Source organism: Crocuta crocuta, unplaced genomic scaffold (assembly GCF_008692635.1).
Source record: "Crocuta crocuta isolate KB4526 unplaced genomic scaffold, BGI_CrCroc_1.0 scaffold128, whole genome shotgun sequence".
Classification (NCBI taxonomy): Eukaryota; Metazoa; Chordata; class Mammalia; order Carnivora; family Hyaenidae; genus Crocuta; species Crocuta crocuta.
Genome location: NW_027532232.1, coordinates 2,533,232 through 2,605,320, shown reverse-complemented (window position 1 = coordinate 2,605,320; position 72,089 = coordinate 2,533,232). Strand labels below are relative to the sequence as shown.

General features: G+C 38.7%; 1 pseudogene; it reads left to right on the top strand.

Annotated features, from left to right (window-relative positions):
* Nucleotides 1-20,990: 20,990 nt before the first annotated feature.
* On the top strand, nt 20,991-41,814 carry LOC144243007 (KAT8 regulatory NSL complex subunit 2-like; annotated as a pseudogene).
* The last annotated feature ends 30,275 nt before the right edge of the window (nt 41,815-72,089 follow it).

Below are 72,089 nucleotides of genomic sequence, written 5' to 3'. Positions count from 1 at the left end.
ACTGAAACTGTTGCACAGATTTTGGTTAGTGTAGGTTCACTGGGTCAAATAGGATCCTCAGTTTTTCAGAATGGGTTGGTCATCCTTTCTGAAGAGAGAATTTCCTTAACAATCCAAGAGTTTTCAGTATTCCTGAAACGTTACTCAGATTCTCGTGCCAAAAAGCTCCAGTCTTCAGCCCTTCAATTTTTTTTAATGTTTATTTATTTCTGAGAGAGACAGAGACAGAGACAGTGTACAAGTGGGAAAAGGGGCAGAGACAGAGAAAGACACAGAATCCGAAGCAGGCTCCAGGCCCCGAGCTGTCAACACAGAGCCCTACAGAGGGCTAGAACCCACAAACTGTGAGATCATGACCTGAGCCGAAGTTGGAGGCTTAACCAACTGAGCCACCCAGGTGCCCTGCCCCTAAATTTTTTTCTTGATGTTTATTTATTTTTGAGAGAGAGAGAGAGACAGAGAGAGAGGGAAACAGACAGAGCACGAGCACAAGTTGGGGAAGGGGCAGAGAGAGGGAGACACAGAATTCCAAGCTGGCTCTAGGCTCTGAGCTGTCAGCCTAGAGCCCAATGCAGGGCTTGAACCAAAGAACCTATAGGGCGTCAAATTCATGACCAAGAAATCATGGCCTGAGCCTTGGTTGGAAGCTTAATGAACTGAGCTACCCAGGTGCCCCCTTCAACCCTTCAAACTTTTTCTGTATCTTAAGCTCATTTTTCATGTCCTATTAGGGTTTCTGAGGGTGCAAATCCAGAAGTACTTACTTGTTAAAGCTGGTTCTACCCATATATGATATTCACATTGTTTCCTTAGGATTCAAAGCTTGTTATGTCATAGATCTTGAAAGAAACAGTCCCACACTCCCACTCTGTATGTTTCATTTGAACCTTACTGACAGACAGATCTCAGCTGCTTTGCAGAACTGTAACATTCCTTTGCAAAAATTACACCTCTGGTATACATTTCACTTTATGGTGATATGACATCCTTATTTCTCACTCACTGATACAAGTAACATTTAAAGCAGCTTAAATATACAAATATCCAAGCCCTCTTTTGCATCAAGTTTTCATGCCTGTCCACTTAAATCCAGCAGAATGTGCTTTAAGACAGCATTAACAATGGGCAAGAAGAATGCCTACCATTGAAATAAAGGCAATTCAGGAAAAAATATTACTAGTGCATCTATTGGTTTCAAACATCCCCTTCATTCATATTTTTTACTAGAATAGTTTTTCTCTAATTACCTTACTAGGCAAATGCAAGAAAATCTGCTTCCACTTACCTTCTAAAGGTTCTAGTAAATGGCTGAGAGAGATTCCTGGTAAAACAGGCCAGTTCAGACTGAGGAAATGATTGGTTTACTGTGGGATGGGGGGAAGGTTGGCCTTAGGAACCAGAACCGGCCCAGGGAAGGTATAAAGACAGAGCGCTCTCTTGCCAGAATTAGAATGTTTTCTTCTGATCTCTCCAGAAGTTGTGGCTGATTGACCAGCAGTGTTTCTCAGAAAGGCAGTGTTAGGGTTTCATGCTATTTAAACAGTAGTAGCATAATAAAGAGATAAGGTATTTTTCTTCTTAGTTAAATAAATCTGAAATAGAAATGACATTGGAAGGAAAATGTGCTCTGACCCGGAGAAATAACTACCAGTGAACAAGTGACTAGAGACATGTATATATATTTAGAGGGGAAAAAAAGTCGAAGGAATTCTCTCTCTATACGTCATTGTGATAGCACAGAAGATAGTAATCTTATCTATTTTAAATATAATGCAAATATTTCAAGAAGAAATGTTTTCTAAGATTTTGAATTCATAAGGATAAAAAACTATCTTCAGCCTCTCTCTGTCCTGGTTAGCTCCAAAGTTAGAAAATTTAAATGTTTTTTGTTGGTTTTTTTCCCCCCAAAGTAACCAGTATCGACTTTTTATAGAGAGTCCCAACTAACTTATTCCCAGAAGAAACAGGTGTAAATGTTCAAAGGATAGAAAATGTGTTAAGACCCAGCTTCACCGCAGTCCAGAGATAAGAGATATTCATTCCTCCCTTCTGGACCCTTTCTCTTTCTTTTTTTTTTTTTTTTAATTTTAAATGTTTTCCTTATTTTTGAGAGAGAGAAATAGAGACAGTGTGAGCAGGGGGCGATCAGAGAGAGAGGGAGACACAGAATCTGAAACAGCCTCCAGGCTCCGAGGTAGCTGTCAGCACAGAGCCCGATGTGGGGCTCAAACCCACGAACCGTGAGATCATGACCTGAGCTGAAGTCGGACGCTTAACCAACGGAGCCATCCAGGTGCCGCTTGTGGGCCCTTTCTCTAAGTCTGTTTAAGCTTCAGATGTTGGATTTAGAGAAAAAAGTGCAGAATAAGATTGTAGTATGTTAAAAACGAGCATGTAACACTATTCTTGGCATTCTGCTTACCAAATGTCTAACGTTATTCCAATCTGCCCTCAAATTTTGTTGTCTTGCACTTTTGTGGCTTGTTTTCTGTAACAGTGCATTTTTACACTATGTATGCACTGACATGGCTAGTGTCATGCTTTCTCATACTGATACTGGATGTTAACGAGAAAGGGGAGTCTGTTTCCAGATGTTTTCAAAATATTAGTTCCACAGTTACTCAAGAAATTGGGAACATGGGGAGTGCAGAGACTCACTCACAACAACAAATAATCCCAAGTGCACAGCTCAGTCATTAGCAGCAAGCCCTTTCCTCATTTTTCATGGCAGTTCTTGCAAGTAGCATCCGAAACTTTCATTTGAACCTGACTCACACTGTGGCCCTGTTGGGTTAATTGACCTTCATGTTTCAAATTCTTACACATTAAAATAACAAATAGCCCTTTGAATGACATTTAGGCAGTAGGAATGACAGGCAATCAACGATATCCTCGGGATGACAAGCAACTACAGTATGTGAAATGGCCAAGGATCATTGCTGTCATGAGTAAATGTTGTAAATGTTGCCTCCAGGAAATATATTTATGTAAATCTGCAAAAGATTCTACTGACAAGTAGCAGAAAAGTCAAGGCCTGGCGCTGACACGGGGAAGTGTGTATACCAGTCAAGAGAAAATGGATCCAAAATCAGTGTCAGATGTTATTAAAGCCATCGGGTGTAAAATTTTCTGAGAATGAAGCCCCTTTACAGTATATTTCAAGTAACCTTCCATCTATTTGTTATAATTGGAAAGTGAAGTCATAAAGTCAAATAAAGGGGCAAAGGACAATGTTATTTAAATTCCATTATAAATTGTGAAAAATAATGTAATGCGTGAATCAAAAAGTCTGCAATAAATATCTAAACTTCTACAAAGTAGACTGCTATGCTTCTTTGATCAGAATTAGAAAATTTATTTTCTTATTGGTTAGTGTGTCCAAGGAATAATGTACAAATGGAAATGTAATCACTTTCAAGCAAATACTTCTATTTCTTGTTTAATGTCCATGAATTCTAGTTGTCTATGAAACGTTTAAAATTCTATATTCTTTTTCTGCCAATAATGATTTATGAGAAAAGACATTTATTTTATAGAACACATGTATCTGATATTCTCTACAAGAGTGCCAATAAAGAGAGAAACAGTTTCCAGGATTTAAGATAAAAATATTTTTGCAATAATTACGCTACCTATATTTCTACCACATAGTTATTACCACATTAGCTCCACAAAACATTTTAACTGACTTCATAGTTCACACAGAAAAAAAGTTCATTTTCTTGTAATTGCCTAATCAAGTGAACTCTAATTGCAATATTCTGTGAGTACCTTTGATAATGCTTTATAATTCTAACCTAGAATTAATGATTTGGTAATACTAATTAAACTTAGAAAATAAAACTACATGGTTCATTAAAGGAAATAAACAACTTAACAACAGATGCTATGTTTTCTTGCTTACTATCTTATTTTAAAATATATAATTATACCTAAAATGTTGACTTATATGAAACACTGGAAAATGAAGTATGCAACTTGGGAAAATTGTTGAAATGCAATAATTTAAAAATATATATATATATACACACAGAGAAAGGAAAAACATGGTATTTTATGAAATATGTTTTTAAAAGTCAAGAAGATAGGGAAACTGACTAAATAACTATTATTTTCTCAGAAGTCTACATAGTAGATATATCGATGAACACATGCTATAGGTTATAGTATGATTGAAGAAAATGGTCTATCGGATGCCAGGTCAAGTATGGAAGGAGGGAAGTATATTAACTGAAGAATATTAAGCATTTGCAATTATGTGAAGAATATTCAGGAATATTCACTCATCTAAATTTGCAACAATACTATAAATGAAAATATTCTCCATTTACAGACTGACATCTTAAAATCTCCTCCAAAGATTTCCTCAACTAATTTTTTCTAAAATTTCCTTTCTCAGATAATCACTGTCACCCCTTGCTTTATGTATATGCTTACATGTAGAGCTATCTAACCATCCATCCCTCCATCTATGTATCTTTCTATCTAACTAGCTGGCTATCATCTTTTCATTATTTTCATATTCTGCTCTGCCACATGGACCATGTGTGGCTGTGATGCTATTTTGGAACATATCAATGTAGTTATTTACACTAATGTAACTTTTAACTCTATTGATATTTATTTGTATCAATCTAATCTGATTTAGAATATTAGCTCTGAAAAGTAAGGGCACTATTTGTTCAATTCGTTTTCTATACCAATACTTTCAAACTTTGGTCTGTGAACTCTTTAGTGCCTATCTGCAGGACTGAGAAATATGAGAAGGAAACTATGAGGTCCCACCTGCCCTTCAGACTCCAACATTAAGCTATAAGAAGTTGGAGGGGGGGGGGAGGTGCTTGGGTGGCTCAGTGGGGATGAGTGACTGACTTTGGCTCAGGTCATGATCTCATGGTTTGTGAGTTTGGGCCCTGTGTTGGGCTCTGTGATGAGAGCTGGGAGCCTGGAGCCTGCTTGGGATTCTGTGTCTCCCTCTCTCTCTCTGTCCCTCCCCCACTCATACTTGCTCTCTTGCTCTCTCGTTCACACTCTCTCTCTCTTACACACACACACACACACACAAACATTTAAAAAAATAAAGCTCTAAGAAAAGAGTATTTAGCATTAACATGTGTTGAGCATACACTGGGTACAAAGCAATGCCAGCAAATTATGATGTGTATGACATAAAGCATAACAAAACGCTTATCTTTCCTCTGCATGTGATGAGGTAGTCAAGACTCTNTCCCCTGCTCACGCGCTCTCTCTCTCTCCTAGAAATAAATAAAACATTTAAAAAAAAAATAATAAATGCCACCTTTCCCACTTACAAGCCCCTTGCCTCAGATTCTCCAGCTGTAAAATAGAGGTAATACAAGTACTTACCTCCAGAGGTCACTGTGTGGAATAACCACCCCATTTTTCGGAGCTAGAAGACACTAGAACAGTCCATATGGCACATACAACAGATAGTATTTTTATTGTTGATGGGGCGACGGCACATAAATATAAACTACAAGTACCAGAAATAACCTCTGACTTTAACTACTCTTACTTTAAAGACTCCTTCAGCCATGCATTCACTAAACCTTTCATGAAAGCATATCTTTTGTTTTGTTTTTGTTTTGCAACTTGGCTTCATTTATTTTATTTTTTTTCCTTTCATAGTTTATTGTCAAGTTGGTTTCCATATAACACCCAATGCTCATCCCAACAAGTGCCCTCCTCCATGCCCATCACGCTCCTTCCCCTCTCCTCCATCCCTATCAACCCTCAGTTTGTTCTCAGTATTCAAGAGTCTCTCATGGTTCGTCTCCCTCCCTTCATGAAAGCATATCTTGAACATCCTTGTGTGTCAGGCCCAAGTCATGCTCAGGGCTTGCAAATACTAATAAATAACAATACATTCTATCCCAGATTTCAGTCTCCAGAAAAGACTGTGTAACTATATTTATAAAATGTGGGAATTAGTCTTGTACTCTGGATTGAGTTAATTAAGGACAGATAGTGAGTCTTCTCCACAATCCAGTCCAATTACCATTATTGCTAACAAGTTCTGAGGACTTGTCTTCTTGTCCATGTATCTTTTAGTCTGCTATAACGTCATTTAAAAGCTAGCATTTAGTTACCTGCTCCCCAGTATGCCTTATTCCATGACTATTTGCATAACCGATCTGTTTTTCTTCCCTTTACTTAGACAATGAAGATGCAATTTCAGATAGGTTTATCTGCACCTGACTAATCTAAGAAATGTCAGCCCAATGCCCATGCCAATACTCATGCCATCCTTACCCTGGCAATAAGTCTCACTTCTCCATGCACACATTGCCATGGGTCAGCCAGACTGACTCTGGCACATCCATCAACTTTTTTGAATAGATCCACAATAACCAGGCTTTGAAAAGATCTGAAAGAAAAGTCACGTATTGACAAGTGTGTCCTAGAGTACTTGTTAACAATGACAGTTGCTCCTTTGTAAGCAAATGTAATGTTACAATGAGACAGCCACTGAAAGTACAACTACCTTTGTATGAAACTACAGACTTAATGCCCGTGTACTTAGGTTTATGGCTCTTCTTAATTCCTCTATTGTTAAATGCTTCTATTTTGTGTGGTAAATCTTCATGCATTAGTCATCCAAAAAAAATTTTTTATAATAAGCCTAACCAGAAAAAAACATCAGATGGCACTGTCGATCAGCCACATCTATACAGAAATATTCTACAGAATTAGGCAAGAATCAAGAGGTCATGGGACCCCTTTGTGTGTCTTTCAGCCCCATGGGGAGACCTTGCCACCACAGGGTGAATTGTGGGAAGGTGGCCCCACAGGGAACCTCACAGTAGGCAGAGATTCTTCCAGGTCTATAGCAGCAAATTAGGCATGAAGTGGTGTAAAGGGCAACTGTGACCCTTCCCATTGACTAGCCCTATTATCTAGTTCAAAAACCTAACAAAGGAAGACACCTTCATGGCTATACTGAAGTTTGGTTTATTAAGGTCTCTAATACCAAAGAAAAATCTCCCACATCAGTATACATGTCTCTCCCAGGTGGATTTATTTTTTCATTTATTTTGCTCCTCCAAGTTGGAATGAAGCCTCTATTATCTCATCATCTGACACTTGTCAGGGACTGAAGACTGTAAGTCATTACGTTTCCAAATGCGAAGATCTTAAAGAACTTTGCCCCTGGAAAAGCACTTCAATAGCAAATTTACAGAAGTACCTGACTATCGTCAGCTTCCAGCTTCGTGTAAGTATTGTTATCCTACATACTTGACATAAGCCATTGTGTGAAAGAAATTCAAAAGCTTATGCATGTTATCAGTTAGACACGGTAAGTGCAAAAAACAACGTTTTCCTCTTCATTTAATTTAAGCTCCGTCCTTTGGATGTTTTGTACGGGAGCCAAACAGCTCACTTGCTTGCCATTTCTCAACAGACATGCTTGCCACCAGCACTGGACACTTTCTCTCCCCTTTCCCTCAACTAAACCTCAAATATTTTTGCAAAAACCCTACCTGAGTGCAAGTGATCACTCAGCAGTTGCTTTCTTTCAAAAAGAAGATTTGAAGATGATTGGAAATCCTAGCTCCAGGGAGTTTTTAAAGATCCTTTGAACAAAGGCACAGTTAGTCTATCCCCATACGTAAATGCTTTCCAAAGTCATTCCTTCTTCAGTGGATAACACCAGAACTGAGAACCACACTTCTAGTGAATATTAAGAAACTGCTCTAAAACCAGAGAGAAAACTGGAAAGGAAAAAAAAATTCCATCATAATGTGATATTTAGGGCTTGATTAGGAAAAAGAAGTATTAAACATACAAGAAGGTTCAACTATTCAGAATGTACACTCTGAGCAATCCACGCTGACAAAAATCTCTAACATTTTCTCAAGTACTTGAAATTCCCAATTTCCATCCCTGCGCTTTCCACTAAAACAAAAACGAAACAAAACAAAAACAAAAACAAAGACAAACCCCTCAAAGTACGCAGGTGCCAATGAGGTTTGTCAGGTGGTGGGGGACACACATGACAAAGACCAAGTCTTTCTCACTGAAGAGCGACAGTGGACCGTAAGACACAAGAAAGACACTTGGTGTGACCGTGAGGTTACATACCCCAGAAATCATTCCACACCCCATAGTTTTCTAGGAGCAATTAAAAAGTGTGCATTACATTAACTCGTCATGTCTTCTTAATTCTAGAACTGGCTCAGTCTTTTATATATATATATATATGTTATATAAAAATATATATATGTAATATTATATATATATGTAATATTATATATATATGTAATATTATATATATATGTTGTGATATATATATTTTAATTTCATAACTGACACATGTTTGAAGTGCGTGGCCACTTGTTTGTAGACTTGGCTGAAATCTGCACGTGTCTGATGGTTTCCTCAGTGTAAGATCTCGGTCACACAGCGACACCTTGCAGTCTCCACTGGGTCTCACAGAGGATTGGGTGCTCTCAGGACAGTCCATTACTGGTGACGCTGTTTGATCACTCAGTTAACGTGGCAGCCTAATTTCTTACACATTATACTTACAGCTAACCTAAATGAAAGATCAATAGAAAATGAAGGTTTATAATATGAAAGACAGGGACCAAAACAGAAGAAAAAAAAAAAAAAAAGGCACAGAAGAAAATGCAAAGATCATTAAATATTAAGGCCTTTAATAGTGTCATAGAGATTGAAAGACATTACATCCATGAAAATTAAACACTCTATAAATAGAAAGAACAAATAAGAAAATATTCTTATGCTAAACAGAAAATGATAACATTTAAAATTAAAAATAAAAAGTCAAGAGGAAGCAGATAAGAAATCTGAGGAATATTTCCAGAAAGGAAAGGAGAAAGACACAGATGGAAAATAGGACAGAGAAGATAATAGTGGAAGATTGATTCAGGAACTCTAGAAGAGAGAATTAAAAGGATGATGTTATATAGGAAAAGAAAAAAAAGATAATGAGCACGATATTGGAATGAAAAAAATAATTCAAAAACATTTACTAGAACTGAAAAACATCAACTGTTTTTGAATCAAAGCAAAAACAGACACTTAGCCTCACTTCCAATGACATTCCATAGTCAGAAACACACACACACACACACACACACACACACACACACACACACACCATTTTGTACACTGAGATAAACCTAAACTAATAGGGTTATCCTAAATGGTTCTTGAATATTTCCCAAACCTGAGCCCTAATAAAAATAACGTTATGCTCAAGTTTTGCTATACTGATGTCTGAAATTAAGGCTCTCTGTGAATATGATAATCATGTGAGAAAGTTGCTGCATTTTCACCATGGACAGATGAATTTAACCTAGTAATCTGGATATTTAACAGTTTTTGTTATTATTGTTGTTTGTTTTGTTTTGTCTTTTAAAATATGTCTTTCTTTTTTTCTGTTTGGCAAGACAATTCATCTGAAGTCTGACTCCCCTGAACTCTAGGTAACTTCTTTCCTTGCTGAAATATGTGTCTCTGTGTCTCTTTTCAACAACAGACTAAAGGAAGCCATACCAACATATACAATCACATAATTTTAAAACCCACAGATCAACAGAAGATACTGGAAGCTTTCAGAAAACTCAGAAACACACACACACACTAGAAACATAACAGGATCAGAAATCAAAGTGAAATAGGTCATCTCAAAAATAAGATGGTAGAATGGGGCGCCTGGGTGACTGTCAGCTAATCATCTGGCTTCAACTCAGGTCATGATCTCGTGGTTCATGGGTTCGAGCCTCGCATCGGGCTCTGTGCTGACAGCTCAGAGCCTGGAGCCTGCTTCAGATTGTGTCTCCCTCTCTGTCTGTCTCTCTCTCTCTCTCAAAAATAAACATTAACTTTTTTTTAAATAAGATGGTAGAAGACTATAAAATGGCTTTAGTATTCCGAGGGAAAAGTATATCCCGCCTAGACATCTAATTAGTCAAATTAACTGAGAGTACAGCTAAACTGAAGGCATTATTGACAGACAAGTCTGAAAAACTGTCCCCCAGATACTCTTTCTCAAGAAACTTGAGGAGGTACTCCACCACGGCAAGAAATGAAAGAACTGGACACATATGCCAAGACACAGGGGATCTCATATCAGTACAAGGAAAAGAAAGCTCACAGCCTGATGGAGAAGTGAAGTCTTACCAATTGTGCAATATGCCTGCAACCAGCTGGTCTATTTGTTAATACACTGCATACATCTTCAGAAGTCTTGTCTTCAAGAAGCAAGGAAGATGCCAAGAAGAACACAGATTACCTCAAAAATCCGATCATTTGTCCTACCAAAATGATACATTATTAGGAATACTGGCATCCTCTTCCAAGGTCCACCTACCCAGAGGAGCCAGAGAAGAAATAAAAGATTAAAACCAGACACAAACACGTGGTGAAAACTTGCTGCTGTTCTAAGCTCGTTTCATGAGTCACCTGGGGCAGGAGACAGCTGCCCAGGCTGTGGGAGAATGAGAATCTTGTCCAGTCATGTCCTCCTAATTGTTTTGGAGAGAATAGATCTGCTGTGACTATGACCTTTCATTCAGATGTCCTGGGAATAAGATCAGGGAAGCCCCAAAGTCCCAGAAACTTCACTACAAGAAAGTGAGAAAATCACATGGAGGGTACTCACTCCTCCTCTTTCTCAATGATCAAGGGCTGGTGATTTAGAATGTAAGGAACGCTCCCTTCGATTTCTGCTTTCCTAAAGAGCAGAGGGTGAATGATGGCTTAGAAGTGCTTCGTAGGGTGGAGTCAGGTTTTCCTGGTTCTCCACCTTAAGGGCATACATCCTCCAAATGGTGAGTTCTTGGAAGACAAACAAGGACATGGGTCTGGCCTTCCTGCTCTCCCAAACCCAACCTAGCAGCCCTCACTGCAGGGGACAAGCACATGACATTTGAAGGGCATACTAATTCAAAAAGAAAATAACCTATATGGTTACACACATCATGAATTTGACCACTTGCAAAAGGATTTTATAGTTCTGTTGGAAATTTTGGAAAAGAACAAACGATACAGAAAAAAATAAAGCAAATGTGAAAATGAGGCGATTATTAACACCAGAGAAAGCAAGAAGTTATAAAAAGACAAAACATAAAATTATAGTATGCTATGTGGTTCAACTTGAAACAGTAATAGCTATATAATTAAAATACTGTGAACACTGAAAACTGATTTAACCAAAGCTTTTGACATATTCTATGATGGTATAAAGGGGGCACAGGAGAGATGGATGTGTATGGGAACAGAATGTTGGGCAGGAGGTAATATATAAATTTAAATATACTGAGAAACACTAATATGACTATTCCATTTATTAATATGAATACTATCTGATTTTTAAACTACCTCTATGTCATATGTTGATACAAATAAAACTTCAGTAAAGATACAATAGTTCATTTACTCCTTGGAAAGTGGTTTGTTTTTTTGGTCTCTCTTAAGTAGCTAAAATAAAGTGACAGCTTACTACAGAGATTTCATCCAAAGAAGCAGAGTTAAGAAAGAAAGAAAGAAAGAAAGAAAGAAAGAAAGAAAGAAAGAAAGAAAGAAAGAAAGAAAGAAAGAAAGAAAGAGGGAGGGAGGGAGGGAGGAAGGAAGGAAAGAAAGAAAAGAAAAAGCCCATTGTTGCAAGTGTTTTAGAAAAGAATTTTTTTGCAACAGAGAGAAAACTACTTTAACTTTTATATGACAAAACAAACAAAACACCTAGGCTATTCTGAAACCCCCAGGATTCAGTAACTACTAGAGCTCCTACCCTTTTGGCTCTTAGCTGGCTAGAAATCAGAAAATGAAGAGCATCCCCAATTTTAAGGGAAGCAGTCCAAATAAATCGCACCCATTTAAAGCTAGAAAACAGAATACGAGGCTTACCCTTAAACTGTCTTTTAATTTTCATATACTGAAATGGCTGTATTTGACCGTGATATATGCTATGAATGAATTCTCTGTTTATAAACAAACATTCATATATATAACCTTAGTGACCTATTTGTTTCCTTGTTTTTTCTTAGTTATTAGTTTTAAAACCAAGTTAAGACCAAGATCATTTGCTGGGGCAGCACTACCCAAACACCTAACTCTCTACAGACAGAAATAATGTAGGGAAAGAAGTCTGATCCCAAGGCAAGGCCCTCAGGACTTTTGCTAGTTCTGCAAGAACATCAAGATTAGAGGCAACAGAAATTATGAATAATTGAAATTGAAAGAACTATGGATTTTTAGAGCTAGAAGGAAGCTGAGAAATGGAAGAATGGAATGGAAATGGAAAAAGGGATTTAAGGGAACCTAAAGGCATAACATTCATAGTCCCAAGGAAACTGGAGTTGAGTTCAGTTTAACGAGCATATATTGAACAACTTCCACTTACAGGCTTTGATCCAGAGACTACAGAAACAAACTCACCAAGTGTACTGAAGGCCAGCTCTGATCCTGGCTTGTCCCAAACCGTACAGATAATGCAGTGAACCAAATAAACACATCTCCTGCCTCCAGTGATTATTATTATGGCCAATCAGGCAAGTAAACAAACTATTAGAGTATGACGTCATTATAGTAGGGGAGGGAAAATTTTCTCTGTGAGGACACTGACAAGCGCTGGACACAATGAAGCATCGGGGAACTTTCAGAGGAAGCAACCTAAAGGTTGAAAGGCACTGACCTTGCTTTTGAGCGGTTCCTGGGTTAATCTAATCACTGCAGCCCAACTATGTGGTTTGCCTGAGGAATGAATATATGTGTCACTTTTTACCATTCAAGTCGGCTGTCTGTCTCCAGCAGCAGTTTGTTTAATAATAAAGAAACTGAAAGGAAATGAATTTATGTAGGTAGGAGTGTCCAATGACAGCTGATTCGAAAGAACACAAGGAATAAGACCTCTTGTTTCCTGCTCAAAGTTTCAACCACTGAGTGCATTTAACACCCATGGGGGAAAAGTAGCCCAAACTGAAATGCGAAGAAATTATTTAATACACCACACTTACAACTCCATTTCTTTGTATTTATTGTCCCTGATGTCTAGAAAAGGGGAAAAGCACTATATCCCTTCAGCTTGGTTTATGCCTCTGGTTTCATGACCTGCTGGTATCTTCCCTGCTTGATTAAATGTTTCAAGCTGGGAGTCTTATGCTCCATTGAGCTTTATATTTCAATAAGCAGAAATAATTTTTGTACAGTGATAGTTCTCACAATAAGAGTGATAGAGAATGGCTTTAACTTTGCTAATTATTCCGAGAAAAAGAGCACACCATGAACTTCAGACAGCATACTGGCATTGTTTCTTTTTGTTCTCTGCCCCGCCCCCCCCCCGCCCCCATGCCTGATGTATTTCCTTGGATATTTTCATTACAGAAGTTCAATGAATTTCAGAAATTCCTTGTTTGTTCCTTTTCCAGCAGGAGATTTTGGATGCTCAGAGTCTGCTTTGGCCCATCTGTGCAAGCCTTTTGAGAGCAAGCCAAAGCCTTCTACGAAATCAATGCTGCTCTCCATTACGACCAACAAACGGGCTAGAGACTGAGTCTGTCCATTCTTTGAGAAAAAGAAACAACGAATCCATTGATACTTTCAATGCAACCAAAAATCTTGCTGAGGCTAACAGATAACAGAAGCCATGGATAATGACTCTAGAAATTGTTCTTCCCAGAAGCTCCATAACACATGAAATTTAACATAAAGAAAACACAGCTAATTCCCCAAATGCTATATGAGATTTAACCCAGAATGTCTAAGGTCAGAATTTATCAAAGGCAATGGAATTTGTAAAAAGAAAGAAAAAGAAGCAAGAAGTAGCATGCCAATTTAAATTCTTACCACTAAGCAATGGGAAATTTATAATAAAGTGAAGTTTAAAACTACAAATTTGATAGAATGAGTCCAACTCTTCATTTATGACCAGTTTATGTCATACTCAAAAATTAATCTTCATCACAAAATATCCTACACTTTAGAAAGTATGGGGTACTTAGATCACGTAATTCAAATTTTTTAACAACTTTACTATGGTACAATTGACATACAATACAAGTCATCATTCTACAATTTACAATATACAATTTGATGTGTGTTCATATACATACACCCATGCCACCACTGGCACAATCAATATAAAAAACATATATCCATCACCCCCAAAAGGTGTGTGTGTGTGTGTGTGTGTGTGTGTGTGTGTGTATGTGTGTGTGTTACGAACCCTCAGCATGATTCTACCCTATTAAAAAAGCCAGCCCTGGGGCACCTGTGTGGTTCGGTCGGTTAACCGTCTGACTTCAGCTCAAGTCATGATCTCACGATTTGTGAGTTCCAGCCCCACATCGGGCTCTGTGCTGACAGCTCAGAGCCTGGAGCCTGCTTCAGATTCTGTGTCTCCCCCTCTCTCAGCATCTCCCCTGCAACACTCTGTGTCTCTCTGTCTCTCAACAATAAATAAACGTTTAAAAAAAAAAGCGACCCACACGACTTCTACTTTAATGATCTTTTCAATGTGCCATCTTCTTCTTAAATGATGTATGTGAACCTTCGTTGAAAAGCTAATGCTCAAGAACTTCACAAGTCTAGTTTACAGTTTCTGATTAACAGAATTAAAATTTATTGGATGAACACATTTTAGCAACTCAAAGCTACCCCAAATTAATCAATCTCTGTCAGCTACTGATGCCATCCTCAAAATTTACATGCTTGTGTAGTATATGATTTTTAAATTCCAGAATACAGCAGATCCACTTCTCCTACAACCTGAACTACTTCGCACCCAAGCTCTTTGTTTCCATGACAATAAAAAAAGGATGAGTTCATGGGAAACACTAGCTAAACCAGATGGCATTTTAGCTATAGTGGGATTCTAAAGAATCAAATAGATTTGGGGGGAAAATTATCAGCGAAGGGGCAAATGATATTTGTAAACCAAAAAGAAAATCCTATCTTATGTTGAGAGAGAAATTTCAAAGATTTTATACAGTTGTTCCAAATTCTTCATCTATGCCTAGGCACAAATACTTCAAAATGTTTTCCTCTGACTCTGTCTGTAGAATATGTATTTCTAGGTTCATCATAACTCATAGCATGGTAATTCTGAAAACATCTAACTGTAGTTTGCTGTACTAATGAGAAGTGTTAGCTTTATGTATTTAAGCAGAACTTGATATGAAAATTGGATTGCTACCCCACGTTTATTAGATGAATTATTCTGTTTACAGAGTACTGTGCAATTCCACAGCTAGGTTGGTTTCAAAATCTTTAAATGTTATTTATCTATTATATTTGTTAAATTGCTAGACGAAGCTACCTGGAAAGCAATTATATGTACCCTGGAGAGTAATTATGCAATTTTATTGATAATAGGATTGGTGTAGCCTAATGAACACTAACATAATTTTCAAAAACAAAAACAAAAAAAAAAAAATCAGAAATTTCTACCTTGTCTTTAAGCAAACTTCTCAGTCAAAAAATAGGTATACATGAAATGGTTGGGAAAGCATTCAAAAGGTGGGTGATTTCCCCACAAAACTACTCCCTTACATTGTTCCTTTCTCATGCCATGTCTCTGCATCCCTTTTGTTTCTCCAAAGGAGGCTGGCACCTCCTCTTCCTAGGTACCATTCTTCCTTTTTCTTCTCATCGATTGAACCTCACTCTGCAACTTAAGGGCCACATACCACTGGAAGTCTGTGACACCCACCTGTTCCCAAGTACCTCCTCTTGGCCTCTGCTTTGAATTTTCTCAGTCTTTTATTCCATGCCCTGATTTGTCAATAAGCTTCCAACAAGTGTACCCTGCCAACGCTTTCCATTAGTTTCCAGAAAATCTCTTGATCGGTGATGAGTCTCCCCTGGCAAAGGCCACAGAGAGGAACCCGGCCACCCTCCTTTATGAACACATGCAAGTTCCAAGGAAGTTATCATCCTGGGGTCAAACTCTGATCAATGAGGAAGGAGAGCCAGTGGATAAACTCTCCTCTGACATTTTCCATGTGGCAGAAAGGCCTGAGGCATGGTCTGTATCGCTGAGTCAGGGTCAAGGTCTGTGGACCAGCAGGAGAAACCACTCTTGGTGTGTGGATTCCCTCCAACTTTGTTTGATTTTTTCTGGTCCTCTACTTCTTTTTTTTTTTTTTAAAAGAAAATTAATGTTTATTCGTTTTTGAGAAAGAGAGACAGAGTGAGCGCAAGCAGGGCAGGGGCAGAGAGAGAGGGAGACACAGAACCTGAAGCAGGCTCCAGGCTCTGAGCTGTCAGCACAGAGCCTGATGTAGGGCTCGAACTCATGACCTGAGAGATTATGGCTGGTCCTTTACTTCTGACCCTGAGATTTCTTCTCCCCTCCTGAAAAAAAAAATTATTCCTGTAAACCTTTATCTTTAGCTCTGTTTTCTGGGACCTAACTCCTTCACTGACCTAGGTCCTTGAACTTTTGCAAGGAGCTTGACCTCATAAATCCCTCATGTCTGATGCTTGTTTATTTATTTGACAAATATATATATACAACATTACTAGCACCATGTACTATTCTAAAGATTATAAAATATTAACCCATTCATTTCCTCAAAGACCGGAGGTAGGTACTAATATTATTATATCATAAATGAAGACTTAGACACAGAAAGTTTAAGTGACTTCCCTAAGATCATATATCAAGTAGATGAGGCAGTCAGGGTCCCAAATCAGGCATCTTATCGTATTCAAAAATAAGCTAATGTCTTTTTGATTGCAATCGCAACTTTTATAGCGCCATGTAAATGAGGGCCTTCTTTATCTCAAACGTTTTTGTCCTCAAATTTTTGAACAAAATCTGCTAAGATTTGACATTCTTTGCATAGCAATCATAGGGCAATGATGTAAGAGCACAGCCCAATATGCAAACCCTCATCAAATCTCTGCTTGTACCATGTTTGCTGATGTTCCATTGGCCAAGGCATATCACATGGCCAAGTCCAGAGCCACTGTGAAAGGAACCTATATATAAAGGAACGGACAGCAGGAAACAGAATGCATTAAGTCTTTTTCTTTGAAAATTATAATCCCTTGTGTATAAATGCATTAAAAAACAGTGCAAATAGAGAATGATGTGGGTTCTGTTTGCCACCATGACAGATATGGCAGAATAATGGAAAATGCAAAACAACTACCTGAAACGTTCTTTAGAAAATATTTTGATACGTTTAAGACACCAGCCATTTTTTTGTAATGGTTAACTACAAGAACAATTGTCAGGATGGTCAGGCTTTTAAAAAAAATCTTTGGTAACTGGCCTGAGAAAGGCAAAGAGGCAAAACCAGAGATGCTTTCAATGGTAATTGTGCTCATCTTCACTCTTCTAGAGAAGACTTCAATTGCTTTGAGGAAGAAAACTACTTCTCTTAGTTCTGACATTCCTGTTTAACAAATCCGCATTTACCTCACTTTTATTTAAGTCCTTCACAGAAATCGGAGATATAACACTTTTACTAATACTGCGAAATGCTCAAATAAAAAGCACTACTAAACAGTAATTAAATGCACTGTATCATTACCTTTTACGGTCACTATAGGCAAATTGAGTGGTTTTTTTTTTGTTTGTTTTTGTTTTGTTTTGTTTTGTTTTGCAGCATACAGGGTATGCACAGTTAAAAAGCAAAATCATTACAAGACTGATTGGTCCCAACATTTTCTAAGCAGATATTTAATAGTTTTTATTCTCATTCAGGAAGTCAGCATTCTCAGAAAACACATTAAGTTCAACAAGTTCAGCTGTTTTTAAGTTACCTGAAAAGAGAAAATAAATGCACTTTCTTGTTCTAGAACAAAGAATTGCAGAAAGCCTGTACATAATTTAAAACAGCTTACATTTATAACTTCAGGCTCTCTAAGTGTTGATTATTCAGGAGGAAACAAATGCTTAGCTAAATTTGAAAGGCACCAAAAAAAAAAAAAAAAAAGAAGAAGCTTATTATGAAAGTGTTTCCCCTGTTACAAGGCTGACTCTATTTTGTATTTTTGAAATGTATGCAAAAATCTGAGGATTTGACCCAAATTATTGTTCCAAGATTCTACAAAAGGATCTGGAATGATCTTCAGAAGTTTTATCATTAATCTACATGTCAAGCAAAGTGGAAGGGGGCAGAAGTGGCCTCTTTGGTGAGGATGTAATATCCACAAAGAGACTCACATCAGTATTGGTTCTTTTTCAAATGCAGGAGTGAAAATGGAAGCCCTTTTCCCACCTTCTTATAGCAACTCAAAACAACCTCCTCTGATTCTGCTGAAATCACTGCAGGGACTGAGAATGGAGAAGAGAAGTTGCTATCAGTCAGATAGCCTAAGATCACAAAGTAAAGTACTTTTTGGGTCTCATCTCCAATTCAAGGTGAACTCCCTACCTTCTGAAGATTAACCTCTCAACCTTATCTCTGGAATTAGAATTTGGCCTCAAGGACATTCTGAGGGCACCGGTAAGGCAAGAATAAAAATTGGAAACCCAAGGTCTGTTCTGCACTTCCCTCACTGAGACCCTCCCTCCCACACCTGCACCAAACTGGCTTCTCAAGCACTCACATCAAATAACCAGTTGACTGGTCCAAGTTACGATTAAGCCCTCCTCCCAGACAACTGCCTCCTACTGGAAGAGGAGTGCCTCAGTTTGTTGAAGCTAAACACAGTGATGCTTGATCTATTGCAAATTTGTTCTCTTGACACTTGCAAATCCCACTTCCCTCTGCTTTCTTGATTTCCCTAAAAGGATTGCTTTTGGAACATTTACATGGGATTCCTTTCCTCTGAAAAAGTTTATTCCTTCATTGGCCATATTTGAATCTTGGGTTCCATATCACTTGGCTGAGTGATATTTTAAAAATAACACAAAACAAAATTATACAATTGTTTGTGATATGTCTGTCATCATAAGTCAGTTAGTTGTTGAGAGCCTAGAATCACACTACCTTGGTTTAAATACGGGCTTCATGATACACAGTTGGGTGAAAGTTATATGCCATTCCTGTGCCTCAATTTTCTCCCCTGTACAATAAAGATAGCATTATCTGTTTCAAGGGATTCTTTTAAATGTTAAATAAGTTAAAATGTAAAACGCACGGAATATTTTCAAGCAAAAGTAGCTACTAGGTAGTGGATAGTGGTTACTGATATCACCATCATCATCACCACCATAAGGCAGTGGTTATTAACACTGCTTGCAAATTAGAATTAGTTTGAGGTGCTTTTAGAAAGGTGAAATTTGGAAGTAAGATCCAAATCATCAATAATTTGTAGTCTCACAACCAAGAGTACTTTAGGCAGGTTTTGTTTTGTTTTTTTTTTTTTTTTTTTTTTTGGTAGTTTCATGAACTGTGAATCTGCTGTACATCTACGATGCATCTGTTATTGTTGTCGCAGATTACCCTCTGAACTATTCTGTTATATATATTTACTAAGCACTTACTCTCTATGCACTGAACTAGGTCTGGGACATACAGATAGGCAGGAGAAATAAGACACGCGCCTTTACAGTGGGAAAAGCAAACACTTCACAAAGATAAAGGATAAGCAAAAATGGGTATCTTGAAATTCCCATTAAGAAAAGCAATAGTAGAGTGGCTAAAATGAGCAAATCAGAGAACTCCAGATGCTGGCGAGGATGCGGAGAAACCGGCACCCTCCTACACTGTTGGTGGGAATGTAAACTGGTACAGCCCCTCTGGAAAACAGTGTGGAGGTTCCTCAGGAAACTAACAATAGAACTCCCCTATGACCCAACAATAGCACTGCTAGGAATTTACCCAAGGGATACAGAAATGCTGAGGCATAGGAGCACATGTACCCCAATGTTCACAGCAGCACTCTCCACAATAGCTAAAACATGGAAAGAGCCTAAGTGTCCATCAACAGATGAATGGATCAAGAAGATGTGGTTTATCTATACCATGGAATACTACATGGCAATGAGAAACAATGAAATCTGGCCATGTGTAGCAACATGGATGGACCTTGAGGGTGTTATGCTGAGCGAAATAAGTCAGGCAGAGAAGGACAAATATCATATGTTTGCACGTATAGGAGGATTAGGAGGAACTTGACGGAGGAACAAGGGGGAGAAGAAGGGCAGAAATGGTGGGGGAAAGGGAGAGAGGCAAACCATGAGAGACTCTTGAATGCTGACAAAAACTGAGGACTGATGGATGTGGGGGGGGAGGGGGGGATGGGCATAGAGGAGGACACTTGTGGGGATGAGCACTGAGTGTTATGTGGAAACTAATTTGACAATAAACTATTTGTGAAAAAAAAAAAAGAAAGAAAAGCAATAGTATGATGGCATAAAGGATAACCACAAATAAGAGAAGGAGTTCTTTAAGACACAATGGTCTTCTTTAAGACCTCCATGTCTTTGCTTTTCATCACCTAGTAACTTGTTAGAACTGCAGAATCTTGGACCTCATCCCAGGCCTAATCAGAATCTGCATTTTATGCTACCCATAATCCAACTTGAACAATTATCAACTCACAGCAAATGTTTCTTTTATAGCCCTTGCTCTAATTATTTTGAAGCAAATCTTAGATATCATATAAATATATCTATAGATATTTTAGTATATATCATTAAAGATAAAGATACTTCTCCTAGGCTTTTAATTTGAACAACAGTGTAGATGAAGATCATACTTACCAGGTTTAGGAAATGGAGAGAGAAGATGGCATGGGGACTGTGGAGAGTGGCAGGAAATGATTGGGGGAGGGGAGCAAGAGCTGTCTTATGGATACAGTACATCTCAGACTCCTAGTCAGCAATCCTGTGGAACTTACCAGGTAGGCAGCCAGTCATACGATCCAGGACACTGGGGAGCCACTCGGGCCAGGGACATACAACTGGGAGTCATCCACATGCAGGTGGTATTCAAAGTTATGTGACAGATTTGAAGGAGAAAGTAAATAGACAATAAAACATGCCTAGTACGAGGCGCTTGGCATGCAGATGACGGGAAGCGAACCCTGATGGGGTCGAGCCAATGAGACTGCAAGCAAGTGAGGAGTGTGGAGTCACAGGCCTGAGACAAGAGAATGTTTCTAAGAGAAAACGCTCCACGATATTGAATGACGCAAAGGAAGAGAGATGGGTGCACGTTCCTATCTGTTGGACCGGGTAACTGGTAACACTAACAAAAGCTTCGTGTGAACAGCCCATAAACCAAAATGGAAAGGATGTTCCCTCAAGTAGAGAGCGGGACCGTTCCCCTCAGAGTTTCCTTACTCTCTGAATGTGTCAGATTAGTCATGTGGCATGAGGAAAATCCCATAGTTTTAAAAGTATTTCCTTTTTTAAACAAATTATTCCATTTTTAATTATAAGCTAGATAACAAAGGAACAATGAGTGTGGAAGAAATTAGGGGAAGATAAACAGTCAATATAGACGACACTTGTAAGACATTTTGTTCTGTCAAGAGCAAAAAGAAAGGTTACGGCGTCAAGTAAAGACGTGTGTTTTCAACTGTTTCTTCTTTGTTTGTTTGTCTTTGTTTTATGGATGAGAGATAATTATAACCATGTGGTTTCCTGAAGAGAATGGTTATGTAGAGGAGATGAGCACTGCAGATATGGAGAAGGAGAAATGGGAAGATTAAATCCTAACGACGGCAAGAGGGTAAGGAATTGGAAGCACAAGAACAGAATGGGACTTAAAAGTAGCAACCCTCCCCCTTCTATTTCACTGTACCCATAGAGAAAATAAAAAGATTATGAACATGTGTGATGGCAAATTTATAAATTAGGTTGTGGGAAGGTGAGGGAGGTAGGTTCTCTTAGTGTTGTTTTCGCTGAAATGTCAGAGGGAGCAGTCGATCAAGAGAGTGGGAAGTCCGTGTCACTAGGAAGAGGCAGCAAGACTGCCTGACAATGATGAGTGTCAATTTGGGAGTACATGCTCGAGATTTGATTTGTTTGAGAGAGAGAGAGAGAGAGAGGATGGGGGAGGGGCAGAGGGAGAGAGGAAGAGAAAAGAGAATCCTAAGCAGGCTCCATGCTCAGTGTGGAGCCCAACATGAGGTTCGATCCCAGGATCCTGGTGAGGTAAAATCAAGAGTCAAACGCTCCACCAATTGGGAGACCCAGGCGCCCCTGAAAATTAAACCAGTCAGCCATGTTGTGTGACTTTCTTCAGCAAACTTCATGTGTTGGGGTGAAGGCAAAATAAAGGTGAAGAGCTGGGTACATCTATGGGGGTTTCTCCACGTAGGTCCAGTGGTGGAGAGAGAAGGGATGAAGGAAATGTGCCTGACAGTGAATTAGAGGAGCTTCTAAGAACCACACAGGACAACCTTAACCCAATGTCCTATATTAGGTCCCAAATACAATAAAATCAAGTCTAGATCTACACCCTGAAATAAGTTTAAATGAACTGACTTATGTGGAGGGAAAACACATTTATTTCATTGTCTAGTTTCCTTTATAAGAGCAATCAGAATGCTGCATGGAAGGCAGGCCCCAAACCTGAGAAAACCTGTCAGAACAATAGTAACGACTGATGAAGATTAGGAGACTGGGAACCGTTAGCTTCTTTACGCCTACAGCTTTTCTTCAGCCCCCCATCTGTGAAGTGTAAGACTGTGATGCGAATCAGATCCCAGTGCATGAATGCAGTTCATGCCACATACAGCAAAAGACACTCGCTAATTCCTCTCCGACCAGGCTGAGCCTGGTGCCCTGCATGCAGTCTGGCTTGGAAGAGGATTATCCGTGACTGTATGGATGGCACTTGGCTCTGGTCTCCCCAGGGTCTCTGCAGGTGTCACGGGGGTTTCTTCTGATTGGAGCCCATGGTGTCCTTTGAACAGAGCAAGGAAACCAACGGTAGAGAGGACTCACGAGACTGTCTGACAGAGAAGCAATGAACTAACAAGTGCACTCCTTGAAAAAGTAAACGGAGGGAGAGGAAATTGCTACGGCAAGTGTTGTGGTTGTGTTAGTGTGTTTCTAAAAGGCAAAGTGCAGGGCGTCTGGGTGGCTCAGCCGATTAAGTGTCCGAATTTGGCTCAGGTCATGATCACAGGGTTCATGGTTCGAGCCCTGCTTCGGGGTCTGTGCTGACAGCTCAGAGCCTGGAGCCTGCTTCCGATTCTGTGTCTCCCTCTCTCTCTGCTCCTCCCTGCTCATGCTCGGTCTGTGTCTCTCTCTCTTACACACAAAAATAAAATAAACATTAAAAAGAATTTTTTTAAAGGCAAGGTGAACAAGTACCATGTGTGTCATTTTTGGGGGAGCTAAAATACTATCCAAACGACTCTGACATATGTTCCCTGGAACCAGACACTTTCAAGCTGGCAGATCAGCACGGATATCTGATAATAAGACTTTGTAAGATGTAAAATAAATTCTGGAGTTAAACATTCACAGTCGAGTGTATATTCCATTTGCAGTGTCACAATATTGTTGAAAAGACCCTGAAAATAAACCAAAACCACAGATATTGAAGTCTTGGCTGCTTTAATGCACATGAATGGTATGGCTCACAAACAGATTTCAAAATATGCCTCTGTTTGATCATTTTGATACGGTTTAGGAGAAAGTTAAACAGGTTACTTAATTTCCCACATTCCTAATGAGGAGCCCAGCACATTTGCTTGTATTGTAAAGCGGCAGTTAAAAAGGCTTGGGTCACATCAGCTACCGGTTGATTCAACTACATCAAAGGCCTCATACTAAGGATGCGTGTGTCCCTTAAATCCTTCCTCACAGCTAAAGTGAATTTTTAATGGTTCTTGGACAGTCTTTCTCATCATCCCATTCTCTTAACTATTTTAGTGTATTTGTGTATGCATAGGGATAATCTGCTCTTTTAGCAACAAGTAGATACAGCAGATTCAGTGAAAGACAGTATATACTCATAGGCTCTCGAGACTGCTAATATTTGTGAATTAAGTTCTGGTAGAATCTCTGCACTGCAGAAATAACTTAATTTTGGAGGCTATTTACCATTTGTGTTTCTAGACCTTTCTATTTGAGACCTTTCTCGTTAACTCTTTGTTTAGTTTAAACTTTTAAAGTAAATGTTGGGACGCTAAGTGGCTCAGTCAGTTGAGTGTCCCTCTCTTGGTTTTGGCTCAGGTCACGATCTCACGGTTCATGGGTTTGAGCCCCACATTGGGCTCAGCGCTGACAGGGTGAAGCCTGCTTGGGATTCTCTCTCTCACTCTCTCTGTGCCCATCCCTCTCTCTCTCTCTCTCTCCCTCTCTCTCTCTACCTCCCTCAGTCTCTCTCTCTCTCTCTACCTCCCTCAGTCTCTCTCTCTCTCTCTCTACCTCCCTCAGTCTCTCTCTCTAAGTATATAAATACATATTTAAAAATATAAAGTCAATTTTTTTCATAGTCACAAACAAAGCTATAAATGTTAAATTTGATTTGAAACATAAACAAAAGCAAACCCTAGGTCTTTACCTGTTCCCACTTTTTCCATTTTGCTCCCTAGAAGCAACCACTCTAGCACTTTTATTTTCTTCTTTCTTGGTTTTCATCCCTTTTTTTGAAAGTACATCCTCCAACAAGAAAAATTGTATAACTAAAAAAACCCTGCACAATTAATTACTATATTCTCATGCCTATTTGATGAGGTTATTGAAAACCATTTTCATTCAAAATTTTAAAAACGTTGATTCACCTGCACCCAATTTTCAGGATGTGATTCTAATGCAATCCCAGATAATTTATATGGGACTTTTTTTAATTTCTGAGAGAGTTTTAGGGTCTTTTCTTTATTCCCAACTCAAAGGAAATTTCTCAGTGATATTTTAAATCTGGAGACTCATGTCTTTCAGTTCCCAGTGTTTTCTTTATTATATATATATACATATATATAATATATATAATTATAGAAAGAAAAAAGAAAAAAGAAAAAAGAAAAGAAAAGAAGAAAGCAAATGGTGATGATCAATTATAATATAATTGATCATCACCATTGATGATCAATTATAATATAATTGATCATCACCATTTGCTTTCTTCTTAAATTACTACTTAGATTTTGGACTTTTAGGGTAAATACTCTAAGTCTTCTCTTTTCTTCATATAGTCCACCTCTATCTTTTTATTTTGCTCTGTTCCGTAATTTGAGAGAGTGTGAGCAGGGAGAGGGGCAGAGGGAGAGAGAGAGAATCCTAAGCAGAGTTCTGCTCAGCGCAGAGCCTGACACAGGGCTCCACCCCACAACCCTGGGATCATGACCTGAGCTGAAATCAAGAGTCGGATGTTCAACCGACTGGGCCACCCAGGTGCCCCCTCTCTATCTTTTTTATTTATTTTATGGGAGGTGGCTTCAACTTTTCCAACATCCTCTGATGCATGTATTCATGAAGCTTCCATATAACATCATCAATATCACATATCATAATATAAGACCATATTACTTCCTGAAGGATAAATTTGGTTTCTTTGTTGTTGTTGTTGTTGTTGTTTTTAATTTTTAATGGCTATTTATCATTGAGATGATAGAAATAGAGCATGATCATGGGAGGGGCGGAGAAAGGGAGAGACACAGAATCCGAAGCAGGCTCCAGGCTCTGCGCTGTCAGCACAGAGCCTTACGCAGGCCTCAAACTCAAAACCGTGAGATCATGACCTGAGCCAAAACTGGACGCTCTACCAACTGAGCCACCCAGGTGCCCCAAATCTGGTTTCTCTGATGCCTCGTAATCCTTCCTAAATCGTGTATGTGTGTATATGCTTGAGTTTAAGTTCCTTTTGTTTTGCTGCTTACAGTCTGTGTCTCCTTTTATGTCCAAAGGTTTCTTCAAATGCCTAAGGATATTTGAAAATCAGTTTCTGGTTTAGAGTGAGGCACTAGATAGCTAAAATGAAAGTTCTGAGATACACAGGAGGGCTCTTCTGACTTCATGGTTTCACTGTGGTGCTCACTTTGCTATTTATACTCTTGTGGAAGATCCCCAAATGTCTGTAGTGGAATAGCTTTTCTCCAGGGTGGCTCTAATTACCCTGTGAATGTATGCCATGTTTCTGATGTAGAATGGAGTGAGTAATCTTACCGTTCAGTGTGCTACTTCCCTTAATATTTTTATTTTCTTCTGCCTGTTCACCTTCCTCTTTATCTTACAGCCCCTCCCTCCAGAGCCTGTCACATGGTTTCCTCAGATGAAAGCTGGCTTGTCTCAAAGCTGGAGGAAGGGTAGGCACTTGACTCTACCAGGTTTCTAATAAGAACCTGGGAATCTACCGCCTTCATATACAAATGTGAAAAAAAAATCTCCCTGTTTCACCACTACCAATAAATTACCTTCTTTTTGGTGATTCCTATCCCTTACCCTTTTTCAAATGATCTCTTCCACTTATCTTCACTGGGAATATCCTAAAATTGGGCTTCCTCTTTGACCCACTCTGAGTCTTCATTTCAAGTTCAGAGTTACAGCTCTCTTCTAGGTTTATCTAGGATACAGTTTATATTTGTTTCTTATTCTCTCTTAATTTGGGGTGATCATCTGAGAAGATAAAAATGAATTTACTCCGTTGAAACTAAAACCTGGACTCAGATACCTTTCCAATATGTGATGAATTTTTATTTGTTCAGGTAAAGAAATGGTACTAAGGGTAACCAAATGAGTAAACATGAAGTACATAAATCCCTAGAGAACCTGTATCCAAAAGTGTCAAGTGTTTTTGTTAATCTCATTTCGATTTGTTTCCTTTTTGTTTCTGTTTCCATATAACTGCTAGACAGTCTGCTCTTCTGTGTGCAAAATCTTGTTTCAAAAAGTTATAAAAGAAATTACTAATGGCAAAAAAAATACTGCAAAATAACTAATATAATACAATTTTAAAAAAGAGAATAGATATTTGGGTTTATCTACGTATGTAAAAAAATTACACTTTAACATTGTTTTTAGTCCAAGAAGCAAAAGCATTCCTATAACAAGTCTACCAACAGCACTATTACCACACATTTTGGTATAGGTAGTAAATGGCACAAACAAGCAAAATGATAAAACAGCAGATGTAACAGAAAATGGAAGATGCAGAATTATACAGCTATAATGGTAATTATAGTATGATCGCCTACTCAGGGAATTCAAGAGAAGTAGAGCCCATCATTATATTTTATAAGAGAATTCAGTGCAATGTTCAGCATAAAATTAAAATTTCAGAAATTGTTAGCTATCATATACATATTATATTCGGTACTGCAGTATATTTAAGGAAAAATACTGTTTATAGGACAGCTATCACATTTTAAAAATCTACCCAAAATGTGTAAGATCTGCATAAAGACACTTTAAAACTTTTTACTGAGGTACATATAAAAAAGGGTTAAAAATGGACTCGTCCATTTTGGGTAAGATTCAATATGATAGAGCCATAATTGTCACCAAATTATTCTATGAACTTACACTTTCCCATACAAATATTGTACAGTTTTTTTTGTTTGCTTTATTTATTTAAATTTTGAACCCAGGCAAACTGACATTAAAATTCATATGGATAATTTAACATTTGAAGAAAAGGAAAAGAAAAAAGCTAGAGACTGGTAACTATCTCTACTTAATATTTAAGTACATGTTAAAATTGTATTAATGCACTGTGGAGCTGGTGTCTAAATAGGCAAACAGATGATACAAAATATAAAGTCCTAAAATATGGTAAAATGCATAAATATTTACTTAATGAATAAATAATGATGCCACTTAAAATCATTAAGAGAAAATGGTTTTATGCAACTGATAGGTACCTAGATGAAAAATAACAAAAATGAGACAAAATACAAGCAAAGTTGGAGCTATCACTTCTTACTCTAGAATAAATCCCAGATTAAGCAAAGATTTAGACATGATAAAGAAAATACACAAGTCTTCATTTAGGAAGAGCCTTTCTAAGCATCACCTCAAATCCAGAGACTAAAAATCCCAGTACTGATAAAAAGAATAATATTAGCAATCTGTGGATGTCAAGACATTATAAACAAAAGGCAAAAATAAACAGCAACTTGTGATAAATATCACATTCAAAACCCCTACTTTCTTTACAAGAAAAGGGCTTCAAAATTAGGAAAATGACTAACTGATAAAGAGAGGAAGTAAAAGGGTAAAAATCGGAAAGTTCCTTTAGTTAGAATGCATTGAAACACAGTATCGATTGATTTTTTGCATTTATTAGCAAGATGTGTCTTAAGGTATCAGAGAATTCTGAGAGATTATTTTCTGGTCTAGGAACACTCAAAAAATGTTCTCTATAAATTAATGGCAATTGCTTCTCACAAAAGCTATCATAGGAATGCTCTGATTTCAGATAACAGGGGCTCCCTGTGTTCCCCTTCTGGTTGTCTGATGTTTGACCAAGTGCATACACAGCCCACTAAAATACACACGCAAATATGCACACACATGAAAAATAATGCTGGTAAAGGAAAAATGATCCAAAGGGATTATGGAAAGTATGCTAAGATCAAGAAGAAGACTGATTCAGAAAAATGTATGAAAATTTATTCTATGAAGTCTGTATATCTACAAGAGGTAGGGCACAAATATGCCTTTAACATGATAAGGGCACAGCCATTTATACAAATGAGCGATGACTAGGTTTAACCACACAATTTCTGGACGAAGCACAACTATCTGTGATACTGAGACCTTCCAGTGGAAGTAGACGGTATGTAACAGACTTAATCATACCCTTACGTTACAAAGTGAAACAATTCACAGCAAGTTCTCTTTCTTCTCTAACCTAACTTTGTATATTACATAACCGCTTCCTGAGTGGAGTAATCCAGTAATACAATTTAGGATGTCTACAAGTTTGTTTTGTTGTTGTTTTTTTTAATTTTTTTTTTTAAATTTATTTCTAGGAGAGAGGGAGACAGCGTGAACAGGGGAGGGTCAGAGAGAGAGGGAGTCACAGACTGAAACAGGCTCCAGGCTCCGAGCTGGCAGTCAGCACAGAGCCCGACGCGGGGCTCGAACCCACGAACCACGAGATCATGACCCAAGCGAAAGTCGGACGCTTAACTGACTAAGCCACCCAGGCGCCCCAGGATGTCTACAAGTTTGAAAGAATGACTTATCATTCGGATAAGCATCCATGGGTATTATGTTTCGCGACTGACGAACTGAGCAGCAGTGAATTGGAAATTATACCCCCTGACATTTACTTGGAACACAGAAATCCTGTGTTCTATGTAAATGGGGAGGGGTACAAATCAGCAAAACTGGGGCTAAGCGAATGATTTGTTTGTGAATACTCAAGCATAACTAGGACATTTATCTCAATGAAAGGCCATGCCATCTCATATTTGTATCAGGCCAGGTACGTGCAGTTTGTAAAGCTTTCTACCAGAAATTGGCTTTTTTTTTTTTTTTTTTTGGAGCAGCAACTTTGAGTAGCAGAGGAAGATATTATTATGGATGAAGAAACCGATTTTGTGTGATTTGGTCAATCTCAAAGAGCCAGGTAAATGGCCCAGCCAGCTCTCAATGCTAGACTTGACGCCACATCTGAGCTCTTTCCTCATACCTAATTGACTGGCCTTACAATATACATATTTTCCGTCATCCACATCCCCAGTATATTTTATTTTGCTGTGCAATTTTTCCTACTTTAAATTTGAGCCATTCATTTATGCTTTCTAGGAATGTTTTCCCCCTTGGATACAACGAGGGCTATAGCAGGAGAGGGACGTGGGGGCTAGAGAGAACACACATGCACGCGCACACACACACACACACAGAGGCATGGACACACAAGAGTACAACCACACATAAGGATAGAGTCTATGCAACTACACAAGAGGGAAACGGAGCAACTGGAGCTTAAGAAGAGAAAAAATGGTATCTAACATATGAACATACCTGAGAACACAAAGCAAGAGAGAATTCAGAGAAGAAATGGAAGGCACAGCCTTGGAGGCAGAAGAGACCTCTCTCACTCATCATCTGAGAGAAAAGAAGACGGGAGGAAGGGGGGGGACGCTCTGGCCAATAGGTCCCTTCTCTGCTCTCTTTAAAGGCCAGTGCCAAGCCAATCGATGTTTCGATATTACTGAATCGTGCGTTTATGACAAATACATTTTATTTCATCACATAAGATATTGAAATAATCATTTATATATATTCATGTACATTATATATAAATTTTTATTAGTACTAAGAATGAACTTGTAATCAACATGTCTGTCTTAAAGTTTTCATGGATTTATGCGAGGGCTAAGCAAGCAATCGAGCCACGTATAAGAGTCTGAGAGGTACAGACAGCTTAGTGATGATAACATTTGATACAATGAAATAAAATTAAAATGCCCGAAAGAACTGTGTCAGCTGCTAAGGCTACACAGATAGGAACTGTTTTAGTACAAACATGTGAGTTTGCTTTATTGCCACTACTACACTGCAAGCTTCCTAAGAGTGAAATCCTTCTCGTCCATAACTCTATCATCCGCAATACCTTGCTTCATCGATGAGCACAGCTTTGTAAGTTCTTACATTAAAGAGTTTTGTTAGTATGTAAGTACCCCAAAGGCTTACATGTTGGTTTGTTTTCTGAATCACACAGGCATGGAATGAAATGTTTACCACTGGCTCTTAGAAACTGAGTAGGTTACTTAACCTAAAATAGGCTTACTTTTGTTTAGTTTTATTTATTGGCGGGGGGGGGGAGAAAGCATGAGCAGGGAAGAGCAGAGGCAGAGAGAGAAGGGGACAGAGGATCTGAAGCCGGCTCCACACTGATAGCAGAGAGACTGATGCAGGGCTCGAACTCACAAACACTGAGATGATGACCTGAGCTGAAGTCAGCCACTCAACTGACTGAGCCACCCAGGCTCCCCTAAAATAGGTTGAATAACAAGTATCCAGGACATTTCACAGAGTTAAGTTAGACAGTTCACATAAAGCATGTAGTACAATGTGCGACACAAAGTAAACGTACCATCAATGTGAGCAACCACTACTAACAGTCATCTCCAACTGGTCTCCTTGGCTCAAGGAAGAAATCATGCACTTTCATGCAAAACCCCGGCAGACAAGGGAATATTCTAGTTGTCATTTCTTGAGTCTCATGCAGTGCTATGTAGTTCAGATGATAGTTCTCAAAGCAGCTCTTTTTAAATACTTTATTATTTTTTTTAATTAACTACAGTTTTCCAAGCAAATATATAATTGAGAAAGATCACGTCAGGTTTTGTTTCATGAGGTGACCTAAGGAAATGTCCACATCTGCCTAAAAATAGACGGGCAGGGTAGGGGGAGGGGAAGGAGAGGTTTCCTATGAACTGCATGTTATTCTCCAAAAGTAGATCTGAACTTCGAGACCCCAGATCCCTGTGAAGTACAGCTTCTCTCTGAGAAAAAGAATGTGGATTGGCTCCAAACTGCTCTTCACAATTCTGACATTCTGTACATGACTGAAATAAAGATCAATTCAGACGCTAGTCTCTCTGCAGATAAATAAATAATGGGTGATATCGCGAAGACAGGTGGAGCTTTTGAAGGACGGACAAGCTGAATACATAAACATACATGAAAGGCCAATTTTGAGCACATATCCCAAGTCTCTTTGGTCTTCTTGGGCCTATCATCTGATGTCAAAAATTCCTTTTGTGGAGGAATTTTCTTTGAGGTTTTAATGGTATCTGTAGGTTTACTTCCCATTATTGTTGTCTAAATGGTAATGTGGTCCAAGACTCCTTTCCAGTGTGCTGTAAGCAGCTGACTTAGCTTGTCCAGATATACTGATTTTCAGGTTGTTAATAACCTTACCAGAAAAAAATTATTATCAAAAAGACATATCAAAAATCTAAACGAATTCATTATTCTGATATTTTTAACAACATATATTGATATTGTGGATAAAATCTATTTTAAGAACAGTTCACAGCTGTAAATCTTACTATGTTCCAGAAGTATGAGAAACCGATTAAATTTAGCCGAATATGCACTATCAGTATGCAAATCTCTCTTTATATATCCCTATCTCCACCTATGCTTTCTATCCTTCCTTTGGGTCAGATTCCATCAATTGTATGATGAAAAGAAAATCAAAACAAAAATAAAATGTCTTCATTATTACAGACAACATCGGTGTTAATTCACCTGGTAAGTCACAGCACTGGTGAAGACCATAAGAATTCTTTCACTTCCTATAACCGGAAATGGGTACTCCTGGGTACTCAGGGTACTCAGCACAGGAAGAAAGAAGTACATGTAGATGTTTAAAAGGCAGTATAGGGTGAAGACTAATTCATTATCAAGATTATGTTTATTCTTTGCCTGATGAAATAATTATTCTCCAAGCTTCCCTTGATTTCTACCTCTGATAAGAGCAGCCCATTTGACTTAATGTTGGATTATTAGATTAATAAACATTTTTTATGTCAAATGTCAGGTATCAAAAAGGGAATGGCCCAGAGGGGCACCTGCATGGCTTACTTGGTTACGCGTCCAACTCTTAATTTCAGCTGGGGTCATAATCTGAGGGTTCGTGGTATCAAGCCCATCGCTGGGCTCTGCACTGACAGCACAGAACCTGCTTGGGATTCTCTCTACCTCTTTCTCTGCCTTTCCCTCAACCTCCCTCTCTAATATAAAGAAATACACTTTAAAAAAAGGGGGGACAGGCTCATGAAAAAGGAATGTGACTGGTCATAGGAGGGATTGATTTTTATGTTTATCTTTAAAAATTTTAATTGAAGTATAATTAACATACAGTGTTTTATTAGTTTTAGTACAATATTAGTTCAGTACAACATATGAGTTTTAGTACAATATAATGATTCGACAATTCCATACAGTACTCAATGTTCATCATGGTAAGTGTATTCCCAATCCCCTATCTCTCTCCCCAATCCCCTAATCTATTTCCCCCACTAACCTCCTCTCTGATAAGTATCAGTTCATTCTCTATATTTAAAAGTCTGATTTTTTTGTTGGACTGTTTCTTGCCTGTTTGTTTTGTTGCTTAAATTCTACATATGAGTGAAATCATATGGTATTTATCTTTCCCTGACTGGCTTATTTCACTTAGCATTATACCCTCTAGATCCATCCATGTGTTGAAAATGGCAGGATTTCATTCTTTTTCAGGTCATGTGATTGCTATAAACAGTAAAGCATAACTGACTCATGTACCATATTATAGTTCATCTTGAAAAATGAGGTAAATTCCCAGATCTTAAACAACCTAAAACAGTTATCTTATAAAAACACACACCCAGACAAATAGTTGCAAAACACTGAAATAAGATTGTGTGTGAACGTTTTAACAAAGTAAGATTTATTTTGGCACATGGATGGAAACTTAAAGGCATGTGTACTTGCTCTTTATGCTTCTACAGACAGAGCTTTAATTTTTGCCAGTGTGTTAGCCTGGTCCATGCTCTTAGTTTATTTGGGAAAGGCATCCTGGGGAGTCTGTGTGAGGAAGGAGGGGACAAAAAAAAAGTAGGAAAACCAAGACATGCTGTATTATCAAGTTGGCCGCCATTTTGAGGGTCAGTTGTGGAGCCGGTAAGGCACCCAGAGTCTCCTTAGAGAAAGGCAGTGTACGGGATCCGAACTGAGGTGCTGTTAGGTTCCACCACTGAAGGTCTGTTTGATGCCCATGTGGACATCATGGGCTGGAGTAAAAGATGTGTGTATCTCACGGTGCATAAGACACTTGGGAACAAAACCAAACAAGCAAAAATCTTCAGATGCTACATACATATAAGTAGACTGAAGCTATACAATGAATAGAAAATATATCGTTTCCTTAAAATATGAAATTTAAAATTCCTCTTAGCATTTTATAGTGAAAGCTTATAAAGGTGACAGACATTCCATAGAAGAAAATTTAAAAATTAGAAATCTTTCTGGTTATACAGGAAATACGAACAAACACACATAGAGCCTTTGGAAAACTGCCACTGCTAATTTTGATCAGATTTGTTCCACGAAAAACTGTTGAACTTCCTCTTAAACTGCCTCTATAGAGTACATGCGTACGAAAGGCACAACACTTTCACTGCACTTTTTCTTACATAATCAGATGGTGTCTCTTCATCTCAGCATTCTGATTAAAAGTTAATCAGGCACTTGGAAAATTCTTTTTTTTTTTTTTAAATTAATTGTATACACACAGACCTTGCATTAGGAAAGTGTGTATGAGTGATACGAAGAGTTCTTGGACTTATTATTTTCTTGTCTTGAGAAACAATTATATCTGATTCTTAAGATTTTAATCTTTACAGTCTCCACCCCAAAGTCCACTAAATTTTCAGTGAATAAAGTTCATACCACCCAGTTTCGTAGTTTTACTTTAAAATGCCTCCTGCCTCTAAGGCAGGAGAATTGGGTGAAGTGGAGGAAGAACTGAGGCCGGTCAGCGACAGGGTGAATACACACAGGAAGGCTGGGGTAGCTCTCGGAGCCTCACCTCTCATTACTGACCAGGTAAGTCAGCCTCTAGCCCCAGAATCAGATGTTGATGCCAGACTGATCACCTCCATATTTGGGGCTCTAGCAATTAGTGGGTTTGTGATTTGGGGCAAGTCACTTAATTCCTGTGAGTCTCAGTTCTGCCAGCTGTTAATTAAAAATTAAAAATATTTTTTCTGAGAATTTTGAGAGGAGTTTTCGGAGAATTAATTGAAATAACATATGTGAAGCCGTTAGCATAGATGGAGGACCATCATGGACAATATTAGATATGTCTCATTATTTGCCTTTTTCTTTTTTCAAACAAATTTAAATGTTTTTTTTATTGCTTTTGAGCGGGGAAGGGCAGAGAGAGGGAGAGAGAGAATCCCAAGCAGGCTCTGCAATGTCAGTGAGGAGCCGGATGTAGGGGTCACTCTCACAAACTGTGACATCATGACCTGAGATGAAATCAGAGAGAGAGAGAGAGAGAGAGAGAATGAATCTTAAGCAGGCTTCATGCTCAGCCCAATGCAGGGCCTGATCCCATGACCATGAGATCATAACCTGAGCTGAAATCAAGAGTCAGCTGCTCAACTGACTGAGCCACGTAGGCATCCCATTTTCCTATCTTTTTATTAGTGAAAAAAAGGATGAATACCATTTTGTAACATGCTAGTGTAATAATACATTACAAAATGCTTCTAAATGATGATAGAAGGCTCCACCTTCATAATACAAATCAAATATCTGGTTCTCACTATGCTTACAAAACCTTAAACATTTTAAATATTCTAAATATTCTGTTCTATGTCCTTACATTTACTTACTAACTCGTCACACTTTCGTTACAGGCATTTATAGCTTCTGGTATCACATCATGACTATCCTATGATATTTGGGAAGGTCTAGCCTGCTGATTGGATGGAATCTAATTTCCCATTTAAAAATGGATCCATCCTATAGAGAACCATTGGAAGTGATCTACTCTCTAATAGAGAGCAAGTGAACCATTTGAGGCAAATTCGGTCTTCTTAGAGCAGCAGGGTACCATTTAGTAATTTACCTCCTTTGGGGCATTAATTGGAACCCTAGAGCAGTGGAAGAGTTAATTTACCTCATATGGTGAACTCTTGAATCCTAGAGAAGTATGCTTAGTTTAGCTCACAACAAAGCAGGATTAAGACAGAAATTAGAAGTAGTTTAAATCATATGGTAAAACACACATTCAGATGAAAAAAAAGTACTGTTGTTAAGATGTCACTTTTCTTCTATGGATATTTTGGGAGTTTATAGTTCTTAAGCTCAGTACCTTTTTCCTCTACTTCAAAACACAAATTCCTGCTGCATAATATCGACACATTTGCAGTTAACATAGGATATTGACTCATTCTCAAAGATCAAATGGTTGTACAGTAATTTCCGATACTTTTCCTTTGAAATTCTACTAAAAGAGAAGAAAGAATAATGAATGCACCTGATAAGTGTGAGGTATCCTGAGGTGCCTTGACCTCACACATGGCCATGAACTGACAAATCACTATTTCGCTTCAGTGACTTGGGCAACAAGTTCTGCTATAGAGACTGTGCTTCTGTTATCCAGCAATGTCCTTGGAAGCAAAAAACCATCTTAAGAATATCTATGAATGTCATACTATAATGGTATTCAAGTTAGAAAACACCTGTGATTTTCAAACTTTTTTAAAGCAACAGAAAACCAGTAGAACTCCTCTGATTGGAATTAGGTGATCCTTGGGGAATCACCCAAGATTAAACTGAGGGTATCTTTTAGAGCTGAAGGTCCTTTGGGCCAATGGAGTTTTAAAACTCTTAGAACAATATCAGATTAAATTGTTTTCCAAATCCAACAGAAGGTGGCCACCCTCTTTTCTAAATCACCATTGTACTTCAATTTCCAAGGTAGCACTCTACATTAGTACTATTATGTGTATATTTCCCACAAATCGTCTTTCAACCGGGGTCTGTATCTTGTTCATATTTATGTCACCTGTGGCATTTTTACACTGTAGTAGCAGGTGCTCAATACCTATGAATTAATTACTTAAAGTCTTAGGTTCTCTGTTGTCAGATGCAGAACTGATATTATGAAATAATTATAATCTCCTTCACGGAAAGACAAATTTACCCAGCTGAAGCCTGAAGCAAGAGAAGAAGTTGGCTGTCATGGAAGCAGGGGCAGGTAGGTCCATCAAGGGAGACAGACCCTACAAAGGCTTAACACTGGAAAGAAAATGGAGGATTCCGGCAGTCGATCAGAACGGCTGGAGCTTAAACTGTGTCAGGGAGAGAAATGTGGCCATACAGCCCAGGGAAGTAAACGCAGCTCCAGTATCGAGGTGTCTTTGTGTTTCATGCTACGGGTTTGGCATTTTATCCTAAGATAACTTGGAACCCTTAAACTGGGAGGGATCTTTTCAGATTTGTAAATCACAGAGATTGGTCGGACTGCCGTACTTTATTCTAGATGAGCGGGGAAGAGTACTGAAGTCGGTTTGTTTCTGATGTTGTCACAATTTATACCATTGCTGCATTACTTCAACTGCTCACACACATGCATGTGGACAGGCACATACACACAAAAATGTATATATAATGTCTCTTGCAAAGTCACCTGGAATACTTCTATGATACTACTTTACAGCAAAATTGATGTTCACATGGTATTTATCAGACCCTATGATAATTTCAAAACATCTTCATGAAAGAAATACTGGGGTGGTCATGGAGACATTATTTTTTTAAAATAATCCTACAAGAAATATATAGTCTACAGCTTTATTAACATTCAATTTTAGGGCAACTGTGATAAGTCATGGAAGTCTACCAATGAACAAGAATTTGCTCTAAGGTGATAAAGGATAATGTTGTTTGTTCACAGGAATGCTCTGTGGTTACAAAATAATTCAGGAGTTGGAATTACAGCATGTTTGAGTTGGAAGGACCTTAGAGATCATAGAACCCCATCTCACCTCCACAGATGAGATGACTGAGGTCTCAGACATGAAAGCAACTTGTTCAGTCTTCATATTTTTCCTTGACTACAGATGAGAAAGCTTTACAAGCCTTGAGACATCTGCCTCAACTGCCCATAATCCCCACCTGAGACAATCCATCTACCACCGACTGCTATTTGCATGCCTGTGCGGACTCACAAGAGCCCTGCACCAAGCCTTACACATTCACCCCTGCAAATTCCTATTCATTCTCAATTATGGGGTCCTTCCTCCAATCTTAGAATTCTGCATGTAATATAATCAGAATGAATGGGACTCAGCTTTCTTCTACCATCAAGTAGTCTTTTTAATTGAGATCCACCACAACAAAAGGAAACTAACAGCAGCTGCTTCTCAGACAGGATTTAGTGACTCACGGCTCTAGTTGGCACCATCTTATTGAGGAGATGGATGAACCACCTGGTCTTCCACACCTGAGGACAACTCACCAAATACCATGTTGGCCCCATAGCCCAGGGAGAGAGGAGGATAAACCACCATCTTCCTTTGACTCGTTCTTAAGAGCTTCTACACCTGAAATCACTTTCAGTTCAGTGTTAAGTTTAGAGTTCAACTGAAGCATCATTATTTTAGGTTGCCTCTTTGTAGGGCAAGGGGGGGGCAGGAATTAAAAAAGACCATTCTTTAAAGGTTGATAACACTCTCGGGGCGCCTGGGTGGCTTAGTCGGTTAAGCGTCCGACTTTCGCTTGGGTCATGATCTCGAGGTTCGTGGGTTCGGGCCCCGTGTCGGGCCCTGTGCTGACTGCCAGCTCAGAGCCTGGAGCCTGTTTCAGTCTGACTCCCTCTCTCTCTGACCCTCCCCTGCTCGCACTGTCTCTCTCTCTCTCTCCTAGAAATAAATAAAACATTAAAAAAATTTAAAAAAATAAATAAATAAAGGTTGATAACACTCTCTAGAATCATGAATTCTGATCAACAATCTTTAGCTTGCTATTATTGAAACTCAGTACGCATTAATACTATCCTTTCTCAACATCCATAATCCAGCCCTAATGATTTCTTTTGATCTTTCTTTCATTAGACTCCACAGGTCTGTAACCTGTCAATATTCCTCTTTTTCCCAGCCTGAGCCTGAGCATCTGATCTTTAGTCAGTGTTCGAAAGAACTGTTTTGCTTACATTGAACAAGATGTTATAATGACCTCAATCATTGCAGTTGGATGTTGTTGTTTTTGTGAGACAGGAAACTGTGCCTGATGAGCTGAGGGAAAACATGGCCCAACTATTTTCTGTACAGGAGCTGTAACCATAAGCAGTGACCTGGAGAAATGTCACTTAACAGTGGGCTCCCAAGCTGTCATGCTTAGGAGCTTAAGGTAACACTGGGAGTAAAATGTTTAAAGAAAGTGTGTGTGTATGTGTGTGCATGTGTGTGTGCACGCGTGGGTTTGCATCCATGTATGTGTTTGAAGGGAGGAGAGTCTTGCCAGGACCTAGTAAAGGTGAAAAACAACATGAATCAGTGTTCTGTATGAAACACTGATTGGAGCGCCTGGGTGGCTCAGTCATCTAAGCTTCTGACATCCTCTCAGGTCATGATCTCATTGTTCCTGAGTTCGAGCCCCATGTCGGCCTCTGTGCTGACAGTTCAGAGCCTGGAGCCTGCTTCCGATTCTGTGCTTCCCTCTCTCTGCCCCTTGCCTGTTCATGTGCTGTCTCTCCCTGTCTCTCAAATATAAACCAATTTTTAAAAAAAATTAAAAAAAAAACTAAAACAAATACGGATTCCCCTCCCACATACAAACTTCGTAGAGAACATAGAGAACATTCTAACTGTGCAGTTCTGGTGGAAATAAATGAAATAATTTTTAAAAATTGACATATTTACCTATTTTCATAATTTCCTATCTTGTTTAATCTTTTTCTTTTTTCTTTATTTTTTCAAACTAGAAGTCAAAGAATACACTTTGTATTGACTTCCATTAGGTAGCTTATTGCTATAAAGGCAGCTACTATTGAAGTTTTCCCAACACTAAAAACAAAACAATAAGTCCTTCAAATCCTTAATTCATAGTTTCTAAATTCATGGTGATAATTATTTTTGGCTGGCATAGGGTATTTAATGTCTTTATGACCTTGCTTATTCGAGCCCCCCTATCCTATACTTTCTTGTTTTCATGCAAATGTTTCTGAGATAGAATGTTCCTCTAGTCAGAGCTGGGATCAGGAAGTGAACACCTTTCCACCCCCGAAATAAAGAGGGAGGTACCAGAAGCCAGTTACACTTGGTGACACCTTACGGCCATTAATTAGTAAGCAATAGGGCAATGAGATAGGGAAATACAATTTCAGGGCTCTGTCAGCCCCAGGCTAATGGCTGGTAACCAGCATCTTATCGGTTAGATGTCAGGAGCTTGCATTCTAAATCAGTGTAGTCTATTAGAATTATAAACTCAGGTTACAATCCCAGAATTTCCCATTGAAGGTTTTCAAGCAAGAATGCAGCCTTTGAGACATGATCCATGTGATGTCAATGGATAGAGCTGCCCGGAAAATAAAATATCATTTAATTGTACAAAAGTCTGTAACATATGAGAGTGCGTGCCTATGTTTACGTTTGTGGGAACACTTTTTGTATGTCTTCTCGATTGAGACTCTCAGCTAGAAAGGTTGTTTCTCTTGTTTGAAATATTCAGCTAAGTCAAGAGACCAATTATTGACTCTGCTGTGAGAGTATGGACATTTATATACCCCTTGTCACTGCACTGTATAAAGATGAATGCAACACTCATAAAAAATAGAGAACTCCAGAAACCCAACAGGAGAATGAAAAAAGTGGAAACGGTGCATGTTTGATGAACATGTATTTCTGTTTACCCTTCCACCACCTACCAACATATCCAAGACATAAAACCCATTAGAGAGAAGAGGATGGTGGATGGCACAGCCAGAAGGCTAGCGGCGCAGCACGGTGCGGCGAGAGATTTTGATACGGACAGGATATTCAGATCCAAGTTTTGCTGGCCAATCAGGGGAGGTTCACCCCAGTGCCCAAGTTTCAGAAGCCCCTGTCTTGTTCATTCATTCACTGCCCGTGCTCACAACCTTGTGTGGAGGGGCAGGAGTTTAACATTAAACATATCCCTGAAGGGGAGCCTGGGTGGCTCAGTCGGTTAAGCATCTGACTCTAGATCTCAGTTCAGGTCATGATCTCGTGGTTTCTGAGTTCAAGTCCTCCAACAGGCTCTATGCTCATGGTACAGAGTCTGCTTGGGATTCTGTCTCTCCTTTTCTCTGCCCCTCATCTGATTGTGCTCTCTCTCTCTTTCTTTCTCTCTCTCAAAATAAATAAATGAACAACAAAAAAACATACCCCTGAAGACAAGAATGCACGCTTCAAACAATGTAGTCTATGACTAAGAATGGAAAAAGATGTCCCAGTGCTTCTCCAAAGCCAGAGAAGGAAGATCGGGTGTCCTTCTGTGCTGAGCATGCCTATAGGAATGCTCTGGCACTTCAGGATCAAATGAAGACCAATCCAGGGCCTATAGGTGAAATAGTCTTGTGTCAGCTGAACTCTTATGCGAAGACAGATCTGGAACTCAGATTCCAGAAAGCAGCCACAGCGAAGCCAGCTGAAATCTGGACATGCTGGTGTGTACCCAGCAGAAGAAGTTGGCGTGTTACGCATGAGAAGCTAATTTGTTTGCAGTCTTTGTACGTCGATCAGTTTAAATGACTTCAGCATTTGCTCAAAGAAGCAACGTTATTTATTTACACGGTTGTAGAGTGGAACATGAAGCTGTAGGCGGTAGTCTCTTGACTGGCTCAGACAGACTTTTGGCCAAATGACAAGAGAACATAAAGCATCTAAAATGTCTTCAGTGGTATCACCAGCTCTATGGAGTGGAAGCCTTATTTCACAGGCAGCTGGAGGAATGCAGAATGCTGGTCACAGGTGTGTGCTGCCCAACGGGCTCATATGATTCATCCCAGTCAGAGGTGCTTGGCCTTTGTGGATGATGCTCGTTGTTCCGATCAGTCTCTTCCAACGACCAGACATTGCCTTACTCCTATCTGTCAAGACACGAATCAGGTTCCCTTCAAATGCTGCCAACGGTCTCCATGGATACCTTGCAACAAACCAGGTCCTGTAACCCTCTCTGAGGATCCCCGCTGCCCACTGCCAACTGGAAGTCCCTCCCCACCCCACCCCGCTGGAGCAGGACTCAGATGTTGTAAATGACAGTACAGGGTGCCCTCCTTCACCCTTGCTTTTTGATCCTTCACTAACCCTTGAAGATCATTCCGCCAAAGAAATTGCTGAAGGTGCAATGGATATTCTGGGCTAGATGCAGACGGCTGGAGTGGGTGTAGATCACAGGGGTCTCGAAATTGGGAGAAAGCCTCTGCACCACTGCCTCAAAGTGGAGTGGCTACTGCCAATGGCAAGTTAGAACCCTCTTCCATCAATTGATAGTTTGTTTGGGGAACCATCTGACCTTGGAGGATTTGAATTTTCCATTTGTGAAACACGTATCTTTGACTCTCACTGAGAGATGACTCAGACTGCATTGTTTTTCCTCAGGGTTATTGAGTGCTCCAGTTAAACATAAACTAAATCTGGGGGGAAGAGACCAAAAGTATCTACAAGTTGTGGATATCCTCCTGATCTGTGTAAGGAAAAGAGAGACGGATGATTCCTGTCAGAGCTGTGGGAATTGACAGAGTATTTGGGATCGAGCCTAAAGGAGAGACATCTTTGTAATGGGAATTCCCAAGTCTTGGAACAAATCCACAGTTTTTTTAGGTAAGAGATGTGTATCCTTGGGATATTGATGGAATCCAATGTCTGGTTATCTCTATCTACTGTCCTGTGTTTTAGCCTTTCTTCACCTTCCACCTGATTGGGTAACCAGAGTCCTCCTTCCCCAGTGAACTCTGACCTACAACCTCTGAGAACAGCACACAGGACTGGGTCCTCCTTGACCATTCGTCTTGCTTTTAACCTATATAAATTTTTAGAGTGGCAATCTTATAAAAGATAAAGTTTATATATATATGTATATATATATATATACACATATATATATAGTTTCTATTAAATGTTAAAATGTTATGAAAATGTAAAAAAAAAAACTTACTTGAATAAGACCACAAAAGACTACACTATACAATGAAAAGATGTTTGATAAAGGTATTGTGGACTCTGAAATTAAGGCAATTATACAATCTAATTGTATTTAATCGGGGATTAAGCAAGGAGCAGAATCCCTCTGCATTCTTGTCTTCTGGAATCTCTAAACATCATCTGCATGAGTTTTGGAGATTATAGGGGAGATTTATGATCACGGTGCAGGCACAAATAGCTCACGGCCAGAGACAGTTTTGAAAGGTGGCCAATGCCCATGGGGGAACATGACGAACTGATTTTAAATAATGCAGTGCTGCAGCCACAGGGGGGCTTCCTGGGCTTAGATGATATAATGCCTAGAAGATAGTTCCTGTGTTACTGGAACCCCATGCTGTTAAATAACATTTACTTCAGTTATCTGGCACTATTAGCCTTACCCCCCACTGGTCAGCTAATTAGACATAAATCTATTAAAACAGAAATAAATGTGTATGTACTTGGCTATCGCTTACATCAGGCTTGTGTGTATTTAAATTATTATCTTGTTTAAGTTTACAGTGTAAAATACATTCTGAATTCTTCTTGGTAGGTAAAGAAGAATTGAACAGTGGATGAAGGAAACACATGGTTGACATGGCTTATTTGTTTTGGTTGTGTGTGGAATTTGAACAAAGCCAAGACAAAATTCTGAAACTACAGGCACATTCTGACCGTACTTATTTTTAGAAATCACACAGGGCCTCTGAGACCCCATTTATACTGTACAGTTAACTATGTAACAAAGCTGTCACATGCAGTCATCCCTAGAGACCTGAAGCCACTGCCAGTCTTCTGGCTCCCACACCATTCCAGGGACCCTTTTCCCAAATATAAATTTACGCCATTGACGTATCTCACATTTTCCTCCTTGTCCCACTGAAATCGGGCCACTTTTTACTTTGCCAGGATGTGCCCAAAGGCACAGCTCAATTTCTTTCTCTCCCTTAATGATCTAAAATTGAATCTATTAAGAAAGAGACCAGGTTGCCCACTCAATATAAGAACATCATGTGATTCCTTCAAAGACTAATAAAATAGGAATGGAAGAATGAAATATGCCTATAGCTACAATGATATTAACAATTATAATGCCTTAGATTTGGATATTATAAAGTACAGTTTCGTTTAAATCTATAAAGCCTTGAGAAGTAGATCAAGGCGGCAACATTATACTTATTTTTTCTCTATGTATACTCTAAAGCTTACAGCCATAAGTCTTGTCCAAGGTCACATAACCAGTAAGTGGCAAAAACCAGACAAGAACACGTTTTTCTGACCCCTAGTGTCCATCTTTCCTCTGCAGGAGCTGTTACCTAAATATGCGGACCAGCTGTGCAGGCCTTCAGGGCTAGTGCACTGCGTGTAATTAAGCCTCAGCCAGCACCAGAACTTCACTGAAGAATAGATATTTTTCACAAAGATTCTCGCCTGCTCCAGGGTCATAGCACCGGAGCTACTAGGTGGTACCCAACCTTCCGTCCCCTTGCCTTTCTCTCTCCAGGATGGCTATAAGTTGGAACTTCAAAGACAGATCCGAGTTCATATTCTGGTTCCACTATTACTAGCTGCATGATCTTGGACTAGTTACTGAACTTCTGGGCCAGTCAGTTTCCTCAACTGAAAGTAGCAGTGTGTGCAAAGCACTGAGAGCAAGGTGGTGACGTGAATAAACATTACCTACTATGACAGCAGTATAGTTTTTCATGTTTATTTTTGAGAAAGAGAGAGAGAGGACACATGCAAGCAGGGAGGGGCAGAGAGAGAGGGAGACACAGAATTCGAAGCAGGCTCCAGGCTCTGAGCTGTCAGCATAGAGCCCAATGTGGGACTCGAACACACAAACTGTGAGATAATGACCTGAGCTAAAATCAAACACTCAACTGACTGAGCCACCCAGGTGCCCTGATAGCAATATTTTTAAATACATGTAGTTCATACTGTAATTAGTAAAGTATAATTTAAAATTATAAGACAATTTAAATAAACTTTCTGTTGGTATATATTTTCTCATTCATAGATACCAATATTTATAACTCTAATAGAAAAGTTTATCATTTTTTAAAAATGTTTATTTATTTTTGAGAGAAAGAGACAGAATGTGAGCGGAAGAGGGGCAGAGAGAGAGGGAGACACAGAATCTGAAACAGGCTCCAGCCTCTGTCAGCAAAGAGCCCCATGCGGGACTCGGACCCACAAATCGTGAGATCACGATTTGTGAGCTGAAGTTGGACGCTTACCCAAATGAGCCACCCAGTCGCTCCAAGTCTATCATTCTATTATTGTAATTACTTAAATAGGCGATAATGACCTAACGGGTTACAAAATGTTCCTCTAGCCCAATGCAGCTACTAATTTTTACAGGTGCGTAAGTATACACTCTGCTGGTGACATGCAGATTGCCAAGGAGTTTGACTGCCATGCTTAGCTGTAATTTAAGGAACTTTTCAAAGTACCTCAGTGGGAAGACACAACTAGAAAATTTTGGTAAAAATTCTCGAGACAGCAAAGAGGCTGCCAAGTGCCTGTCCCTCACTGCCAGAATGATCCCAGCAACACAGTGCAGCAAGTACCTGCCGGACAAGTACTTGAAGCCTAGCCCACACGCTTTGTGAAAATATGCAAAAATTGTCAAACTGGTTAACAAATTTTCATCCTTGAACACACGGACTCCCAAAAATATTCTACAGGAAAGCTGATACTAAGTTTCTGTATGGAAATATATTTCTGCAGAAAGACTTTTTAGGGTCTGCCAGCTGGCTTGATGCCAGCAGTTTGATTAGTAAAAGCCTGCATATTCTTCACAGAGGCACTAAAATAAATGATACATGCAACCTCGTTCAACACATATTTATTTAGAATTTAATATATGAGACTTAATGTCTTAAGCAATAGATAGGTAGTAGTAAATAAACTTCCTGCCTAACAGATCTCACATGCTAGTGGGGGGTAGATGGATAATACATAAATAATTAAAACATACACACCTTGGAGGAAGGGAAAAGGTAATGATAAACCTAGAGAATGTGTAAAGTCATGCTGGTGGGGGCAGGGCAGGGGCTAGCAACGTTTTAATACTTTTTTTTTTTAATGTTTATTTATTTTTGAGAGAGCATGAACAGGGAGAGCAGAGAGAGACAGAGGCAGAGGATCTGAAGCAGGCTCAATGCTGACAGCAGTGAGCCCGACGTGGGGCTCAAACTCATGAACCCCAAGACCATGACCTGGGCTGAAGTCAGACGCTCAACTGATTGAGCCACCCAGGTGACCTCCAGGGACTAGCAATTTTAAGTATTGGTCAGGGAATACAGCACTGAAGAGATGACGTGTGAGCAAAGACAGAGAAGGAGTTGGGAGAGATCTTCATGCAGATAGCAGTGGGAAAGGTGTTCTGAGGCAGAAGAAACAGCAAATGAAGAGGAAACATGTTTGAGGTGCAGCTAGAAATCCTTTACAGGCAGGGCTGGGTAACTGGACTGACAGATGTCATCAGAGGGGCAAAGGGGCCAAGAGAAGTAGAACCTTGTAGGTCACTGTGAGGGCTTTGGCTTTTACTCTTTTTTTTAAACTTATTTGTTTTGAGTGAGTCACAGAGAGAGAATAAGTGGGAGAAGGGCAGAGAGAGAGAGGGAGAGAGAGAATCCCAAGCAGGCTCCATGCTGTCAGCACAGAGCCCAGTGCAGGGCTCGATCCCACAAATCAGGAGATCATGACCTGGGCTGAGATCATGAGTTGGATGCCTAACCAGCTGAGCCACCCAGGTGTCCTGCCTATTACTCTGAACTGAACTTTCTGGTCCATATACAACATCCAGCTCAGTGAGACCCAACTCCACAAAGCCACGAGAAAGGATGTTTGCCTGCCTCCCTTAACGATCTACACTTAAGAGCTCAGATAGAGTCTTTGCTGAATTTTATTTCCATTCAAATTAGTCATGTTCACTGTAAAAATGGAGAGACAGCTGTTCACTGACCCTGCATTATAATGTTCAGATATATTACTCCTCAGGTATGCTAGCATCTCTTTTCATGTTAATCAATGCCGGACTTCTACATTTCTGACATGGGTATTGTTTTCACTCAAGTTTTTAGTAACTTTATTGTGTTTTCACTGGGAGAGCTTTGGCTTTTGCTCTGAATGTGACAGAAAGCCACTGGTTAAGTTTTCAGAAACACAGGGACATGATGTAACAGTGTATGGAATCTCACTCTGGCTGCTGTTTTGAGCATAAACTTAAAGGAGAAATGGCTGGAGCAGAAGCAGTTGGATTATTCTAGAGATGATGGAAATGTCATGGGTACAAAATGGGCATGTATTGGTCCAGGATGCTAGTGGTGGAGGTGCCCCGTGGTCCTCACCTCATTAGGGTAGAGAAAGGATGGACTGGATATAGTGTGGGGCAGAGAGGATTCAAGGATGACTCTGATATTTAGAACCTGAAGAATAGAAGGAATGGAGTTGCTGTTAATCAATATGGCAAAGACTGTGAGTGGAGATTTCCAAAGAACCAACATCTTGGATTTGTCTTGGATTTGAACATTTTAATAATATGCCTATTAAACATCGCTATAAGGGGCGATGTCACCTAAGTAGTTGGGATAGGAGTTTGGACTTTTCCAGAGGAGTCAGGAGCAGAGATATAATTTGGGAATCATATAATTTGGGAATCATTAACATATGCATGGTTTTACAAACACAAAACTGTATGTAATCCATGAATGTAGACAGAGAAGAGATGCAAAGATTGAGAAGAATGGCATTTCAACAATTTGAGGTTTGGACAACAGGAAAAGTATAAGGAGTGATCTCTTACGCAGAAGGGAAGTCGAGATCAAATAATGTCTGAAGCAATCCACAGAAGGCATTTCAAGGGTGAAAAGATGTTCAGCCATGTCACGCACCCTGATGGGTCAAGAAAGATGAGAACTAAGAATTCCATAGTGAGCCTCCCAATGAAGAGGAAGCATTAATACCTGTGCTGTTGACAGGAACAGTTTTCAGTAGAAAGCTGCACATAAAAGCCTAATTAGAATGATTTTTTTTTTCCAAACAAAAGAGAAAGAATTAAAACTGTAAGTGCTGGGCCACCTGGGTGGCTCAGTCGGTTAAGCATCCGACTTCGGCTCAGGTCATGATCTCATGGTTCATGGGTTCGAGCCCCGCACTGGACTCTGTGCTGACAGCCAGCTCAGAGCCTGGAGCCTGTTTCAGATTCTGTGTCTCCCTCTCTCTCTGACCCTCCCCTGCTCACGCTGCCTCTCCCTCTCTCTCTCTCAGAAATAAAAACATTTAAAAATTGAAAAAAAAAACTGTAAGTGCCAATCTTCTTTTAAAGAGTTTCGCCATCAATGTGTCAGAGAAATAAGAATATATCTGCCATAAGATCGGAACCAAGCACATTCTGGTTACTACTACTTTGAAGATGAGGTTACTTCATGGTTACAACGTGTGTATGTTGAAAAAAAAATGGGTGCATGCTGACAGAAAATGGGTCACTAGAGAGAGACCGAGAGAGGGGAACTGAGCAATATATTGCCTTGCCGAGAGAGGGGAACTGAGCAATATATTGCCTTGTAAGGGAACGAAGAAGAGACTGAGCATTCCCTGAGCACAGGGCCTCTCTTCAGTAGCAAGCAGAAAAATGTCCAAGTGCAAAGACAAAGATGCAAATAATAAATTGAAGATGTGGTAACAATTTGTGGAAGTTCTCTGCTGATTCTTCCCGGGATAGAAGTTTAAATAAAAGAAGCAGTACTAGATTTGGGTGAAATTTAATTTCTTTTCATGCAATACACACAGAGACTTCCACAAAGCCTATTCAAAAAGAAAAACTTAAGTAAAGAATAATTAATTGGCAAAAAAAAATAATAAAAAAACCTTTCAGAAGACAGGGAAAATTCCCTGGTTATATATGAAGTGATAATTATTCATAAAACCAATGAGATTTTTGAAGGCGTCGGCTATTTTGTTCATTCAGATGAGTTATCTGAGAATTGTGGCTAAAAATAAAATTTAAACAGAAACATTGGTCTCAAGGAAAAAATTAACATGAAGAGCGCTTATTTATTGGATGAATTTGTCACACAATTTGAGAATTAGTAGAGATTAGACATTTGTCTTGATCTTTTAGGGATTTGGAGAAAAAAACTGAATTCGAGGAAAACATTAATAAATTATGAATGATATAATTCAAGTAAGATTTGAAAATAAAATGCAACAGCATAAATTATTAAAATGTTTCTCATATGGGAGAATTACATCTTGTCTGAGATTATGAGGATTTTTTCTTTGATTTAAGCTGTCATTATTTATAATTAGTCCTCAAAGATAAAGATGATTATATAGACATTTTATAGATTATACACACTCTTTATGGCAGTATAGGTGTTAGCCACATTCTAATGATTATGAAATAGTTTTGAAAAAAAAAACAATTTACTCCTCATCTTCATTATATATTTCATCTCCCATATCTGTTCTTAATGACTTTTAGATTTATTTCTAAAAATCAAACTTACTTTGAAAGACTGGAGATTTTATATACTTAAGACAACAAAACACATAGAACACATACTGAAAAGGTGACTATTAAAGTAGTTTCAATTTTTTTAAATCAATTACAGAATTGTTGGAAAAAGTATACAAAATCCATAGGAAACTATTCTAAAAGGAACAGCTTTAAAGTTATTAATTATGATGATTTTGTGCAGTATTCCTTTGTACTTGTAGCTGTATTCATACAAAAATTAAAAATATTTCATCTGAAAACCTGTGATGCTGTTTCATAATATCACACCACATGTAAATATATGCAAAAACAAAACCAAACTAAAACAACTGGTTCGAAATATGGACTCTTAAATTCTTTACTAGAGCCGTAAGTCTGCCAGTTCCTAGGTCTGTGACCTTGAAAATGTACTTAATCTTTGAAAATCTCACCTTCCTTAGCATATACTGGCTCTTTTTGACACTTAACCAAGAAACACCAATGTTTGACAAGTCACTTTAATTCCTTTCAAATAAATTAACTTGTTTTAAGCCTAAGAAAGTGATACAGATTTTACTGTAGCTTTCATGGAGGGGAACAGAAATGATTACTATCCTATGCCCCATAACAAGCACTTACCAAACATTGGTCTTTCTTGGTGAGTGGCATTTGCCACTTTAGAAAGCAATATTCCTTCCTCACTGACATCACAGTGAGAAAGTTCAGAAAAACTTACATAATACTAACAGCCAAGACAAGATAATTTGGGAGCCATTCAGTTGACAAAGAGTATTAAGTACGTTAAAACGATAAATGGGACTCATATTTTGTTATAATAAAGAATTATCATTTATTCAACAATCTATACCTGAGGTAAAAAGAGAGGGAAAATAAATTAAAAAAAGAAAGAGGTTTAGTGAAGAGATTTAATAAACCAAGTAATCTTTCTAAAACATTGATAAGGTAAGAATTAATTTTACCGGGGCGCCTGGGTGGCTTAGTTGGCTAAGCGTACGACTTTCGCTTAGGTCATGATCTCGCAATTCGTGGGTTCGAGCCCTGTCGGGCTCTGTGCTGACTGCCAGCTCAGAGCCTGGAGCCTGTTTCAGTCTGTGACTCCCTCTCTCTCTGACCCTCCCCTGCTCACGCTGTCTCTCTCTCTCCTAGAAATAAATAAAAATATTAAAAAAAACAAAAAGAATTAATTTTACCTGGTTAGAATTCTAATAAATCAACAGATGTCATTTAGTTAATGGTGATTTAATGCAAGTTATATACAAAACACATTTGCGCTGTCTTAAATTTCTTTTTAAAAAGAGCAACCATAAAAACTCATGTTAATTTGGTAACCTTAATAATTTTGCATCATTTCCTTTATGTACACATTGTGTGTTTTATTTGACAGGCCAGTTCTTCTGAAATCAAATGTTGCTACAACTCCTTTTCAAGGAAACTTACTTTATTTTCTCAGTTCTTTTGATCCTGAGTATTTCTTTCATATACTTGAAATTTTTCATACACGCTCAAGTTTGCGATTAGGTTTTCCTTTCCTTCTTCAGTATGTCACATGAAGTTCAAGGAATAAATAGAAATAAGGAACACTATTTGGGGTAAAAGGCTGTTGCTGAGTTAGTCCACGTGGGCATGGTATATAAGATTCTAAGATGGGCTCCATGGTACCCATCTCTGAGATTCCTATGTGTAATCCCCTGTTCCTAGTGCTTTACCAGGAAGCCTGGAAGAACCTAATGCTCATTTCCAGCAAACAGAATTCAACAAAGGTGAAGAGATGTTTTAGATATAATATGGACGGACCCCTCAGTAGCTGACTTTGAATTTATCAAAAGGGAGATTATTTTGATAGGCCTGGCCTAATTAGGTGAACCCTTTGAATAAAGATCCAGGCTTTGCAGTGATGTGTTATCCAGCAATAGAGAACATATTAAACATATTAGTCTGATTGGAATCTCAGCTCTATTTGAAAATGCTCTATCAAAGCAATGACAAAATTAAGGCAGGGAGAATGAATTCAAGATTATTTTCGAACTAAATGTTGGATACACAGGGAATCATTTCATCATTCAACTTTTTCATATAATTTTTTAAGTTTATTTCTTTGAAGGAGAGAAAGAGAGCACATGAGTGAGAGGAGTGGAGGAGGAGGGAAGGAGAGAGAGAATCCCAAGCAGGCTCCACAATGTAAGAGCAGAGTCCCATGAGACACTTGATCTCATGAATCAAATCATAATATCATGACCTGACCCGATATCCAGTTGGATGCTTAACCTACTGAGCCACCCAGGTTCCCTCATTCAAATTTTTTATACTTGAAAACTCCATAATGTAGGTTTTTAATCATGAAAAAAAATTAAAAAGAACTTATCTTGGTTAATATCTATTTTGTTTGGTGCTGATGAGACAAGACATAAAGACCAGTCTGCTAATATTCCTGCTCACAGAAGATACAAAGCAGATCATTTTAATATATCAAAAGGAAAGTGTAAGCAAACCCAGGATTCCAAAGATGTGTAACTTTAACATACACAATGACAATTTACAGCATAAACAAGAAAAGAGCTACACGTGCCAGAAAAACCTGTCAAAAGAAAACTTCTGAACCAATTACGTTAATTTACATTTGAGGGAACACTGAAGAATGTGTTAGAAGGGACATTTAGAATCCTAGCTGGTTTTAACTTTAACTAACATATGTTAATTTTGCCGTAATCAGTGTTTCATGACCGTTAAGAGCCAGTGTGGAAAAAAAGAATATATACTAAGAAGGTTATGGCTTTAGTAGCCACAGCTCACCACAATCCTCAGAGCACTGAGCCAAACCAAAAGGCCACAGAATTTTATTCTCCCAAAGTCAAGAATAAAAGTCTGTCATCTGGTGATATGTGCTTCAGGGGCAGACTTCCAGTACCTCTGACCTTCAAGGTGAAATAATTTTCTATTGTAGGTATATGGTATTTTACCATGAAACAAAGAAGAAAAGCTGATGTCCCCTGGGTAATTTAACAGGGATAAACAACTTGGTGTGTTTTGGCATTATACATTGCCAATCCAAGAAGAATATTCCAGACCACTGCCAGTCAATAGGACCCATAAGGTTAATGACAGAATAATGATTCAGAAAGTTGACAAGATGACCTCTACCAGCACTTTTGATTTCAGGAAGCTTTGCTTCTAGTATCTCATTCAGGCCTTTTTTATCAGCTGGAAGTTTAGGACTGTGGTGAATCTGATTTATATTAGTAATATCTGCCCAATGCTCCCTGCTCTCTTCTTGCCTCTGGCTCTGCCTGGACATTCTTCCTGCTTCATTTCCAGCTCTGAAATCTTCTTTTTCCCATCTTTTGTTATAACAGCATTCAAAAAGGTTGAAATAAGCATGTCAAATGACTAGGGCAGGATTTAGTCATAGAGTTTGGATTCCTAACCATAATCTCCTGGCTTTCCACTGTGATGCACCAAAGCGACCCAAAATAGAGCCTCTTGCCCAGTGTGGGAACATCAGCCTCCTTCTCTGCCATTCTACCCACGCTTCTCTGTGCTAAGGCATTTTTCCTCTATCCCCTTCCTCCTTGTTTAGAAGGAACTCCACAAAAACACATAAAAACCCTTCGGTCTATCATGACACAAGTTAGTGGCTCTTTCCTATCAATCCTCTGGGTGAACTCACATCTTCTCCGTGAATATGTTCATCTTGCATTCGTATTTTCACTCAGGTCCCTAAACTACCATCCTCCCTATGAAAACAGTGCTGTAATCTCATTTTTACAGAATCTGAGCACTGCAAAGCTCCTAGTAGGGACTGAGAACAAACATATGCATTTATCATTCATGGATGCTACACGATATCATCAATGAGATAACGCTCGCTTTTCAGTCGTGACTTGTGCGTCTGACATCTGTTTCTCCTCCGCGTTCTCAGCCGCACCAGCACGAAAGGGTTTTGTTTCTTTGAATGTATTTAGTATCCAGAGCAAAATGCCATTTTCTTTCAACTTCCTTTGTGTTCTCATTGTAATTAGAGGACATTCTGTGAAGCCCTGGTGTAAAAACCTGTGATGACTGAAATTGCTGATTGAAAGTGTAGTGAAGTAGGAAAAACAAATGAGCGGTTCTAAGGCATCACGCTGGCCCTGTCATTAACAAACTGTGTGACTCTTGGCATTTCAGACTTCACAGGTTGTGTGTGGGTGTAGGCACGAGAGAGTGTGTGTGTGTGTGTGTGTGTGTCTGTTTCTTGCTTCAGTATAGCATCTTGTGCTGTAAAAAGAGTGGGGAAGCTATATCTGCCTTGGCCTTTGCTCACTGGAGTACTGTGATTAGAAAGAAACGTCAACCTCATGATAACTCCTAACAGTTTTATCAAATACTTTCAGGCAACTTCTTATAATTAATCCAAAAGGACCCCAACATGCCCTAAGAATGACCCCCCTCTACCCAGATTCCACCCTTTCATTTAAAGTCTTGAATCCTACAAAGAAGAGGAGAAAAAATGAACACTGATTAGGAAGTATGAAATGAAAAACCAATCCTTAGTAATGCATAAGCCATCAAACAAAGGAGAGCATCCAGGGCGCTGGGCGGCTCAGTCGGTTGAGCCTCCGACTCTTGATTTCAGCTCAGGTCATGATCTCGAGGTTCGTGACACTAGGCACCATGTCACATTCTGAGCTGACAGCGTGGAGCCTGCTTGGGATTCTCCCTCTCCCTCTCTCTCTCTCTGCCCTTCTCCGGCTTGCACTTTTTCTCTCTCAAAATTAAAAAAAAATTTTTAATGACAGCCTCATTACTAGTACATAGTACAGCTTGAAGGAACATTTAGCAATCAATTCCTTAATGTCACCATCTCGTCTATGGTAACAACAGATACCTAAGGAAGAGCTTTTTGCTGAAACAAACAAACAAAAAGCCTTTGCTAAGTTTTAAATCCAATCCACTCCGTAGTCTTCGTAAAAATGGAGAACCAGCAGTTCACTGATCTTGCATTATCATGTTCATACATCTTATTCTCCAGGCTATTCTAGTATCTTTTTCACATGAATGCCAGATTTTCACCCTTCTAATACGGGTATTATTTTCACTCAAATTTTTAGTAACTTTATTGTGTTTTCCCTAATGGCTCTTAAGATACCTACCTAGTGGATTCAAATGTTTCCCTTTGAGGCCAAAAGTAATACTGTAGGAAATGCTAGCCAATTAAAAATGTGGTTGGTTAACAGATGTCAGACCTGCAGACGCAGGCATGTTTGATTTATCAATTTAAGACACATATAACGAGGTAATTATATTTCATGTTTTCCTTTTTATTTTCTTTCTTTTCTTTTTTTTTTTTTTTTTGAGAGAGTGAGTGCACACATGAGGTGGGGGGACCAGAGAGAGAGAGAGAGAGAATCTTAAGAGAGAGAGAATCTTAAGCAGTCTCCACCCTCAGGACAGAGCCCGATGTAGGCTCTATCCCATGATACTGGGATCATGAACTGAGCTGAAATCAAGAGTGGATACTCAATAGACTGAGCCACCCAGATGCCCCTCAACATATTTTTCTTAAGTAAGTGATGATCACTTAGGGTGTCCAATATTTGCCACAGGAAGGACAATTTACTTTGGTAAAAATAATCTATTGGGATTTGCATCCCAGTTAAGACAAGTTAGAACCCAGTGACTGACTGATCTATGGCTATGCTAACAGACGCACTACAGCTGAACATTTTCTTCAAAACCTGGATAATATACAGTGAAAAATTATTGTAAGGGAAATAGTTCATAAAGTCTGAACATTAAAACAGCAGAAACACACTGCTCTTCAAAGTTCATAAGAGTGTATCTTCTCTATTCCCTTCCTTCCTATGTGTTTAGTCATTTACAGTCATTTTTATGATTAGGCAGAGATCCACAAAAGTGATTTTTTTTTGAAACCTACAAAAATATAAAGATTCTCATTTCTGCTGCCCATAATTTCAAAAGAAGACTTACTTGCACTATTTATTTATTTTAAATTTTTTTTAATGTTTTTTTAAATTTATTTCTAGGAGAGAGAGAGAGAGACAGCGTGAGCAGGGGAGGGTCAGAGAGAGAGGGAGACGCAGACTCTGAAACAGGCTCCAGGCTCTGAGCTGGCAGTCAGCACAGAGCCTGATGCGGGGCTCGAACCCACGAACCGTGAGATCATGACCTAAGCGAAAGTCGGACGCTTAACCGACTAAGCCACCCAGGAGCCCCGCACTATTTATTTAAAAAAATCAAAATTTGTTTTGCTTTTAGATTTCTCACTTTTTAAGAGCCTGAAGATCTCAATAAATATTTTAAGGCACTCTTCTCATTTACTGATTACGTACAGGTAGGAAAAAGAACGGTCACTGGTCTGAAACACAGCCTTCACTTTCTCCTAAACTTTCATAGATAAGCAATCGTTCCAGGGTGAAACAAACAAAACAACCAATTTCCTACATTAATTGCCAATTTAAAAATTCTAAATTGCCTTTTGGACAATTTCAGATTAATTCACTTACCTCAGATTAGTTTCAATTAGATACGTAATTTTTCTTTTAGCAGTATGTTTTCCTAAACCATCGGCTTCAATTTTCAAATATGAAAGCAAATTCTTTGTCTCTCTTTTTAAAAATCAATTACAGTTGGTGATTTCTTTCACATTTTAAAAGATACTTTAAAAGAGTTTGCATGGACAACTCAAATATATATGACAGGAGCTAATTCTGCCTTCTGAAGGTCACTGTAGCACAGGGTAAATACACTGGATGAGTCAAACACATTACACACATAAGATTTTAAATCTGATGGGCACAATATATAGGATTATTTTCTTGGGGGAAAAAGAAGAGGAGTGTGAAATTAGATCATTCATAACTTCATGTCTAAGCTTCAGATCTGTGGCCAGATCTCTAAGCCTGTGATCCATACAACCAAAGACTAACACCTTGTAACCACAATTTTAACCCGCTTGTACTCAAGAAATCTTCCTAACATTTACTGTTCATCATTCAGTAATAAACAGAGAAAATAATCAGTTAGAGATGAAAGTTAACATGAAGGATGTATAACCCATATCAAAAAAGGAAAAAAATTCACCCAACAACATACAATAACATTTGAAAGAATGGAAAATCATCTTGTGTTTCTCAATTCCGTGTTTGCCGAATACCAATTATTCATGACTACAGTTCAATTTCATTGGTGGGGGTGCTGCTTGAAAGGGGACTGAGAGTCTGAAGTTAAATTTGAAATTAACAAGCAAGAGTAGCCAAAAGTACTTTAGAAATGAAGAACAGTAAAAAAGTAATGTCTTACCCTAAAATGTTAGCATGTGCTATAAGCATTAAGTATTTAAAATATTGTGGTACTAGTGTTGACTGTCAGAGAAATGGGACAAATCACATCTAAGCCAGCATTTCAGAAGCACCTGCATGGCTCAGTTGGTTAGGCGTCCGACTTCGGCTCAGGTCATGATCTCACAGTGCCTGGGTTCAGGCCCTGCGTTGGGCTCTGTGCTGACAGCTCAGAGCCTGGGGCCTGTCTTCAGATTCTGTATCTCTCTCTCTCTCTCTCTCTCTCTCTCTCACCTTCCCTTCTCGCACTCTCTCTCTCTGACTCTCAAAAATAAAAACATAAAAAAAAAATTTAAACCAGCATTTCAGATACTAAGTATTTAGCATAGCATTACTCAGATCTGAACTATCACCTTTTGGTAGACCCACCCATTAAGAGAAAAAAACACCTAGCCAATTAAATTATATGCTCTCTAGTATCTAGAATATTTATGTGTATTGAAAGAACATATTTACCCTTAGAGGTAGATTTCATTACATGCACATATAATATATGTAAGTAAAATAAATTAATTACATTCTATAATTTCTATACCTGTGGAATTAAACTTTTCTAAGTCAGTTTTAGATTTACTGTTCTTGATCTTCTGCTTCTCCACACAACGAGGTACTTTCAGATATTAAGAGTGACTGGTTATGTGGTATTTCTGAAGAAAAAGGTACTGATTTTGACATTTGAATTCTGACTTGCAATCATGTAGGACTAGCCATATTTTGCTTTCAGTTCAGACCATTATTGGTATGCATATCTGATTCATCACCTCCTTCAAGTATTACTCCCACCATTCAGATCCCCCATTAAGGATTTAAAGAATGCTCCACTATTGTGTCTGGAGAAAAAACTTCCACAGGCACATCAGCCTGCAAGCCTTCATGCTGGGCTTCTGAGGTTTGAACACAGGCAGGTAACGGCGAGCATAGCCTGTGTGGCCGTGACTTTTAGATTTCATGGTTTGTAAATGTTCTGGTGAAAAGAAAGGTCTTAGAATTAATACAATTTAGCATATTACAGATACCAAGAATTACTGCTGAAAAAGAAGAACTATTCCCCCCAGAAGTACAGAAATAACTTTTTGAAAAAAATCCAACCTCTTATCTAAAGTAACAAATAATAACACCTGCCACAGGTGTTTTGAGGGTATAAATGCAATTAAGCAGGTGTGTAAATTTTTTAAATTATGAAGCACTCACTATTCCGTATATAGTACCCTAAAGATGAATACTTCGTAGATAATTTAGCAGGGTGGTTTTTTGTTATGTTCTTTAGGTTTCTCTTAGTTTTTCAAAATTACCACCAGAATGAAATACTAGAACTACTTCTTCCACAAGTTGTTTTTCAATCTTTTAAATTCACTGTCAAATTCCTTTCTTTCTGGGACATCTTGTTGGCTCAGCTGGGTAAGTGTTCGACTTCGGCTCAGATCACGATCTCAAAGTTCGTGGGTTTGAGCCCTGTGTCCAGCTCTGTGCTGACAGCTTAGAGCCTAAAGCCTGCTTCAGACTGTGTATGTCTGTCTCTCTCTCTCACACAAACAGACATTAAAATTTTTTTAAAGAATTTAAAAAGTCCTTTTTTCTAGCAATATAGAGTGTTATTATTAAATTACCAGTGATAAAAGAATTTTATTTTTAAACCAAAACTGCAGTGTTATTGTACAAAAACGCTTCGCTCATTCTATGCCTTTCTTACAGTTGACATATTGATTCATTGCACGCATCACTATTTCATTTGTGCTAATATACCTACTAATCAAAACTGGTTCCAAGTCTTTAATATCATCAATGGCACTTATTATCTTTACTCAACCACAATTACTATAACAAACATTATAATAATTTAATTAGAGATATTTTGTGACTTAAGACCTATAATTCCTGCATGATATATGTCAATTTTCTTGTAAAAATTTCTCAATATTTTACATGTTGAAATTATTCAGATTATTGGTATTTCATTTCTGACATAATTTGATCACTTTGGAAGAAGTGATCAAACTTAAAATAATATCAAAACAGGTCATTTAAATGTAAAACAGGGAAATGCTATGATGTTTAAACAGAAGTATAAGTTGATTTCAATCATTATTAAGCATTATAACTGAAATCATAGCCCTCTGCAGAAAGCAAAAAGAGAAAATACAGTAAATGACACTGTGCTTATAAAAGTAGGCTCAAGAAATACTTTTGGAAGAGATGTTTTCTTCTTGGAATTAAAATCTAGGCAGATACTTTGAGAAAATACTAATTAGTATGTTTAATTGCCTTTTGTAAAAATAAAGAAATACTCTTTTATCCACTTTTGTATTATCATCAATAAAACATTAAGGCACACAGAATTAAAACTTAGTTGAGCAAAGATTTGCCTCCCAGAATTCACAAAACATAATCTAGGGACAGCTCTGAGACTAATTCTTGAGGCTGATATTTTTCAAATAGAATGAAGAATGTTAAAAGACATGATACTACGTCCTTGGGGCATGATTATGACAGTTGATCTCTATAATTTGTTAGCTCTAGGTTGGTTTTAGTAGGGTTGCCAGTTTAGCAAATAAAAATACAGAATGATCCTTGAATTTCAATTTCAGATAAATAACAGATAATGTTTTAGTATAAGATTACCCTATACAGGGGCGCATGCAGTTAGCTGGGAGGCTCAGCCAGTTAAGCGTCTGACTTTGGCTCAGGTCGTGATCCTGCAGTTCACGAGTCGGAGCCCGGCATCAGGCTCTGTGCTGACAGCTCAGATTCTCTGTCTCCCTCTCTCTGTCCCTCCTCCGTTCGCACTCTGTCTCTCAAAAATGAATACATATTTTTAAAAATTTAAAAGATTACTCTATGCAATAATTGCTACTTATTTAAGCTAAATGTTTTTTATTACTTAATATAGTGTCATATGATTAGTTCTATCGCTATAACCCTTTATGCTTTCCTTATTTACTTAAAGTTTATTTATTTATTTTTGAGAGAGAGAGAGAGAGAGCAAGCATGAGCAGGGGAGGGACAGAGAGAGAGAATCCCAAGCAGGCTCTGCGCTTTCAATGAGGAGCCCATGAACTATGAGATCATGACCTAAACTGAAACCAAGAGTTGAATGCTTAACTAAATGAGCCACCCAAGAGCCCCTATTTTAAGCATTTAAAAATGTTATTTTGAGAAAGGTATTTTTGGCTTCATTGGACTGACAAAATGCAACACACACACACACACACACACACACACACACACAGTCACAGTAAATCTAAGCAATGCGTGAGTAAGAGCCTCATATTCTAGAACTAGGGAGTTTCTTGACCCTGTTCACTTCCATTTGATTTATTAATAAGTTCCAGATAAAACTAAGGTATCTTCCAGGAGCTTTAGTTAGATATCCTCCTATATTTAAGTCAAGCAGAAAATATGTGATGATTCTTACTGGCACCTTCAAGCAAAACCAGGTGTTAGTTTAGACTAGCTTACGTTGAGCCATGTGTCTGTTCCTTAACCAGTCACTAAAGCCAGGGGTATGTTCATACGGTCTGGGCCAAAGTACTCTCCAATGCCACGAGCTGTCATGTCACCAACCTACTTACATTTCGCTGAGAGTCAGTGAAGGCACGTTTCCCCTAAAGTACATTCTATGATACTTTTCCACAGGGAATGGCAACATGTCCCTTCCTGTCATACTAACTATTAATATTGCCTCATTCAAAACGTAGATTCCTTCTGATGCATTTCATATCTACATAGTCCATTCACTCTAAGATTTTCCTGTTTTTCTGTAACAATAGACATTTTTAGCCATCTACAAGGACTTGTAAGAATTTTAGCATTATATTTGATACATTTTATATAAAGATAGGCCTACTCATGCAATTGGAATTATCCACAAAATTTGACTTCTTTTTTTAAAGCTTTTTTAGAGAGAGAGAGAGAGAGAAAGAGAGAGAGAGAGAGCGCACATGTGTGCATGCACGCACGTGTGAGCACAAGTTGGGTAGGGGCAGAGGAAAAAAGAGAGAATCTTTAAAATTTTTTTTTAAGTTTACTTATTTATTTTGAGAGAGACAGAGCATGTGTGCACGGGAGGGGCAGAGAGTGAGAGAGACAGACAGAGAGAGAAAGAGAGAGAGAATCCCAAGCAGGCTCTGTGCTGTCAGTGCAGAGCCTGACACAGGGATCAGTCCCACAAACCATGAGATCACGACCTGAGCTGAAACCAAGGGTCTGACCCTTAACCAACTGAGCTACCCAGGTGCCTGAGAAAGAGAGAAAATCTCAAGCAGGCTCCAGACTCAGCGCAGAGCCTGATGCAGGCTTGGTCCTACAACCTTGGGATCATAACCTGAGCCAAAATCAAGAGTCGGATGCTTAAATGACTGAGTCAGGCCACCCAGGTGTCCCCCAAAATTTGACTTCTAAGTAATAAAATAAATGTATACCAAGTAAAAATTCCAGAAAACTTAAATAAGTAACTCTCCAAGGGTCTCTTATGATTACTGTTTTAAAGTTTGAAACACACATATATGAAATTCATCAAATGTTTTATCCTTTCTATCATACACTTTGTACAACAATCAGTACTACTTTCATGTAACTCTTGAACTATGCAAATATAAACAAACAAAACTTGGTATAACCAATCACCAGACTTGGAATGGATAAAATACACAAGATTAATGTGAAGCATATGCTTTTCATGTAACTAGTATCAAAGATCCCCAAACCAACACCGCCTGAGGGAGTGCTTCGCTTCCAGCACTGAGAAGATGAGGATTATCTTAGGATAGGTCATATGGAATAACTGAATGCGCCGTATGCCAAGAACCTCAAAGCCAGGGTACAGCAAACCCTTTGCTTTTGTCAAAGTTGAAGGGAATCTGCAAATACCTGTTTAAAAAAATTTTTTTAATGTTTATTTATTTTTAAGAGGAGAGGGGCAGTGAGAGAGAGAAAGAGAGATACAGAATCCGAAGCAGGCTCCAGGCTTTGAGCTGTCAGTGCAGAGCCCAGTGTGGGGCTTGAACTCACAAACTGTGAGATCATTACCTGAGCCAGAGCCCAAGTCAGACTGAGCCGCCCAAGCACCCCTACAAATATCTATTTTTTTAAACAGGAAGCTCAAAGCAAGCATTCATTCTCCTAAATAAGCACTATATATACTATGCATGTGTGTGTGTGTGTGTGTGTATTTTTTTCCATATATATATAAAATATATGGAATTTCCATTTATTTGTATTTATAGCCATAGAATATAATATAATGTTATGTGTAAACATATACATATGCATATGTATATAATGTACACTCATTATTTACAGCTAATATAATTTTTTAAATGTTTTATTTACTTTTGAGAGAGAGAGAGAGAGAGAGAGAGACAGCATGAGCAGGGGAGGGTCAGAGAAAGAAACAAAGAGGGAGGCACAGAATCCGAAGACAGGCTCCAGGCTCTGAGCTAGCTGTCAGCAAAGAGCCCAACGCGGGGCTTGAACCCACGAACCGTGAGATCATGACCTGAGCTGAAGTTGGATGCTTAACCGACTGAGCCACCCAGGCGCCCCTATTTATAGCTAATATAAATGTTATGTATATTACATAATACATAATAATATTAAATAATATAAATATATGTAAATATACAAAATATAAAAATGTATATAAATATATTTACATATATACACATATGCATATGTGTACTTATCTTTTGTTTTAGGGCCTGAAGATGAGGATGTATTTCTACTCTGACATTTAATATGCTTTCACAGCAACTGCCTTCTCTGAGCAGCACATCCTTACTTATAGTTTAGGTCAATGAAAATTCTTTGAAAATGCAAACATTAATCAGCACCATCACCTTGATTATGCAACAACATTGAGATGATAGCCACATCCCCTCAAGTCTAAAGAAATTTCAGGGTGACATCATCTATTCCTTTAAATGAAGGAATTGACTTTACTTCCCAATCATTCCGGGAGCCTGTCACTGCATCCTTCATTTACCTCTATGGAGAGACGGGCCTGTGTATCAATGATACTTCCTAGGTTGGGGGCATATTTCACAGCAAAATAACCAAACAGGAATGGAGTATTTATAAAAGTAAAGCTAAATAATTATTTTCACGTTTGTAATACGTGTTGTCGGCCTCAAAATGAAGCATGGTGGTGGATAATTCTCAGGGATGATGAATAGATAATGAAAGCCTAGATTCACAGTTCACTTTGCCTCTTTCATAAATGCAGTCCTTCATTTGTAAATTGCTCTGAGACCTCTTGATAATTCACATTTGCAGATAACTAAAAACGTGATGTATTTTGAAGGGTAACTGCTGATTTCTGATTGAGGAGGTAAATAAATAAGAAATTATTAAATGAGAAGAACAGTTGGCTCAAAGTCACCACGATAAAGGGCACACGTTTTCAGGTTCATTACGCCTCACAAAATATTTAAGACATTATAATTAATTTAAACTTTCCTTTAGGCAATTGATTTCCTGATGTTTCCAATTGTGTTTTTCAGGGGGTATCAGCAGTATGAATACCTAAGAGTTTTATGGTTGTTTTCCCTCTCTATTTACTTTTTGAGCAAATGGTTCTAAAATAAATTAAGTAATCCCAAGACAAAAATATGCATTTGGTTATAAGGTTTAATAGCTTGAGTCACATTGAGCCTTTAGTAATATAAATATTGCCACACTTTTAGGAATAAATATCATCTCACTTTATTAGTGGGATCTTTCTCTCTCTATGTATATGTATATGTATATATGTATATATACTATGCATTTACATATATAGGAAGCAATAACTCATAAGATAATTTTAATTTTTCCAATGAAAATCCTTTTAAAATATGTGATAACTTGTTCACTGACAAAGTTTTGAACATACTTCAACTTTTTTCATGAAGATTAAAGGCATCCTCATGTATATCATCATCCTATTCTGCCATACTGTCATCATTAAATTCTGCATGATCTGAGTGACATATTAAAGGTGACTACAAATGTGCTACTTCACTGACAGGTAGAATGATGTGGAACGTTAGAGGCCTTATAGCTTCTTCGGAGGCCCCTTGGAACACTGGCTCTGAGGCAAGTCAGCCAACATGGAAGAAGTCTGACTACCCAGAGGCCACCATCCCACATGAAAACCGGGCCACGTGGTGGAGGGTCCCTGGATGTGATGCCACATAGAGAGAGAAGGAGCCCAAAAAGCAGTGAGACACGAAGCCTGGGAGGGATTAACCCCTCTTTTGAGGAGTGGATCTTTCAGCCCTGACCATCCCAGGAGATGCCACATGAATCAGGAGTGAATAGCTCATCGGCCCCCTTTCTGAATTTCTGACCCACAAAATCATGGGCAAATTGAAATTGTTACTTGAAGACATTAAGTTCAGGGGATATGGGTACACCACAATAGATAATTAGAACACCAAAAATAAATTCAAGGTGACTAGGATAAACTGAGTTTAATTAACTGGGGATCAATAGACTCTAAATTGGGACCTAGGTGCTTCCTTTCCGCTCCCAAGGGGGTGGTGGGAGTGAACCCTGGATTTGGAAATTACCAATTTTTTAAAAAAATGTTCTTTTCCCTGCAATGTTCAAAGACCATCTCTGCTTACTGTGAGCTTTCGTCTCTATTCTGAATGACTGAGGCAGTTAGAAATCGAACTGCTGGGTTTGTTAGACCTCCCTTTGCAAAGGAGAATCACTGAGGACAAAGCCCACAAAACACAAAAGGAGTTGGTTATTCAGGTTTATTTTAGTCCGGCCGGACGGCCCCTCCTGAGCACCCGAAGAGTCCTCGGAAGAGCGCCCGGCCAAGCCCTACCTAGCTCAGGGTTTATATTCGGCGCTTAACGGACTGAGCCATCCCCTTGACTCTATGGTCTATGAGAAAGAAAAAAAAAAAAAAAAGTCTGACTGCCATTCATTCTACTATTTCTCCCACAAAAAAAATGATACAAGGACTTTGCAGTATTTCCAGAATACTGAACAGCGCTTCTTTGGAGCATGATGAATTTAAATTCTTGACAAAAACAGTTTGATTCTAATTCTGCTAAGGAGGGAACAGCTTGACACTTTGGAAGACACAGCTAAGACCCAGAACATCACTTTGGTGCTTAGGCACAACCTGTGGCTACTACCGGCTACAGTGAAGATCTTGTGGTTCATTGTTACCACATCATTCTGTGTCTGTTTCCAACAGCAGTCAATGCCCACCTCTCTTAACATCACCATTTTCATATCATGGATATCAACGCAAAATCCTAGATCTTAGGTCCTGCCCAATTTATTCCACGGAATAAGGCTCTTAATCTTTTCACTTATGGCAGGGCATGCTTAATATTCCTTCTGTTTCTGTATCAAAAGTTCACTTTAGTTAAGAGGCCATTAATTCATTTCCTTTTTATTACAATAGCCACTGAGGACTAAGCTAGTTTAAAATTATGCAGCCATAAAACTTGACCTTCAAAATGCATTGGGCATTTATAGCCTTCTCATTTGTTGATAAGCAATCAAAGTATGAATGGACTGCCTGTTAGATGAACTAGAAGTCATAGAGGCAGGTTTTTAAATTTTAATTTCACTTGAAGTATCTCAGGTGCTATATTGTAGGTGTGAAATTGTGCAGAGTGAATAGGATAGTGTTTTCAAGTATTTATAAAAGTTCCATTGTTCTTGTGCAATCAGATACACAATTGTGTTTATTATTTAAGAGGCGCCCTCTGCTATCTACCTGATGTTAATGCTTTCAAAATTTAGTGTTTAGCCAACACAGCTGATCACTGTGTACAAAAAGGTACAGAGCATATTGTTTATGGTTCCCCCCTATTATCTGACTGTCTCGGAGTGCCCTTAAATCAAGATTTTGTGTAGACTTGACTCAACAGAATGGAACCACTGAGCCCCATATATATTATATGTCTTACTTTTTTCTCCAAATAACCTTGAGGAATTAAGTTTAAGAAATAAGTGAAATTGCTCCCTTGCTCACTCCATCCCAATGAGATTTTGCTACAATGTTATCATCAAGTCACATTTCAGGGCTTGCTGTCTAAAAGTTGTTCTATTTTTGTAGTTTTCCCCAGGGGGGAAAAATGCATCAAACTACTTTTATGCATAGGATAGGAAAGAATTTATCCCCCCTACTGGACATCTAAATAAGAATAAAATCAATGAAATGTGACTTTCTTTCCTCAAGAAAACTGGACCTTCCAGCGGCAGGCCTGGGACCCAACAGGCTAAGACTTATTATTTACATTTGGTTAACACACCTTGTGTCAAGCTGGTTCAATCACAAAGTGGACAGTGAAACAGGCCTGTGAGTTGGATGCCGGCGGTGCTGTCCACAGCTGTCACAAGCTAAATACAAAAAGTCATCACTCTTCTAATCTATGGGGGTTTCAGCGTTTGGGGCAAAGGTTCGATCTGTGCACATATCTGTCCCTGTGCACTTTAAGAGTTCCTCGTGGCTATGATGTGTCATCAACATATACAAAATTGTAAATGGGATCATAAGTGCCGAAATCCCTCACTTTATAACACAAAGAGCAGTGCCAAGAGGCATGTGACAGTTTTGTCCTACATGGACTGAGGGCCGTTTGAATTAATTTGCTATCAGCAAATGACACCCACTGCCAAGCAACTGATTCACAGCACTTCTGACAGGAATTAGAGACTCAGGAGAATCCACGGAGGAGATCTGCAAGGCTGGCTTCAGCACTCTGAAGGGGCTTGTGTTAATTCTCTTAGAGGACTTGGAGAGCACAAACAGAAATAATCTTTTGTTGATTTTTTAAATCATGTATAGGCAGGTGTGTAAAAAATTTAATGTAAGTGTCCTTCCCTGGCCTAAACACAGATCCCTGGTTTTCCCTATTCATCACCAGTCAGGTGTGTGTATGTATGATCTTTAATAGAATTTGGATTTTGAGGAAGAGCCCAGTGATAATGTCTGTTAAATGTGTCATGTCTGAGCATTGTGTTAAGTGCTCAATAAGCACATATAATTGTAGGCAGAATAGTTAACTTAGATCTTAATACTATTTAGTCAAAGTATAATCTCCAGAAGTTAATCAACATCAACAGAAAAGAGTGTCAAAATTTTCTGATCTGAGCAATTCCTTTGAAGATTGGTAAGGCAGGCTCGGGTTGTAGCCAGATGAATACCTACATGATCTTAATAAGTGCCTCTAACGTCTTCCAAATGAAGTTGTATTTAAACTGGAAGTTACTGATTGTTACCTGACCATGGTCACATGGTCTGTCTCACTGGCCCCATATTAACTTAGGCGATTTTTACTGAAAACCTGTCTCACCAGGGAAGGAAGAAGGAGGATGGGAGGAAATACGGAAACAAGGAAATGAATCACCTATTGTTTGTTAGGTATTTAATGTTCACCTCATATTCACATTTTCACATTTAATCTCTTTGTCCGCGCATGCACGCGTGTGTATGTCTTCCCTTTCGCTCTCTCAACTGGAATTCTAAATTCTAATTCTCAACTGGAATGATACAGACAGCTCTATATTATTATATATAAAATAGGGAAAAGGAAAGACAGAATTCAGTAAGCCACGTAAGTCTGACATTCTAGATCAGGAGATGGGGAGAAGATATAAGCTAGGTGCGTTTGCCTGAGACTCACAAAAACAGGAATCTGACCTCATTATTTCGTAAGTATTCAAAATAAATGGGAGACATAAGGGTAATCTTTTTGGAGGGTAAATAAGAGTCACAAAACAGAATTATCATGGAATGTGTGTGTGCGTGCATACGTGTGTGCATGTGCGTGCATGTGTGTGTGTGTGTGTGTGTGTGTGTGGTGTCTTTTTCTTGGTCTGGGCTGACAGAGTACACAACCAGTTCTAACAACCCAGAATAACTCCACTTAGGCATCAGGGTACCAGAAACCTCAGGTCAAGCATTATTCTCTTTTATGCGTGTCTTTGAAACACAAGTAACCCCTGGAGTGGCAAGGCATGAAATCACTTTAACTCTTCTGAGAATTAGTTTACAATGCATGCCTTATAAAAGGGATTTCTTCAGGAATTAAGATGAGAAATACCTATAACGAAAGGAGACTGGTGAGAATAGAAATGTATGTGCATCGTAACAAAGATAAACTTCGTTGCCTTCGTAAATTCTCATACTAAAGAGGGAGAATCTATTTCAATAAATGAAGCATTTATTTAAAAATAAGGAAATCTAAGGATCCTGGGTGGCTCAGTAGGTTGAGAGTTCGACTTCAGCTCCGGTCATGATCTCAAAGTTTCATGGGTTTGAGCCCTGCATCGGGCTCTGTGCTGACAGCTAAGAGCCTGGACCCTGGTTGGGATTCTGTGTCTCTGTCTCTTTCTGCCCCTCCCCCACTCATGCTCTCTTCCCTCCCTCCCTCTCTGTATCTCTCTAAAAATGAACAAACATTAAAAAAATAAGGAATTCTGTGCTTTCAGGATTCTAGTTTTCTAGAATGGGCAAAGTTATTCCTTCAGAATTTTTAATAAAAGTCTATTTTAATGCCTTCCTAGGAATATGCTTGAACTATAGCTTCTCTTTGAAGGTATGAGGTTTCTCTCCTCCTGGACAATATTATTTATGGATCTATCAAGGATTCATACTATGGATAATACTATGAATCTATTCATGAATTCTCAGGTCATTGATGGAAGCAAGGGCGCTTAGTAGAAAGTCCTTCAATGGTTTTATTTTTTGGTTTTGATTTTGTCATTCTCACGCACATACAGCAGGTAACTTCCTTGTCTGCTGTCTCTGGTCTCTTCCCAAATCAGTGCTTCAGCCTCTCTTTGGCCAGCAAGATATTCTGATTGTTTTGATCTCAGTGATAAAGATGCTGCATTAACACCAGGAGACACAGATCAAAAGATTTTACTCTCCTTTTTACAATTTCACATTTTGGCCAGGGCTTCAACAAAGAACCATTAAGACAAAGCATAATTAATGAAAAGAGAAAAAAAATTCTCAACAAAAGAGACATTTCATGATTTCTTAACACAGGGGTGGACTCCTGGCTTATTCTGCTTAATCTGACAATTTTTATCCCTTCCTTTTCCCATAAAAAGAAAAACTTACATGGTGCTTCTAAGGAACTTTGGGTCACACCCAAGGAAAATTCCTGAATGTCTTCCCAAACATATGTGAATTAAAAAATTTAATAAGAAAGGGGCACCTAGGTGGCTAGGTCAGTTTTAAGCATCTGACTCTTGATTTCAGCTCAGGTCATGATCTCACAGTTCATGAGATCATGCCCCACATTGGGCTCCTTTGCTCACAGTGCAGAGCCTGCTTGGGATTCTCTCTACCTCTCTCTCTGCCTCTGTCCCACTCATGCAGTGTTCGCTCACTCTCTTTCAAAATAAATAAACATTAAAAAAGAAGTTTAATAAGATGGTATATAAGTCTCCTGTCACTCTAAATATCCAAGGACTCAGACAACACCATGTTATTCAAAATATTAGGAAGACCATAGAATTCTTTTCCAAGAAAACACTAAAATCACTCATTTCTATTACTGTTTCCTACGCTTATCAATTTTTCTCTCTCACTACAATAAAAATAATTCACATCCTCTCATTTCCAATTCATGTCCTATTCTGTGCATTGTACGGTAAGCCATCCGCCAAAGTCAGATTTTCTATTTTGTAAATTCTACATCATGTGGCCACAATGTCATTAGGAGCACTCTTACTATCTTTCTGTATGCTCTATTTTCATTCTTCACTGTGTTTTCATGTATTCAGTCAACAAGCATTGATTGAAGCCCTACTGACCGTCAGTTACTATCATACTAGAAGTAAAAAAGACAGAGTCTCATCTTATTCACAGGGAAAAAAAAAGTGCTTGAAAATAAAAGAGGATCCAATAGATTTCCCAAATGCAAATGTATATATCTCATTCTGAGACTACACCCATGCATGAGATAATTCCAGAGTACCAACAATACCCTTGATTGGGAAAAAAGCCTTTCCTGAACATGTGAGTAACCACTAAGCTGCAAAAAAATCATAAAATGGCCCTAAACATCATGGACAGTTTCAAAAGCCAAATGAATTCCCACCAGAACTCACACATCAGAGTTGGCGATTTGATGATTACGAACTGGAAAGGAAATTTCTTGACTGTGAAGCAAGTGATGACATTTAACTGAAAGTACAGATACTGGTCCAGCTGTTGAGCTCACTCAAATCTATAGCTCGGTGCTGCCCTGGGAGCATCATCTGTGTGTTGGGCTGTAGAAAAGAAATTAAAAACCTACTGATCAAAATACATGAATATCTTAGGTTGTTATTAATGACAAGCTTTTTTTTAAGTTTTATTTATTTATTTTGAGAGAGAGAGAATCCCAAACAGGCTCCATACCCCAGCATGAAGCCTAATGTAGGGCTCGAGCTCACAAACCCTGATTATGACTTGAGTCAAAATCAAGAGTAGGATGCGTAACTGACTGAGAGCCACCGAGGCACTCCAATGACAAGCTCTTAAATGTACCGTAACTTTGATGCCACTTGGGTTGTAACCATCAGTACTGACCCCAGTCAGAAAAAAAAGAATTGAAGGTTATATGACGTATTCCTTTTCATTCCAGATACTCTTCTCTTTCCCGCACTGCCCTCCTTATAGGTTTACTTCCATGTGGCCTTGTCAACTCATTTTTGGAGGGCTATGAATAGTGCTAAAGTAATGGGATCATTTCTCTGAATGTTTTTGTGTATTTAAGCAGCACCTTTAAAAATGGAAAAATTGCACATTACAAAGGAGAGGAATCTCGACTATATACTTTCAGTCTTGTCTAAGACTGATGGGAAAAAATGAACTCACTAATCCTACATGGAGGCTACCATCCATTGTACATATTTTCAAGTCTTGTCTTTATGATCACAGATGAATAATATTTTACTTAAGGTTTTAAGCATCCACAGATTGGAGAGTGCTGCTGTGTTCTCACTGTGCATGGAACAGCATCCCTCTTCTTGGCCTTGCCCATCACACCCACAAGCCATGGTTATGCCTTGCTCGGAGCCACATAACTATTCTGGGGCAAGGCCATCATGGGGTGCACTCTGCATTACACCTCCCACCTTCTCCATTCTTGAGGCTGCTGCATGCTGTGAACATGCTGTTATTGCTATATTCTCATTCCAAGGAGTCTGTTAGGTGGTGCTTTGGAGGGTAATTCAATAGCTTGTATTTGTTCTCAGCAGGGATCAAGGCTCAGGATCCATGAAGCGCTGTGAGGCAAACTGAAGATGAGGCCTGTGTTCTGCATTGTGAGGTCTTTCTTCCTCCAAAGGTTCAGCCAGAAATCCCTGCATTTCTGATGTGAGAACCAGGCAGAACGTCACTTACTTACTTGCTGGTAATTGAACATGTGACACCCCATTTCAGTTGTTCCAAAATTCACATCGGATTCTATGGCAATCAAATAACTCAAAAGAGAAAAAGGTCCCGTAAAGAACTTCAGGACTTTGGGATGCCTTCACCTAGTCTTCACTCAAGCCACCATGATTTTTCCTCTCAGTTTTCTTAATGAGGGTGTCATCATCTTTTAGGCAAAACATTATCAGCTAAGATCTCACCATGCTAATACTTTATGATGTATTTCTGAAGATCATTTTTAAATTTGCCTGTCAGGTTGTAAATGCTTCTTAATTAGTACCTGATCTAAAACTCAGAAAATCTTTCACTAGAAGAGTATTTTTTTACCTGTTCCCTGGCAATGAAGGCGTTTAGAAAATAACTTTTATTTTCCTGACATTGCTGAGTTTTGAATAGCTCTAATGTTTGAACTCAGAAAATCAAAGAAAGTTGAGTGAATTTTATGAGTGGAAATAGAAAACTTCTATGTAAGTTCATGCTTATAGAGTCAGATGACTCTAAATTTTGATCAGTTGAATCAATTTCCCACTCTGAAAGCCACGAGAACTACTGTCTATACCTTCAATGTGCTCAAGGAAGAGAAAAAAAAAATATTTCTGATCAGAGAGTCAGATCCTGGAGGGGAGCAGTAGACAAGATCAATCCACTCTGCAAGTAAGCATAACATAAAAATAAATAAAACATTTCAAAAGGCTCTATCTAGGAACACTTGGGTGGCTCAGTTGGGTTAAGTGTCTGACTCTTGGTTTTAGCTCAGGTCATGATCTCACAGTTTTTGAGTTCGAGTCCCACATCGGGCTCTGAGCTGACATCATGGAGCCTGCTTGGGATTCTCACTCTACCTTTCTCTCTGTCCCTTCCCTATGTGTAATCGCTCTTTCTCCTTTTCTCTCAATCTCGCAAAATAAGTAAATAAACTTCAAACAAACAAACAAAAGGTTTTATCTACTCTGGTGCCTCTTCCTACAAAATTATAAAAATATTGCTTACCTATGAACCGCATTTAGAGGAAATGGAAGCTTGTGTAAAATCAAACGAGTGGGTTTGCCTCTTCATTCCTTCATACAGCAGGAACTTGAGGCAGATATTAATTGGTAAGTGACAGCCCAATTGATGAAAATTCAGGCATTGTTATTCTGCTATCTAGCTACATTAGACGAGCTACACAGAAAGCTGGTTTTATGAACGCATACTAAAATAAAATCAGATTCAATGCTCTCTCAAGTTTTTGATGTTAACAACCATCAAGCAGAATGTTCAGTTCACATAGAAGAGAACTGAGTCCTAAATATACACACATAGGGTCAAGTCTGGCTTCAAAGGGTGTAAGAAAGCAAATCAAGGAGACGTCAAA